This window comes from Pyrus communis, chromosome 16 (genome assembly GCF_963583255.1).
Source record: "Pyrus communis chromosome 16, drPyrComm1.1, whole genome shotgun sequence".
Classification (NCBI taxonomy): domain Eukaryota; kingdom Viridiplantae; phylum Streptophyta; class Magnoliopsida; order Rosales; family Rosaceae; genus Pyrus; species Pyrus communis.
Genome location: NC_084818.1, coordinates 14857891 through 14929979, shown reverse-complemented (window position 1 = coordinate 14929979; position 72089 = coordinate 14857891). Strand labels below are relative to the sequence as shown.

General features: G+C 39.2%; 5 protein-coding genes across 5 annotated transcripts in view; 2 read left to right on the top strand and 3 right to left on the bottom strand.

The window, feature by feature from the left end:
* The window catches only part of LOC137720712 (uncharacterized), a 4626-nt gene extending 3984 nt beyond the window's left edge, over positions 1-642 (bottom strand). The window contains exons 1-2 of the mRNA XM_068459819.1: positions 225-642; positions 1-88 (exon numbers count right to left, since the gene is read on the bottom strand). The exon at positions 1-88 is cut by the window's left edge and continues 29 nt beyond it. Of these exons, the coding sequence (XP_068315920.1) occupies positions 1-88; positions 225-384 (248 nt within the window). The 5' untranslated portion in view covers positions 385-642. The remainder of the gene's footprint in view (positions 89-224) is intronic.
* A 25685-nt stretch (positions 643-26327) lies between these two features.
* LOC137719380 (UDP-glucose 6-dehydrogenase 1-like) lies at positions 26328-27795 on the top strand. Its single transcript, XM_068458423.1, has one exon. The coding sequence runs from the start codon at positions 26343-26345 to the stop codon at positions 27786-27788; it is 1446 nt and encodes a 481-aa protein (XP_068314524.1). The 5' UTR covers positions 26328-26342; the 3' UTR covers positions 27789-27795.
* Positions 27796-34541: 6746 nt separating this feature from the next.
* On the bottom strand, positions 34542-35177 carry LOC137719866 (uncharacterized). The gene has a single exon (XM_068458864.1). The coding sequence runs from the start codon at positions 35175-35177 to the stop codon at positions 34542-34544; it is 636 nt and encodes a 211-aa protein (XP_068314965.1).
* A 23534-nt stretch (positions 35178-58711) lies between these two features.
* On the top strand, positions 58712-60463 carry LOC137721411 (E3 ubiquitin-protein ligase ATL6-like). Its single transcript, XM_068460505.1, has one exon. The coding sequence runs from the start codon at positions 59014-59016 to the stop codon at positions 59962-59964; it is 951 nt and encodes a 316-aa protein (XP_068316606.1). The 5' UTR covers positions 58712-59013; the 3' UTR covers positions 59965-60463.
* A 7014-nt stretch (positions 60464-67477) lies between these two features.
* Positions 67478-72089, bottom strand: part of LOC137721561 (protein DETOXIFICATION 27-like) — a 6703-nt gene continuing 2091 nt past the window's right edge. The window contains exons 5-8 of the mRNA XM_068460658.1: positions 68818-69056; positions 68615-68733; positions 68177-68266; positions 67478-68063 (exon numbers count right to left, since the gene is read on the bottom strand). Coding sequence (XP_068316759.1) covers positions 68016-68063; positions 68177-68266; positions 68615-68733; positions 68818-69056 — 496 coding nt within the window. The 3' untranslated portion in view covers positions 67478-68015. The remainder of the gene's footprint in view (positions 68064-68176; positions 68267-68614; positions 68734-68817; positions 69057-72089) is intronic.

Below are 72089 nucleotides of genomic sequence, written 5' to 3'. Positions count from 1 at the left end.
ACCAAATCCTTGTCTGATTGCGCCAAGGCGTATAACCAAGAGTAGAGCTTCTCCTCTGCCTCAGTCCTTGACCCCCCATCAATTTTTCCTGCACATTCCACACAAACAACAAAATCCCACATCAGAAGCAGCTCCAAGTACAAAACCATGAATTCACTTATCCCACATCAATTTTTCCTAACAAGCTTCTCCTCTGCCTCAGTCCTTGTAAACCTCTAGCATACCTCCAGACATAAGCCTGCGCAGTAGTCGAAAGAGCTTGTTAGGGACACCATCTTTCGGAGTTTCAGAGTTGTTTACAGGGTTTTGGCGAATTGGGTTGTAGTAAGGAAGGTTTCTGTGATTGTTTGAAGTGAAAATGCTAGGGGTTTTGAACCAGCCCATATTATCAGATTAAGAAAAAACTTTTGGGAATGCCAGAGAGACATAAAATGTAGGACTCGCGACGACAAGTAAGAAGAAGAGGAAGAGACAGTACGCATCTTTGTGGAAAGTATATGTTTGAAGATTGGATCTTTGAAGAGAAGGTAGGGAAGATAAACTATTAAATTTTGTCTCTTTTTGTTTAATATGTTGGTGGAATTTAGGGTTTTTGCTTCTTGTGTGGGATTTGCGTGGAGTTTCTCTCTCTACAGGAGGACCAAGAGGCTGATGACTTTCCCTGTCAAGCTTCAACTACCAGACTTCCAGATGACGGTTAGGTTGGTTATATATGTTTGCTGGGGAGTTGCTGACTCTTTCATTTCTCAAAGTCATCGCCTGTTGTCAAGACTGATTTTGGCCTGTTTCAACGAGAGCATTTTTGCTCACCGCCATTTAGTGGGGTGTATGCTCACCATCCTATTTATCACCGTTAGATGAGTTTGAATTTCAAGATTCGTGTAGACAATAAAAAATATACAATCAAAAGAGTCCCATTATTTTCAGGTTTTTAAAATTAAATTTATTTTAGTAAACAACGATATTTATGAGAATTTATCAGGGGTGGTTCGGTATGGGATCCCATACTGAAACCCTTGTCCCGATTCCCAAACCGAAATTTTTGGGAATCTCAAATTCAATACCAATCCCAAACCAAATTTTCGGGAATCCCAATTTTAGGGAATCCCGAAATAATTTCGGGATTTCGGGACAAATTGGGAATCCCGAAATGCTTTTGGGCTTTTGGACTAAAATTTGACATATTATGTTTTTGGGCTAAAATTTGACATATTATGCTTTTAGGCCCAAATTGCCAATTTGTTATTTCTACTAATTTGCCCACTGCCCACTGCACAAATTTGATATAATTTCATAAATTAAGTTTCAATCTATCCACTACCCATTTGTGCACAAAGTTTCAATAATAACAAAGTTTCAATTTGCCCACTACACATGCATCATGCATGCAATAAAAATAAATTAGGTACCAAACCCAAAAGCAAAAATAATAGTTACAAGCCAAGGTTTTAAAATAAATAAAGTAACAAACTCAAAAGCAAAAATAGTAGTTACAAGCCAAGGTTTTAAAATAAATAAAGTAATAAACCTAAAATCAAAAAAATTAGTTATGAGCCAAAGTTTCAATAATTAAGTTACAAATCAAAAGCTAAAAAGCAAAGCTTAAAGTCTATAAATATTGTTGGCCTCTTCGGCCCCTTCGTCCCCTTGATCTTGTTGATGCTTGTGGTTGCTCCCTTCTTGTTGGTACTTGTACTCGTCCCCTTGATGTTGATGGTTGAGCCCTTCCCCTTGCAATGGGTGGTCGTGGAGGTAGTGATTGATTTTGACGTTGTTGAACTTCAACTTGGAGTGGTCGAGGAGGTGGAGGTGGCATTTCATTTTCTTGTGTTGTATTCTCCTCACCTCCCAAATTAGCCGTGCCTAAAATAATAAATCACAAATCATTTACATTGAATTATAGTCTAATAGATAATAAATACTAAGAAAATAAAAGAGGAAATTAAATTGTTTACTTACTTCTTTCTAAGCGTTCAAGCTCCTTGTAGAAATGGAATTCGTCAAGTGTAGGCTCCTTGTAGAAACAAAATTCTTTTCCTCTAAGCCAATCACTAGTACACACTAAAGCCTCAACCGTTTTAGGTGTTAAGGAAGTTCTAAAAGGATCAACAACTCTCCCACCAAGACTAAAGGCATTCTCACTAGCAACGGTGCTACTAGGAAGGGCCAAAACATCTTTAGCAACTTTACTAAGAGTTGGATATTGAGCACAATTTCCTTTCCACCAATCCAAAAGATTGAAACCCTCATATGTTAGGCTTTGATGTGGATCATTGAAGTACGTATCCACTTCATTGGCTATCTCATTTTGTTGTGCCTCCGCTCTCTTTCGTTGGATCTTCTTTGTCATCCTTGAAGCAACATCAATATCTACAATCACACCCCCCACATCATCTAGTACAACACTTGATCTTTGCTCCACATTTGAGGTAGCACTACTACTAGTACTACTAGTACTATTACTACTAAGGACCACTCCCTCCTTTTATGCATTATACAACTCGGTTACATAGCCTTTAACCCTTACTTTCTCCTCCCTTATTTTGTCCCATCCATAGCCGAGCTCTTCTAGATTTGTCTCCAACATATCAAATTTGTACCTAGGGTCGAGTACTTGGGCTACAAAGAGAATAGGATTCACCTTTTCAATGTGACCCCAATATTTGTCAAACTTGAGCTTCATTGAGGTAGCCACACTTTGCAAAGTGGCATTAGAGGCGTTTAAAATTTGTTCTTGTATCTCCACTTGCAAGGCAATCACTGTGCTAAGTATTAAGTGTGACGTTGGAGTAAGGGTTGCACTCAATGTCAAGGTGGCATCATAAAACTTTTTAAGAAAGTGAGCAAAACTCATCGACCTTTCCCAATCATCCACCTCCGGAGGACCCACCCGCTTGGTCTTTGTTGTCACCCCATTAACCTCTTTCGAGACCTCCTCTTTAAAGTAAGCAATAAAAGAGTCACACTCAGAGGCCATCTTAGAGAACACTTCTTTAAACTTGAAAGCACTATTAAGCATCTCATATGTGGCATTCCACCTTGTGACAACATCAAAAGGGATACTTGACATCCTATCAAATCTCAACAAGACACAATATTCCCTAAAAGACTCCAACCTTGCCGGGGATGAGTGTATAAACTTCACACAATTTCTTATGGCATCAATTTCACAACTAAGCTCCGTCATTCCATCCTTAACTATCAAATTGAGGATGTGACAAGCGCACCTCATGTGCAAGTGAGCCCCGTCAAGTAAAAGAGCACCATTTGACTTGAATCTTCTTTTCATGTATGCAATGGCGGTGTCATTTGCACTAGCATTGTCAACGGTAATGCTAAACACCTTGTCAATGCCCCAATGATTCAAGCAAACCTCTAGACATCTTCCAATATCATCACCCTTATGAGAAGTAACTTGGACAAAGTTTAGGATCCTCTTATGCAACCCCCAATTAGTGTCCAAAAAATGGGCCGTGATGACCATGTAGTTTATCATTTGAATTGAGGTCCAAGTGTCGGTTGTAATACTCACTCTCAACCCCTCAATCACACTTTTTATTTTAGCCTTCTCTTCAACATACAACTCCAAAACCGCCGCCGCCACCTTATGCCTATTAGGAAGTTTGTATTTTGGATTCAAATCACGAATAAAATCTCGAAAGTCTTCTTGATCAACCACCCTAAAAGGCATCTCCGCTATTATAATCCACCTCACACATCTCCTATCAAGTCTTTTTTGATTGAAAGTGTGAGTGACAACCGGACCTCCCATCCTCGCTTGTGTCAATGTAGGTTGCTTCGGATCCACATTCTCAAAGAGACTAGAACCCGGGCATTTCCTCAAATGCTTAAGAATTCCCGTCGTCCCATGAATTATAAGGTGTGTCGGTACTAAGAGTTTGCAATGCTTGCATTCGGCCATGAAAGATTTCTCCCCATTATTATCGGTGATCGTTACCCTCTTAGCATCATTCCACGCCGGACTTGGACCCTTTCTCCTATTGCCCTTTTTCCGAGGAGGACCCTCCCATTGTCTCACTAATTCTTCTTCTTCTTCTTCTACTTCTTCTTCCCCCTCTTCCCCTTCTTCCTCATCTTCTTCTATTTGTTCTAATGCAATATCCTCCTCCATATCCGGATCATCATCCCAACAATCTTCATAATAATCATTATGCAAATAATCTTGAGGTGAGGGAGTGCCTAGTTGAAGGGTACCACTAGGTTGGGTTTGTTTTCGTTTTCCTAATACCGAGACCATAAGTGTACTAGATTGGCTACTAGACCCGTCCATCCTAACAAATAAAATAACAATGCACATTAATATATCACAACCACAGTTCAGCATATATCCAAATTCCAATCAATAAATAAAATAAATGGTTCAAAAATCTGAGCATTCAACTTAGAAAATATATGGTTGTGAGAAAAATAACTCAAAATATATAACAAAAATCAAAAGAAATCTGCCTATTCAATACTTTCATGTATCATTCAATAACAAATAATCAATCAAATTGAATATCGTCTAGCCATCCATAATTCATCAAATAAGCAGTTCGCTACGAGAAGATTAACATTGATTTGTTCAAAGACTCTTTATAATGAGTACTGTTTAGAGATATTTTTTGGATATAAACTTACAACGCCGTCTTAAGAGTAAGCTCGTTATAAAAACAATTTTGCATGCACACTTGGGCCTAAAAGATTTGAACCCACCTCAGAAAGCATAATACACTAACAGCACCAGTACTGTACACACATATTGGAACTTCAGATTTGGAAAGGCCGCAGTAGATATTGATACACATTTGAGTTCCTGCAGCCTTCAGCACAACCGCGTGTTGCAATTGCATGTTTAGTCCTCTGCTTTAAATATATAATTCTATCTATTTGTAAGTTAAAATTCAAGGGAAAGTTGGGAGACCATCCCAGAATTCACTGAAACTTCAGATTAACCATATTAACAATAAGGTTGCAGAATTGATTCATTCATTATAACAATCAAGATTAGCGTTCGCGCTTAGGGTTTAGAGATGTTAACATTATCAAATCTCAAATCCGAATCTCCTTTCCGTTGTTTGATTAAAAGGCTTAGACCTAGCCTTACACAACGACATATACAAATTGGCCTCTGAAAGAACCGACACCAAGTACAAAACTTAGAAAAATGTTACAGAAGTAAGAATAAATCTATCTGCAACTGGGTAACTGGGCAACTCCCAAACTCATCCCAGCCACTCAATACAGCTAACAAACAGAGTTACAGATGAAGATGGAAGAAATGTATAAGTTATTAACACACACAAAAAAAATTGCCAACGGCATAAATTAATTACCTAATTTGGGTGAGAGTGAGACTCGGACTCAGTGCTAGATTGAGAGTTCTGTCTATGAGGGAAAATTGCCCAAGAGAGAGAGATCGCAACTCGCAAGTGTCGGAGACGATTCGTGAAGGAATCGTGAAGGAAGGCTGGAGAGTTCTGTCCTTGATGCTTTGGCGTGGCGGTGGCTGGGTGTTGATTTGTGAAGGAAGGCTGGGCCGCTGGAGAGTCAGAGACGATTCGAAGGAAGGCAAGCTGGGTGGTGATTCTGGTGAAGCCGTGAAGGAAGGCTGGTGGCAGTGGCACACGCACAGCGGCTGTGTTTGCAACTTCAAGCTCACAAACAAATTGAAATGGGTGATTCTGGTGAAGCCGTGAAGGAAGGCTGGTGGAAGTATGGAACAGAAGTGAAAATTGAAATGGGGGATCTAACCTAAAAACAAATGAACGACACAGATTAAATCTAAAACAATGAACGGGTAAAATAATTCTCTCTTATAATTAAAAAATAATATATATATATATATATATAATATTTATTTCGATTCGGTATGGGAATACCGAAAAAATGGAGATGCAATACCGAATCCCATACCGAAAAATTCGGTTTGGTTTGGGATTTTTGGGATTTTTTTCCAGCCCTAGAATTTATCATTAATAGCCAAAATACTCCAAAACTCATTTACACTAGGGTTTATGGACATTTCGTGTACAAGTCACACACAATGAGTTTGTCATAATAGCGCGGTATTGAACTCGCCATACACATGAACTAAATTTAAACCTTCTCATTTACAAGTGAAGGGGATATCACTAAATTGTAGTACTACTATAGTCTTTAAACTCAAATTAACTTCCTCTATTTAAATATGGCATGAGATGTCTGAGGACGCTTTCTTGATTTCAATAATAATTGGCTTTGCCATTGAGCAGTTTGCTAGTATTTTTGTCCACTTTTAGGTAGCAAATCTTAGGTTCTCACTCTCTTTAGATAGCAAGTTTGACACTAAAATTCTATAGCTAGCCAATTATGTGGCTTATCTCAAATTTCACACCTCTTAGCGTAAGTATATTAATAATAATAATAATAATAATAATCGGTGTTAAACATTATGTTGACCAGAGATTTGCTTTTTCTGCCTTCTGGTGAGTTTATTTTACAAGAGCTGCGAGTTCATTTTATTACCCTTTACTTGTAAGCAATGCAATCCAAATGATATTAATACCACCGATAAATGAGAATCCGCCACTTATTGTGGTCTAATGGTATTTTGTTTCACTTGTAAGTTAGAGATCTTAGGTTTGATTCTTGCCAAAAGTGAATTTGAACCAAATTATTATAACTAGCACATTGTGAGAATTTGAGCTAATACTGTATGTATTAAAAAAAAAGTTATTTAGCCAAAGGTCAATTAAATTTTTAATTACTAATTAAGCATTTATCAATGGTCTTTTTTTTTGGGGACATAGTAATGAAATATTTATAATAATTATGCATATGCCAATGAAGCATGCCACACACTACTACAAAATTGGTTTAATGTATCGAACAATGGTGGCGATTTTATACTATTACTGTCGAATAAAATATTTCAGACAACATGTTTAAAAAGTGTCGGATAACAAAGTATTACTGTCAGATATATCCGACAAGAATAATGAAACGGCATTTGACTCCACCAGATTATTTTTTAAATAATTATAACCAATTATGACGGATATATCCGATATGAGTAAGTTGTGACATCCCACATCGCCTAGGGGAGTGATCCTTAAATGTATATTCCCATCCTTACCTAGCACGAGGCCTTTTGGGAGCTCACTGGCTTCGGGTTCCGTTTGAACTCCGAAGTTAAGCGAGAAGGGGGCTAGAGCAATCCCATGATGGGTGACCCACTGGGAAGTTGCTCGTGAGTTCCCAAAAACAAAACCGTGAGGGAATGGTAAGCCCAAAGCGGACAATATCGTGCTACGGTGGTGGAGCGGGCCCGCCCCGGGCCGGGATGTGACAAATTGGTATCAGAGCCAATCCCTGGCCGGAAATGTGCCGACGAGGACGTCAGGCCCCTAAGGGGGGTGGATTGTGACATCCCACATCGCCCAGGGGAGTGATCCTTAAATGTATATTCCCATCCTTACCTAGCACGAGGCCTTTTGGGAGCTCACTAGCTTCGGGTTCCGTAAGAACTTCGAACTTAAGCGAGAAGGGGGCTAGAGCAATCCCATGATGGGTGACCCACTGGGAAGTTGCTCGTGAGTTCCTAAAAACAAAACCGTGAGGGAATGGTAAGCCCAAAGCGGACAATATCGTGCTACGGTGGTGGATCGGGCCCGGGAAGTGATCCGCCCCGAGCCGGGATGTGACAAAGTAATGTGTCAGATTATATCATATTATTTTCGAATTTTTTGTACTAACTCTGGCGGTTATATTCAACACAAATTTTTTCAAATTTTTTTCATTAACTCTGCAGTTATATCAAACACAAATAGTCAATTAAATATATTCTTCAAACTAATCTCTACTAATTAATGAAACCCTCTTTGTCAACCAAAATAGGGTGAAAAGACAAATTAGTCTTCTATCACACAAAAAAAATGATGGGTAATAATGTAATTTCACAGGTCCAAATTTTATTGTTTTTTATTGAAGCTTCACGTAAAGGTGATGTTAAAATACCTTCAATATTAAAAAAATAAAATAAAATAATAACCTCCCACTCCCCCCACGTTCTCCCTCCCTCCCTCCTTCTTCTTCTCATTTTAAAAATGTGTTTGTAACATCCCACATCGCCCAGGGGAGTTTAAATGTATATTCTCATCCCTACCTTGCACGAGGCCTTTTGGGAGCTCACTGGCTTCGGGTTCCGTAGGAACTCCAAAGTTAAGCGAGAAGGGGCTAGAGCAATCCCAGGATGGGTGACCCACTTGGAACTTGCTCGTGAGTTCTCAAAAACAAAACCGTGAAGGAATGGTAAGCCCAAAGCGGACAATATCGTGCTACGGTGGTGGAGCGAGCCCGGGGAGTGGTCCTGCTCGGGCTCGGATGTGACAATTGGTATCAGAGCCTAACCCTGGTCGTGGTGTGCCGACGAGGACGTCGGGCCCCTAAGGGGGGTGGATTGTAAGTTAAGCGAGAAGGGGCTAGAGCAATCCCAGGATGGGTGACCCACTGGGAACTTGCTCGTGAGTTCCCAAAAACAAAACCGTGAGGGAATGGTAAGCCCAAAGCGGACAATATCGTGCTACGGTAGTGGAGCGGGCCTGGGGAGTGGTCTCGCCCGGGCTCGGATGTGACAGTGTTCATACACACAAAGTGTGTAGGCAAATGCTAGTTAATATTAATATAATATAAATATTTTTTTATATTTTTTTCTTGGGCGATTAAATATTTATTTATGTTAAATTAATATATTTTTTCGCTATAATTGGTATGAAGATGTACAAAACTTGAATTTAATGAATAATCATGATTAGATAAGCATAATTTTAATATTCTTTGGTTTTTTTTTAAATTTGTATGTGTAAAAAATCATCAAAATCAGAGCTAAAATAACCGTTAAATTTTGATTTTTTGTTTATAATTGTCAAAATTTTCGTTCCGTTACCTAATCTCTGAATGTTTGTTTTTTGCGATTTTTTACGTATGCGATCTTGGAGTGTGTACAAACAAATTTGATGGTTGGATTGTTGAAATTTTTTTTCGTAGAATTGGTATCCCATCAAATTGGTAGATTAAACAAACACTTGGTTAACATTATACTTCCATTAAGTATAGATTTTGTGGTATCCACTAGTATAAATATTTTGAATTGAAGATCAAATTCGTTCATTGCATTCTTATAGGGTCGATGAGTGTAGTTGTAAAAAATCATCAAGTTGGTATCCCATCAAATTGGTAGATTAAACAAACACTTAGTTAACATTACACTTCCATTAAGTATAGATTTTGTGGTATCCACTAGTATAAATATTTTGAATTGAAGATTAAATTATGATTTTTTGTTTATAACCGTCGAAAACTTTTGTTCCGTTACCGAATCTCTGAATGTTTGTTTTTTGCAATTTTTTACATATGCGATCTTGGAGTGTGTACGAACAAGTTTGATGGTTGGATCATTGAAAAAAGTTTTCGTAGAATGTGTATCGCGTCAAAACGGTAGATTAAACAAACACTTAGAGTTAATGTTATACTACCATTAAATAAAAAATAAGATTTTGTGATATCCACTAGTGTAAATATTTTAAATTGAAGATCGAATTCTTTCATTCCATTCTTATAGGATCGAGGAGCGTAGCTGTAAAAAATTATCAAAATCGGAGTTAAAATAACTGTTAAATTATGATTTTTCGTTTTTTATTCTGTTACCTAATCTTTGAATATTTGATTTTTGTGATCTTTTACGTATGCGATCTCAGAGTGTGTACAAACAAGTTTGACGGTTGGATTGTTGAAAATAGTTTCATAGAATGCGTATCACGTCAAAACGGTAGATTAAACTAACATTTAGAGTTAATGTTATACTTTCATTAAGTATAAAACAAGATTTTGTGGTATCCACAAGTGTAAATATTTTAAATTGAAGATCAAATTTGTTCATTGCATCTTATTAGAGCTAAATTAACTGTTAAATTGTAATTTTTCGTTTATAACCGTCGAAAACTTTTATTACGTTATCTAATATCTGAATATTTGTTTTTTGCGATTTTTTATGTATGCGATCTCGGAGTGTGTACAAACAAGTTTGCTGGTTAGATCGTTGAAACTAGTTTTGAAGAATGTGTATCGCATCAAAATGATAGATTAAACAAACACTTAGAGTTAATGTTATATTTCCATTAAGTATAAAATAAGATTTTGTGATATCCACTGGTGTAAATATTTTAAATTGAAGATTGAATTCATTCATTGCATTCTTATAGGGTCGAGGAGTGTAGCTGTAAAAAATCATCAAAATCGAAGCTAAATAACTATTAAATTAACTTTATAACCGTCCAAAACTTTTGTTCCGTTACGTAAACTATGAATGTTTGTTTTTTACGATTTTTTACTTATGTGATCTTGAAGTGTGTAAAAACAAGTTTGACGGTTGGATTGTTGAAACTCGTTTTGTAGAATTGTGTATCGCGTCAAAACGGTAGATTAAACAAACATTTAGAGTTAATGTTATACTTTCATTAAGTATAAAATAAGATCCACTCGTGTAAATATTGTAAATTGAAGATCAAATTCGTTCATTGCATTCTTATAGGATCGATGAGTGTAGCTGTAAAAAAATCATTAAAATCAGAGCTAAAATAATCGTTAAATTGTGATTTTCATTTATAACCGTTGAAAACTTTTCTTCCTTTATCTAATCTTTGAATGTATTATTATTATTATTATTTTTGGGATTTTTTACGTATGTGATCTCAGAGTGTGCATAAACAAATTTAATGGTTTTCTTAAAAAAAATTTCGTAGATTGTGTATCTCGTTAAAATGGTAGATTAAACAAACAGTTAATGTTATCCTTGTGGAGCCAAAAATATTCACTAGGCGACACGTGGATTTTTGGACAAAAGAGGGCAAAAATACCCTTGAGGCATAACGGGATTCCTACGTGCGAGCAGCGGGCAATCATCCCTCAACAAAGTCGAAAGTGCCCAAAATAGGTAACAATTCAAAACCTATTTCATCAAATCCCATCTACAAGGTAATTCCCAAAACCTATCTCATTCCATATATTTTCTACTTCATTATTTAGCTAATCAATTAGTTAAATAATTTATTCATTCCATAATTCCTAAAACATTCATTCTAAAAACATAATAATTGACTAATTAATGGGTTAATTGCCTAATTAAGCCCTTAATTGTCAATTAAGTCATCCATTTTACCCAAAAAGCACAATAAAGCCGGTTATCCTCCACCCCCAAAGAAATCAACCATGCTTTCTACCTTTCCTGTCACATCTTTCCTTTTTATGGTAATAATTAGCTAAGTTAATTATGGAATTATTTTGATTAATTAGCTAATTATTTCATAACTCCCAATTTGAAACAAATCAAGAACCTAGCCCACAAAAGGAGCTAGGTGGCCGGTCCTCTCTCACCCAAAGAGGTTGGCCATTCACCTATAAAAAGCTATCCATTCTCTCCCAAAGACAAAGACTCCCTTCCAATTCTCTTGCTAAAATTCTCTAAAATTCTCAAACACTTTCTCTCTAAATTCTAACTTTGGCATCAGAGGTTCTTCGGCCAAACCCCCCCCCCCCCCCCCCCCAAAAAAAAAAAAATTCATCATGAGCACGTGAGGCTCTTGGCCTTGATCAAAGGTGTTAATTGTTTTGTAGGTGCAATTTTGTCCAAAATCAAGGAGGAAGAAATTTGCATCCACAAATTGGTGCTTTCATTGATAGTTGAAATTCACACTCGTAGAAGACTCTCACATAAAAAGGTTTTTTTCTCTATTTTCTAGTCCACTTGTATTTTTCGTACGCTCTTGTTATTAGAATTTTTTATTTGCAAAGATTCTTTGATAAAACGAAAAAGAGAAATACAATAGCTAGAAATTTAGAAAACTCCATGAGCAAAAATTCCAATATAAAAGAAATGAGACCGCGGCGATGCATGAGACTAGATGTGATCCTAGGGGAAGTGGCACCACCACCATAAGGTTCCATCATGGGAACCACCGCGGTGGCCACCCACGGCGAGGTCCATGGCGCCACTACCACGGCCCAAGCCGTGCCACCAAAGCAAGCCTAAGTCGTGCCATCTAAGGCTCATGGCACCAAGACCATGACCCAAACCATGTCATTCCAAGCCTAACGTAAGCCTAACATGTTGCCAAGCTGAGCCCTAGACTCGCACCCACGTGTGCCACATGGCGAGTAGCCCACTCTCATGGCCCAGCCTGCTCTCGGCGAGCTATCTGCTCTCGTGGCCCATGATGTGAAAATTAACTTGACACACAAATTAACCCTATTTGTGACAATTGTAGTAGATATGTAAGTAGGGATCGTTCTAGACCGGGAATTAACTAGGGATGCTAATCAATACAAATAAGACTCAAAAACACTAAACTAGACTCTATAGACTTAAAACTAACTTTAGACACTTAAAACAGCAACCAATAATAAAAAAGACTCAATTTTAGACTCAACAAGTGTTTTGGACGAAAATAAACCTTAACTTGACTCAAAAGACTCAAAGAAAACAGATTTTGACTCAAATAACAAGACTAAATGAAAGGGGCATTGTTTTTGATGAATTTTAAGATTTAAAACAAAAACTTTGTAGAAAATACTTTGCAAAAACGAATTTAAGTGAATTAAATGGGTGAAAGGCTAGTTAGAGGGTCCTTCTCCACACATGATATATGCATATGAACCAATTTCCAGTTATTATTCCTTTAGACTATGAATGACAACGCCCCAAGTTAGTTACTAACCCTCAAGTTTTCCTTATTTCATTGAATTGAATGAAAATGCATTACAACCAAATTATCTTTTTCAAGTTCTTTATATGAAACACATAACAAAGATACATATAAAAAGTCATTAAGTTTTGTGAAAACCATAAGCATTGACAAGGCATTCATCACTATGAAACGCATGAGACTTATACCAAGGATTTACTTAACGCGATTGTGACTAGCAACCTCCACTACTTGTGAATATAAGTGAATAACTATTACATGAAACCCCCTTATACTCTAGCATCAAATTCATGCATGCAAATTAAGTGTCAACCCCCAACCCATATACATAAACCGGTTTTAATAACTTAGATAAGCAAATCACATTCATGCCTTAAGAAACAATAACCGGACATAATATATTCATATGAAACATATAATCATGGCTTCGAATTCACCTCCAACTAAAAAGAAATTAGTTCCTCATGTTCATCATAATTGAAAACCAAATTAACATAAACATTAAACTAAGACTAAGGATAGAAAGAACCAAGAAAACGCTCCACACTCCAATGGCATGCATGGCACTCCCTTGGATGGCAGATTGCACAAGTCCTCATCTCTTTCCTTCCTTGCTTGCGGCACTAAGGTGGTGTAGGGTGAATTATGGTGTTTGATGGCTGAAAGTATGAATGAATGAATGAGTGAGTGGATGATTTGAATGGTGCGGCATAGGGCTATATTTATAGGCTAATTATGCACACTTAGTGAAGGAAAATGATTGCACAATCCCATGGGAAAAAGGTTAAGTCTAGGCAGAAACCAAAGAGGAATGGGATAGGTAGTGCACGGCTAGGTTTAAGCGTCTTCTAGAAGGATAGGTGTGGCACATTTGTAGGGGGGAAGATAGGGTGTTCTAGAAAGAGTGTTTAGGGCAGATTCCTAAACCTAAAGGGACAAGGACATATGATATAGGTGTAGAGGAAGGATTACAACTCCTAAACCTACAAGGAATGGTCCACATGCGGCAAACAAATGGATAAGGCTTCTAGAAACTGAAATAGGTGTTTAAATGTGTAACTAATCCCTCCTAAATAGCTATATTTAAGGCATAACCTGATTTGGATAGGGTAAGATAGGATAATGTTAGAGTTAGGAAAGGATAAGGTTGGATAAGATAAGGTTGGATAAGGTTCCTTATTTCTTACTACTTCCTTATCTTCATTGCATTTGGACTCCTTTCTCCAGATTTTTAGCTTTTCCTAGCCCTTCTTGCCTTCAACTTCGTCCATCCTTTTTGCTCCATAGTTAAGCTATCCAATCTATGCCCAAAACTGCTCCATTTAGCCTCAAAATGCCCTTTCTTGCTCCTTTTGCCATTAGGACCTAAAAACATCCGAAAACAGCTTAAAAGACTAAAATAAATAGTAAGTAACTCATTAAATACAAGGAAATAACATAACTAAGTAGCATAAATATGCTCCTATCAGCCCAGCCTGTTCTTGCTGAGCATTCTACTCTCGTGGCCCAGCCTGCTCTCGTGACCCAACCTACTTCCACCGAGTAGCCTGCTATCGTGGCCTTCTAAGTAGCTCAAATCGGTCCAAGACTAGTTTAATCATCCCAGCTCCAAATTTCCAGACCGATGATCAAATCGGGAGCATTTTCACCATATTTTTCTGCAGATTTGACATTTCACAACTCAAATCTCGTGCCTGAAGTCTACCACACTTCCATTGCTCAAGGAGAAACATTATTTCCAAGCTCTTCCAATCCAAATGGCGAACAACACTTGTCTCGACAAGTCATAGAGTTGACGAGTGCCCTAGTACAACAGCCGACCTTGGTGAACCAGCTCTTGCAACGCACTAAGATGCAACATGTTCCAAATGAGGTGTCCCGAAGAAGAACAAGGGCAGACGAAGAAGCTCGCCAGCAGTGTCCTGATAAGCAGCCACTTGACCAGCCACGAACCGAGCGTTTGGGCAATGTACACTCCCGATTGGGCCCCCTAGATAGTGTATACTTCTGTCTTAGGGCGCGGAGGAGCGTGCACTTTCGGTTAGGCCTACGGACGAGCATACATTCACTGTTGTGGTCATACTCTGATAGTCAACATGAGCAACCTTCCAAGCGAATTGTTCATTGGCGGCTAAGCCCGCAAGGAGCATCCTCCACTTCGATAATCATATCGAAGTAGGCAGCATGACAGACGAAAAAAAGTAGTCACTCAATTCGGCTCAAGTTTAACTGATAGCCTACGAAGAACTCGCTCGCATGTTAGGAACGCACCACACGCACCGCATCCGCAGCATAGACGAGCCAAATACATAGAAGAGTAGCCTAGAACAGCAAGTCAGGATTGGGGGCTGCCGATAGCTTTGTTAAAGCAATATCGAAGCGTTACTGCTGCTTAAAACACTACCGAAGCGTAATGATCCTCTATAGAAACAACGATGAACTCATGTGCAAGATATTCACCACCTCTTTACAAGACAAGGCGTAAGATTGGTTTTACACCCTGCCTTTACAATCTATCTAAAGTTTCAACGAACTTTCTTTGGTTTTTACCAAAGAATATTCATCCTATTGCTCGATAAAAAAGAAGTCTGACCATTTGTTCAACGTCAAGAAGAACCCAAAAGAGTTGCTTCGTGACTATGTGAAAAGGTTCAAAGTAGAGAAGGCAAGGATAGTCGGATGCAATGACTCAATAGCTAGAGTAGCTTTCCAAAAAGAACTTCCAGCAGACCACCCACTATTCAGAAAATTGATCATGAAAGAAGATCTAACTCTAGCAGACTCTTTTGCTTTGGCAGGGAAGCATGCACTTTGGGACGAGGTACGCCAATGCACATTCAAGGACTTGAAGAAGAACCTGACATCACTTCCTTACTATCCAAACCAGAAGCAGATGAGGACTAATTCACATGTTTGACGGTATCTGAAGCAGTAATAAGTTTTACCATCATACGAGAAGAGTTGGGGGCCTAACTACCTATATTCCACAGTTCAAAAGCTCTCCTTGATGCTATCAGAAATTCAAAAGCTAACTTTGGCGATAGTTGTTGCAACCCGAAAGCTTAAGTCTTACCTTCAAACTCATGCAGTCATCCGCATGACGCATTATTCCGCCTAATCCACATGCGCGACAATAAAGGCGTAGACCCTGGCAAATGCAAAGTTTTTTGACAAACGCAACAACTCGGCCCAAAAAACACGCCAAGGGCAAACAAACACTAGAAGGACACACTCAAAAGTAAGTTTTGTCTTCCTCACCCCAAAAGATTCTACATATGAGCAATATGTACCGGCAGTTGAGCACTACTTCTTGCTGCGCGTCACATGGCCCTAGCCGACCCTTGCTCCATAATTTAGCTCTAGAATAGTCCAATACCGGCAGTTAAGCATTTTCTGCTATGTGTAACATCGCCCCAGCTACATGACTCCCTACCATGCACCAAGATGCTAAGAAGTTAGTACAAAAGTGCGATCGCTGCTAGCACTACAAGCTAATACCAGCAATGTCTGGTAGCGAGCTACACCCGAATACGAGTCATTAGCCGTTCATGCAGTAGGCAATCGGCCTAGTAGGACTTATGCCGCCTGCTATTAGGGGCAGAGGCATGATGATTGGCAATCTACTACTTCACCAAATAGGTAGAAGCAGAGCCTAAGATGACCACGACTCAAATGGACAAAGAGCATTTCATATGGAGGAATATCATTTGCTGATTTGGCATCCTACAATCCATCATCACTGACAACGGCCCACAATTAGTGGGCAAATGTATGGCGAAGTCCTTCCAAAAGTATGGCATCAAGTAGCACATATCAACACTGAGATATCCTCAAGGCAATAGGCAAGCCGAAGCATTTAACAAGATGATTCTCGACTGCCTCAAGAAATCCCTCACCAACAAAAAACGAAAATGGCCAGACGAATTCCCCGGATGTTTATAGGCATAACGCACCACCAAAAAATGAGCAATCGATGAGATTCCTTTTTCTTTGGTATTTGGCTCAGAAGCAATCATTCATCCCAATGTCATCAAGTCAAGTATCACCGCTCTACTACCAATCATTGAGCATAACAGTAAGGAGATGGCCATAAGCTTAGATCTGGCAAAGGAGAAGCACGAGCAGACCATCACCCGTATCGCAGCCTACCAGCAATAGCTTTTCTCCAATTACAACAAAAGGGCCAAGATCCGACAATTCCAGCCCGAAGATCTAGTCCTAAGAAAAGCCTTCATCATTGCCCAAAGAAAAGGCTCCAAAAAGATGGATCCTATCTGGAAAGGTCCGTACAAGATCAGCAGAGTAGGCGGCAAAAGTAATTACACCCTTACCATCATGAAATGACAAAAAGATCGAAAAACAGTGGAGCGCCTACATCTGAGGAAGTACCATGTGTGACCTCCCACTACATCAAAGCCCGAAGACTCAAGCAGCTCGACGAGAAACACTTCACAAGCCGAGGACTATCCAGTTGTTATGCAGTTCCTACCTTATAGCTAAGTTCTCGTTCGTTTCACTCGTTTTTCAATGAGGAATTCAGAAGTAATCACAACTTGGCTCAGCTGCATGCTTACAACAACTGGTCACTCTTACACTTCAAAAGAGGATCGCGCCCTTCTTAGGGACTCATCGTAGGAATGACGTCTCATCTCGAGGGACCAACCATGCTCTCTAGTGCGAGAGGGTAAACCAATTCCCCGACACTTACATGGGTCAGCTCTCCAAGATGGAAGGATAAATTCTACACTCCAAATATCCAGACATGGATGAGCCTAGCTGCCCTAGTATAACTACATGCACGATGGCTTGTGCTGGGATTCCTAGAAGTAGCCACAATGGTCTTTTTCAAGGCTTAGCTAACTGAAGGATTTTGGGTCTCTTGGCCTAATTCATAGGGAATCGGGCCCCAGAGACAGAGGAGGCACATTACGCAATACATCCAATGGACTACTGCCCTAGAACCCTAAAGCTGCTACTTAGTACACTAAGGTAGCCTACGGTTTCCAGAAGACTGCTTACGGCTTGCCATTCGAGCAGTAAAGCTATGCTAGAATTATACAACCGCACATTCTTGTGAAAGGTTAAACAAGCTAACATGCATATACGAAGCTTTATCCACTGTCGACATGCTACGTAGTGGATAAGCTTCACCTCTGCCAAGCGTGGAACAACTTACACTAAGTCCTAAAGTGTTGTGATACTTGCTACGCAACCTACAGAATTGGAGAAAACCAAGGTTAACAGCCTAATGGTTACGTGGATTTGTCTGCTTCTGTAAGTAAGGGATCCGGCTGCCAACCCTATGGCTAGCAACTTTGTAAATTTCTATACCAACACCTACCACTGCATAGACTACGCAGGCCTTTCTGCTTATAGAAAAGTAGCATTCCTACCATTGGTCTATAAAGTCTAAAGGTTAGAGCATGAACAAAAGAAGCGAAGATGAAGAAAGCGAAGGAATAATGTTTATAAACAACTTGAAAAGGCCAAAAGAGTTCAAGAAAAACAAGAGCTACAAGGAAAAACAAAGAAAATCCTAAAGGCTACCTAGAATACTACACTCCAGCAGCTTGGACATCCCACGACTACTCGGTTACCACACATTTAGCAGCAGTGACGCTCTTAGCAACGGCATCATCCAGCGTTTCACCCCCGACTGCCCTAGCCTGGGTACTAACTTCTTCAACTATTTCACCAATGGAAGCCTCAAAAGTAAAAACAAGCAAGTCGTCTGGAGAAATAGAGAATGTCTCGAAACCTCAAGCCTATTATTCTCACCCTTCAGTTGCTCATTCTCCTCGAGCAGACCAACACGGACGTGCTGCAACTTATCCATTTCCTTCTTCAAACTTTCGTTGATCTTCAATACACCTTGAAGTTCCAACAATTGGGGTTCAAGGCTATCGACGATTATCTTGAAGTAGATCACTTGATTATAAGCAGCAATCAACCCTTCATCCTTTCCATAAGCAGCGAAATAAAGCTCAGAAACTGCAAACTCAAGATCTTGAATCTGAGGTATGTAACATCCAATCTCCTTTTCTACACTTTCATACTTAACTTGGATCGCGTCAAGCCTAGTCTTCAAGACAATGATCTCTTGGCGAGTGGTCTCAAGCTGCAGAGAAGTGAGGGCAAAAATATTAGACCCCTTCAAAGCAACAAGCTCAAAGTCCAACCTCTTGATCTCCTCGGGCGAGGAATAAGCTTTAGCTGCCATAGTCTTCATCACCTCCTTGGCATCCTTGTTATATATGCATCATAGCAAGCAGATCAGTCCTTCTATATTGGGTCGTATGCTTCACAAAGGAACTTGGGTAAACAAACCTTTCTAACGCCATCAACAAACTTGGCATATGCATCCATGTCTTCAAGTAGATCTGGTTTCAAGAGCACACAGATCTCAGCAGCCTTCCTAGAAGCAGGCTTAGTGGATTTTTCATAGCCGCCCACACGAGCAGTCTCCTCCTTCCCAGCAGGCGAATCAGTCTCAACAATAGAGGAAGTGAGCCTTAGCACCACTTTAGCAACAGAGTCCACCTTATTGCTCTTCATAATAGCAAGTTTTTCCGAATGAGAACCGGACTTAGCTCTTAACGGACGTCTTGGCACATCCTTCGGCACTAGGGGCATGACAAGACCTTTATACTGAGTAATACTATCAACAATCGAATTAGCCATACTCGACATAGCAAGCGCCACAGGCTTAGATCTAGCAGCCTCATATTTTTTTTCCTATTAGAAGCAGTCATGTCAATCACAGGCCTCTCGACAGTAGGTGGGCCCTCACAAGCAGCGGAGGAAGTCTTTAGTTTTTTCTTAACCAGCATCTCTTGAGCAAACGGGGAAAATTTCTTCCACCTTGATCTTCTTTACCTTTTCTCGATAGAGCAACCTACATTTCTCCCGGCAAAGAGACCTAAGCATCATTTTTTCTCTCAGACCAGCAGGCAGGAGACCTGCATACCCTGTATTCCAACAGCCCATGAGGCCCTCGACCTCCTCATCTCTCTCAATCGCAAGTCTGGCCTCCATCAGGTCCAAAAAGCCAGAAGACATGAGTCATGTGACTCACCTAGCATTGCACCTCAACACCTCAATCCGCGGCCCTAGCCGCGCAAGTTACCCTTGGCTCTAGCCAAGCCGAGCAACCTAAGCAGTGGTCTCTGCCACAACACCTCCTCAACCCATGCCAAACTGACTTTTGGCCCCTGCCAGCCGACGTGCCGCACCACCCCAACGGTTGCCCCATGACAACACTATCCAAGGAGAAGACAAGGAAAATTAATTTTTTTCTTACCTTGGTGTGGCGCGGAGAAGACAAGAAAGCAACGAAAGACAATCCTTTGCACAAGCAAGATGTAGAAGATTGCTAGAGGAGGGGGAACAAATATCCTCTAAGCTCTCTCTCTCTTGTAGGGTAGAATAAATTGCTCTCTCTCCCTTTCCTAGAAGGATCTAATTTCCTATTAAAGAGAGAATCAACATCAAAATAGGAAACAATCCTACGTTTCCTAAAGCAAGAAGATCTCTACACCTGCTGCCCTTTCGTACGAGCAGCCCAATAGGTGGTGGGGGCATTTGTGGAGCCAAAAATATTCACTAGGCAACACGTGGATTTTTGGACAGAAGAGGACAAAAATACCCTTGAGGCATGATGGGATTCCTTCGCGCGAACAATGGGCAATCATCCCGCAATAAAGTCGAAAGTGCCCAAAATAGGTAACAATTCAAAACCTATTTCATCAAGTCCCATCTACAAGGTAATTCCCAAAACCTATCTCATTCCACATATTTTCTACTTCATTATTTGGCTAATCAATTAGTTAAATAATTTATTCATGCCATAATTCCTAAAACATTCCTTCTAAAAACATAATAATTGACTAATTAATGGGTTAATTACCTAATTAATCCCTTAATTGTCAAACACTTTCTCTCTAAATTCTAACTTTGGCATCAGAGGTTCTTCGGCCAAAGCGCCCCCCCTCCCCCCCAAATTCATTGTGGGCGCGTGAGACTCTTGGCCTTGACCAAAGGTGTTAATTGTTTTGTAGGTGGAATTTTGTCCAAGATCAAGGAGGAAGAAATTTGCATCCACAATACTTCCATTAAGTATAATAAGATTTTGTGGTATCCACTAGTATAAATATTTTAAATTGAAGATCGAATTTGTTCATTGCATTCTTATAGGGTCGAGGAGCGTAGATGTAAAAAATCATCAAAATAGGAGCTAAAATAACTGTTAAATTGTGATTTTCGTTTATAACCATCGAAAACTTTTATTCCACTGCCTAATCTATGAATGTTTTTTTTTTTGCAATTTTTTACGTATGCGATCTCGAAGTGTATACAAACAAGTTTGACGGTTGGATAGTTGAAACTAGTTTTGTAGAATGAGTATCGCATCAAAACAGTAGATTAAACTAACACTTATGAGTTAATGTTATACTTCCATTAAGTATAAAGAAGATTTGTGGTATCTACTAGTGTAAATATTTTAAATTGAAGATCGAATTTGTTCATTGCATTCTTATAAGGTCGCGGAGTGTAGCTGTAAAAAATCATCAAAATCAGAGCTAAAATAACCGTTAGATTGTGATTTTTTCGTATATAATCGTTGAAATTTTTTGTTCTGTTACCTAATTTCTGACTTTTTTTTTTTTTTTTTTTTTGTGATTTTTTATGTATGTGATCTTGTAGTATATACAAACAAGTTTGATGGTTAGATTATTGAAACTAGTTTTGTAGAATGCACATTTCTGTTAAATTTGTGCCTAAATTTTGAAGTGGGAAAAGTAATTTGTGCAAATTTTTTTTTTGTTTTTGAAGTATTGATTAGACAATATTTAGTTTGTGTGATGACATTTTCATTGTACAAAATTATCTTTTTGTTTCTTTATCGCATATTTTACGTGAGTTATTTTCTATTTAAATACGTATTATCTATTAAACCAAACAATTATTTATTTATTTAAAAAAAATGTATTCTATTTAAATACGTATTATTTAGTTATTAAACCAAACAATTATTATTTTATTTTTTTAAATCATGACAATTTTTTTGGGAGGGATATTTCCTACCATTCTTAGTGTTGTCAGTTATATCCGATGGCAATAGGAAAGTGTGTCGGATAAGTTTTTTTATATTTTTTTTTATAGAAACATATTGTTGTTGGTTTTAACCAACAGTAATACCAATTCTACAAAATAAAACCCCTTATGCTGCTGCCTTCTCCCTTCCCCATTCTTTCCCCTTTCCTTCTCCTCTCCTTCTTGTTTCCTTCTCTTTCTCTTGTCCCCTTCTCCTTCTCGCTTCAATCATCATGCATGACCAATTTGAGGAGCAACATTCTGAAACCAGTTTGTTTTAAATTATTTATATTACGTTCAGTTTGTGTTTTAAATTTTGATTATGTTATTAAATTGAGCTTGTATTTTGAATCTTGACTTGAGATACCTTATCAAGTATAATGCATAAATTGAAAATTGGTCTTTGTTTAGAGCTTTTATGCAGGTTTTGTTTTTGTAAATATGCATCACAAATGTTTTTTTGTTATTAACAAGGAGCAATGCCTCAACGGAGAACTAGGAGCTGTGGAATCCTAAATTGTATATTTTTCCTTTGACGAAGGATTGGAGCTTGATTAAGGAAGATGAAAAAGAAGTCGAATGTAGGTATATATTTTTTTTCTTACCAATTGTATAATTAGTAAAAGATTATAAAAATACTTAACGAACTTTTATATATATGAATAATATTAAGGTGAATAATGATTAGTTTTGTTTAGTATTATTTATTCAATTATTAGTTTTGTTTATGTTTATTTAAATTGTTGTTTTTATAATTTTTTTATATTATTAATATCTTTTCTGTCGGTTAGGGACAACAAAATTGTCCTTGTGAGGGCATTTTTAGTATTTATTGTCGGTTGTATCTGATGGGAATGGTAGTGTCGGTTGTATCCGACACCATTTTGCTTCATTTGTTTAATTGGCCTTCCTTTTTCTTGGTGGATTAAGAGTCATATTCGATAGCAAAAGCTTTTTGGTGACGCAAGCAATGCTTTCGGTTCTTTTATCCTACATTACATGAATTTTTGTCGGATTTTTTGTTAATATCCGACATAAATAGGCTTTTCTTGTAGTTTTTTTTAAAGTGATACTACCGGGTACTTTTGTAGTAGTGACATGGGTTTACGCTAGTGTAGAAAATAGTTATTATACCATTATCTCTTCACTTTATTCCTTATTTCCTCCTGTCTCTCATCCTTATCTACTCTCTTCTCTACCTATTTTCTATCATGTGTCTCTCCCCTTCTCTCTCTTTATCATGTTTATCTCTCCTCTCCCTTCCTCTCTATAAACCTGATATTCATGTCTTGTTTTTCATGTTCGTGTTCTTTTCGTGTCATACCCGATATCTTAACAAGTCGTATTGTGTAATACCTGTTAAAATAAACGAGTAATATAACTGGATCCGAACTTGGCCCGTTAATATTAAAAGGTAACCTGACTTGACCCCTTAGCCATTAAAGAAAATATGTATTAAACCAATAAATAATCAAATGAAAAACATAATACTAAATTAGTGTGTGTGTGTGTGTGTGTGTGTGTGTATCACATTGTCATATACGTATTACTTATAAAAATAAATTTGTCTTTCAAGTATCACATAAATATTAATTAATGTAGAAGTGTGAAAAAAATTTATATAAATGCTGGTGATGTAAAGGTTTTCAACTTTCGTAATGGTTTCAACTTCAAAATTCGCCACTATCATTATATAAAATATAGATCAAAATTTAACCGTTGATTGTTGTTTACATATACGCTCCATTCTTCTCACCATATTTTGTTTTGTTTTGTTTTTTTTTTCAGATTTTTTTGTTAAAATTTTTTTAAACATGATCTTTTAGAGGATGCAGAAAGATGAATGGTTCGGATCGTTGAAATTACGGTCAGAGTTTTACTGAAAATATTGCTCGGAGTTTATAAAGTCTCTCAAAACTATATAACATCAACTGATATTTCATTTAACCTTAAAATATCGGAATGTAAGATATAAATGATTCAAACCATTCGTTTTTTACATCCATTAAAATTCATGTTTTCCAAAAAAAAAGAATGAAACGAAATTTGATGAGAATAACAATCGACGGTTGCATATAAATCTAAAGTTTATGCATAACTTTGACCATGTGATTATCATTCATAATTTGAAAATGTCTCTCGCGCATGAAATTATGAATTAGGATTTAATGATTCATGAGAAAAAAAAGAACAAAAAAAAAAGCAGTGGAGAGGGGAAATACAAAAGCGGCAGCGCGGGGTGGAGGCGTTTGAGAGAGAAGTGGACTTTGATTGGCGTGAGAATTAAGAAAAAAGCGAGGCATGATTGCTTTATAAAATTGTATGTAATTTTGTACGGAATTGATGGTTTATAGGCGTGTAGTCTTGTGGCTTATGGGCCTAGTGTCCCTTATATAATATTATTTTATATATTACTACTTTCAATATAAAACTATTCTGGTGGCCGTTAAATTTTGAGACCCCGTGCAATGAAACCGTCACACTCCCCCAAAGTAGGAAATTATCAGAGCGAGTTGTTTTAAATATGAAGTTGAACGCTCACATATGTTCCACGTCATTCGAATTATGTTGTTCATTTATTAGACTTGAAAATTCACCTTATGTGAGAGAACGTGTTGAGAATGAAATCCTACATTAATGAGAGAAGAGATATTGCATGTTCTTATAAGTTGTTTTTGTTTTTGAACAAATGATATTATCTATACTAAAGAGGAGGCGGTCAACTTAACCTTACAATGGGCTAGCAATAATGTGGTTTAATTTCACTTTTGGTAAGAATCGAATCTAAGACCTCTTCCATATAAGTGAAAATGAATACTACAAGACCGTAGTACTAAGTGGCTATAAGTTGTTGGATATTCTTCGTATAGTCAGCTTGTTTTATGGTAAAACTCAACTTTCTTTATGATATTGATTTTATGATGGAATTCCGCCAATTAGTTTTATGATGGAACCCAAATGCTGAGTTGACTAAATTTATAGACTAAATTTGAAAACTAAATGATATGTCACCAATAAGAAATAAACACGTTAATCAACACTTAAAGTAATAATTCAATCATCACTAAAGACAATTTTGAATAATATTATTACTAGCCCATTGTAAGGCTTAACCCATTCACTGACCCCCTTAGTGTAGATAATATTAATATCATTTTGCTAAAAAAAATAACAAAAGTAATAATCCAATCATCAACTTCCATGTTATTCAATTTACAAAATTTAGTTTATATATTTAGTCTCCCTAGCATTACCCTTTTCTTCATTAACTTCCTTGCATGTTTTCGTATTAGTTGGTTCAACTTCAGCCAATCAATTTACGTATATTGATATGGATCAACTTTCCGTCTCGGATAATGCTAGAGAGACTAAATTTTTAGACTAAATTTACAAACTAAATGATGTGTCACCAATAAGAATGAGCATGTTTATCAACTCTTAAGTAATAAACCAATCAACTTTCATATCTTTTAGTTTTCAAAATTTAATTTGACTAGCATTATCATTTCGCCTCATCAGAACCCCTTGAGATTCGACGAATCCTACAGGCAGACATTTTTTCCTTCCAATGACCAAAGGGTCAGAGACTCATGATGATTACTAGTGATCTTGGTTGTTATGTCCATAAAATGGTCCATGAATTTTCGAAGATTCAGTAGTTTATTTTACGCAAAATAATTTTCCCAAACTCCACTATTAGGTACTATGGAAGAAAAACTGTACTTTTCTATGTGATATTTATTTTCTTGCTTCGCTATTTATTGGGATTGGGAAGGACGGAGCGAGTGGCGGGAGAAAGAATAGGATCAGATCAAAAAGACCATTGCCATCCATGGTCTCTCCAAAAAACACGCTCTCTCTCTCTCTCTCTCTCCGACTGACTTTTGTTTCCTCTAGTTTGAGAGTGAGAGGTTCAGAGAGAGTAAAGGCCCGGTATTTTTGAGTGGACACAGAAAAAAAAGGCCCTCCTCTATTATTATCATTTATCATCAGCTCCTTACTTTATCACAACTTACCACAAGAAAGAAAAAGAAAGGGTCGTTTATTCTCGTCTCGTCGCAGCAATCAGCAATCGCAGGCAAGTGTGTATTTAGTGTTATTGGACGCCACACACACGATCATCGAGCTTAAAGCTTTTCTGGTAACATTTTTATTTCTCTATTCTATGGTAATCTACCAGCATTTTCCTACATCTCATTTTGTTCCTTGGTTTACTTTAAAATTTTAGGTGTTCATTTGAAAATAACCAAAAAATATCATCAATTATTGGGGCATAAAATTCTAGATCTGGGATGCCAGGAATAGGACGAGGCGAAAGAGTCTAGATATGCAAACTGGGTTTGGTTAAACTGTTGTTACCATGCAAGTGCAACATACGTGAATCTTTGCCGTTTCATCTGTTACTGTGGTACATGATAATTATGCATGCCATGGCATACCATTGGGTATATATAAAGTAATAACTACTGTTGCATTGCAGATTTGCATTGGTTATAGAGTGAAACGAAAATGGTGAAGATATGTTGCATTGGTGCTGGATATGTTGGGGGCCCTACAATGGCAGTGATTGCACTCAAGTGCCCGTCCGTTGAAGTAGCCGTCGTTGACATCTGGGATAAACGGATTGCAGCTTGGAACAGTGAGCAACTTCCCATTTATGAACCCGGCCTCGACGACGTCGTGAAGCAGTGCCGCGGCAAGAACCTCTTCTTCAGCACTGATGTGAAGAAGCACGTCAAGGAAGCTGATATAGTATTTGTCTCTGTCAACACCCCGACCAAAACTACAGGTCTCGGAGCAGGCAAAGCTGCAGATTTGACATATTGGGAGAGTGCTGCTCGAATGATTGCCGATGTCTCCGAGTCCAGTAAAGTTGTTGTCGAAAAATCCACCGTCCCTGTGAAAACAGCCGAGGCAATAGAAAAAATTTTGACCCACAACGGCAAGGGAATCAAATTCCAGATCCTCTCAAACCCTGAATTCCTTGCCGAAGGAACTGCAATTGAAGATCTTTTTAAACCGGACCGGGTCCTCATTGGTGGCAGGGAAACCGCTGAAGGCCAGAAGGCCATCAAAGCATTGAAGGATATTTATGCTCAGTGGGTTCCTGAAGACCGTATCCTAACCACCAATCTTTGGTCTGCAGAGCTCTCCAAGCTTGCTGCGAATGCATTCTTGGCACAGAGAATATCGTCTGTCAACGCCATGTCTGCGCTTTGTGAGGCTACTGGGGCAAATGTTACACAGGTTTCGCACGCTATTGGTATGGACACTAGGATAGGCCCCAAGTTCCTTAACGCGAGTGTCGGTTTTGGGGGATCCTGCTTCCAGAAGGACATCCTGAATCTTGTTTACATTTGCGAATGCAATGGTCTTCCGGAGGTAGCAGAGTACTGGAAACAGGTTGTGAAGATCAATGAGTACCAAAAGAGCCGGTTTGTGAATCGTGTAGTTGCATCCATGTTCAACACTGTGTCGACAAAGAAGATAGCAATACTAGGGTTTGCCTTCAAGAAAGATACTGGTGACACAAGGGAGACCCCAGCAGTTGATGTGTGCAAGGGGTTGTTGATTGACAAGGCCGAACTGAGCATATATGATCCACAGGTGACCGAGGACCAGATCAGCAGGGAACTGACTATGAGAAAGTTCGATTGGGATCACCCGATGCACCTGCAACCAATGAGCAGCAGCAGTACTCTGGAGAAAGTGAGTATGGTCTCGGATGCCTACGCGGCAACAAAGGGTGCCCATGGTATTTGCATTCTGACTGAATGGGATGAGTTCAAGACTCTCGATTACAACAAGATATATGAGAATATGCAGAAACCGGCATTCATTTTCGACGGTAGGCATGTTATTGATGTAGATAAACTGCGCGAAATTGGCTTCATTGTCTTTTCAATTGGTAAGCCCTTGGATGCATGGCTCAAGGACATGCCTGCTGTCGCATAAAACTATAACTGCTGCTCAACCACATCAAGTCGCAGATGAGGAAATAATGTCCATTTTCCAAATGTAATTTTTCTTTGTTTAGAGTTCATTTTTTCAAGGTCAATAATTTTTTTTCATGTAATCAATTTGATTGTAGAATCTCGCACTGCAGATCAATCACAATATAGACCTGAGCTCTTTTCTGGTCATTAGCTTTCTGAAGGAAACCTCCAAACCTTACGTTGTCAGAGATACCTGAGTTGAATGTGATATGATTGAAATTGAAAATTGGGTTCTTTAGACATATAAGTCCTTTTCATAAACATAAACCCACCTACTTTTTAACTTATAAATGAAACCCAAAATTGAATACAAGTTGCAAGCTAGAGAAATAGTTGACCTATTATTACAAGTTTTTCAAAAAATTGCCATAATTCTCGAATCATGTGAATAAACATAACTTAATTACTCCATGTTTTGCGCCTTCGATGAATACAACTCAGATCAGCCTAACGAAATATATAGAAAATACAAAGGAAGTACGATAGATATACGAGGGACTTCAAGGGGGCCTTCATTTGGGCTCTAACCTAATATAATTGGGTCTCATCATTTTCTCCCTGAAATGACATGCATCGGTTGGTTTCAAACCAAAACTACAATTGCATGCCTATTTCTCACAACGGAGGAATGGTTTTATGCCTTTTATAATTTAAAACTTAAATCCTATTTTTCATGATCTTTGATTTAGAGATTGTGCATACATGTGTGTATATATGTATATATTTTTAAATTGAAGAAGAACAAAGGTTAGATACAACCTCTGGAGCGAATCTTCAACCCAAGAATGGTGTTCTGATTAGCCCTTTTCAAGACAAAGGTTCTTGTTTGATCCACCTCGAGAAGATTTCAAGGAAGAGATCCTCTAACTCTCGAAACCTCCTAATGTTATGAGTGAATATTGATGGATGAGCAGGGGCCGAGAGGCTAGTACAACTCTTACTCATCTTACGGACCGGACGACTCAAGTATTTGAGGTAAAGCAAATTTCTAAATTTCTCTCAAACTCTATATGCAACAATGGTTGTTTTCAAGTCATGAAAATCATCAAGCACAAACTGTAAAATGACCAACTCTATTGCATGTGAGAAGGAGAGAGGATTATATAGACAAGTTTGTATAATAAAATAAGGATAATACTTGCATTCTCCCATGGGGGATGAACTCATTTCTCTACTTGCAAACAATGTATTTTTATCATAAAAATTTCATAATTAGAACCTTTCAATCTCTTAATCATTGTTTAAAGATCATCCCTACAAAATCATTTGAATTCGATATCGTTTAGTGATTTAAATGCATCAAATAAATCAACGGTTTAGGTACCAAATAGGATATTCATGATGAACCGTTGATTATATTGGTGATGCGGTCCATTGGCATTTAACCGGATTCTACGGTCATCCTTCTCCCTCTGGGCGTACCCAATCCTGGCATATTCTCCTATCTCTTGCTGCCTCATCCCGACTCCCTTGGCTTTGCGGCGGAGACTTTAATGAGATACTTCGTTTGGAGGAAAAGGAAGGGGGGAATCTCCATCCAATTGGCTAAATCCTAGATTTTTGTGAGGCCATCTCCGACTGCAATCTTCCGAACTTGGGCTTCCCTGGGGATAAGTTCACATGGATGACCTCTCGAAATAGGGGAATTAAACTTGCTCAGAGTGGCTTCTGCGATTCTCCCATTCTTGTGTCACTCATCTCAAGCCTAGCAACTTTGACCACATTCCCATTCTGGTTGAGATTTGTGATGCCCTCCTGACCCACGATGACCTCGGTGTTTGTTCCGATTCGAGGAATGTGGGACGAAGAATGATGGTTATGAAAAGATCATTTGCAGGGTTTGGACACATCTCGTTATGGGCATTCCCATGTTCTGCATTAGTGAAAAAAGTAAGGCCGTTCGTGTTGCTCTTCTCAAGTGGAACAAGGGTACTTTCAAATCCTGCCTGATTGTTGTTGAAGAGGTTCGTGCCACCTTGTTGAGTAAGCTCATCCATGCACAGATGTGATCATGACTGAACGTGCCACCTTGTTGAGTAAGCTTGACGAGCTTCGATCCCATGAAGAGGTATTTTGGTGTCAACGCTTGCAGGTATTATGGCTGAAGGACGGCGAAGTGCAAATGTAGGTATTATGGCTAAGAACCGAATTGTAAAACACCAAGACGATCAGGGGAGATGACACGTTAACCTAAGGGGGATTGAATCCGTGGTGACTAATTATTTCTCTGATATTTTCTCCAGTCATGCTGGGAACTCTTAAGTCATCATAGATGCTATTGATCGAAAAAATCTCTGAGGAGATGAACAGTGAACTTAACGCCCCTTTCACCATGGATAAAGTGAAGATTGCTCTTTTTTAGATGCAACTGTTCACTTCTCCAGAGCTGGATGGTATACCACTTTTGTTTTTCCAGAAATATTGGGCAATTGTCAAAGTCGTATGTCCGTTGCCATCATCTCTTTTCTGGAATCTGGTCAGATCCTTTGCAAGATCAATTTTGCACTACTCTGATTCCTAAACTGTTTCGGCCTTCCAAGATGTCCCAGCTCCAGCCATAAGTTTATGCAATGTTCTTTACAAGCTTACCTCAAAGATGTTGGTGAATCGCATGAAAGCCATTATGCCAATTATCATCTCTTTAAACCAAAGTGCTTTTATTTATGATCGCCTTGTTTCAGACAATTTATGCAGGATAGTCCTATCTGCTCGATTTTGTCATTGAAAGATAACCCGCTTATGTTGGTCATGTCTCATCAAAGCGCTTTGTCAGTAGCTTCGTTGCGCTGGAAATTGTGCAATCGCTCAGTCGGGAGCCTCTCTACTTCTTCCTAAACTTACTTTTGTTAGGGTAGCGAAGCTCTCGGTTACCCCCAGACGTGACATGGTGGTCTAGGATGCTCTTCAATGTGTTCGGCTCGTCTATAAAGTAGCTACAGTGCATGTGGTATATTCTTAGCAGGCAAGCGGGTAACTCGCAGACTGTTAGTTGAACTTAAGTCGGATTGAGTGACTACTTCTCTATGCTCTCTGTCCACTATGCTGCCGACTTCAATGTGAGGTGGATAATGCTCCTTGCGAGCCTTACCGCAAATGCACACTTCACCTGGAAGACTGCTCATGTTAATTATCTGAGTGTGGCCCCAACCGTGAGTTTATGTTCATCCGTGGGCCTAACTGAGAGTGCACGCTCCTCCGCGAGCCGGAGAAAATTGGGTGAAAATACCCTCGGTTCAATCGTCGGCCTATAAATTTGAAGCCAGAACGGTTGGATCGATCTTGGATCAGCTTGGGCTACTTGGGACACCAAGGGAGTAGGGTGTGGCACGCGTGCATGTCGAGCTTGAGCTCGGCTCAGGAACGCGCTGAGCTGCTTCTCCTGCCGCAGCTCCTTAGGCTTGTGCTGCTGAGGTAGCGGCTCGGGCCGACTCCCCACTGCCATAGTGGTCTCCGTGGCTGCCATGGTGATAGTGCTCCGTGGTGGCAAAGTTGATCTTCTTACCATTGCTTTGAGCCACGTGGATCGTCGTGGTGAGGCTATATCTTGTCCTCCATCATTTGATCCGGATCTTTGAAGGTAGGAAGTTCTGTTTGTCGTGGTTTCCAAATTTTTAGAAATAAAAATTCTTAGAATAAGAACGTATGAAAAATCTACAAATGAACAAGAAACAAAAAACCTTAGATGCAAGAGTCTTCTACGAGTGTGTGACTCAACTTTCAATGAAATGACCAATTTGTGGATGCAAATTTCTTCCTTCTTGTTCTTGGACAAAATTGCACGTACAAAAAAACTAACATCTTAGGTCAAGGCCAAGCCAAGAGCCTTACGTGCCCATGATGAATTTTTTTTGGGTGGGGGGGGCGGCTTTCGCCGAAGAACCTCCGATGCCAAAGTTAGAAAAGTGTTTTGAGAATTTAGAGAATTTTGTCAGAAAGTTGGAATTGAGTTTTGGAGAGAATGAGGTGGTATTTATAGGGGTGTGGCCGGCCCCTTTAGGAGGAGGAGAATCGGCTACTTGGTTGGTATTTTGGGTGAGGTTCATGATTTGTAGCTAATTAGGAATAATTGAATAATAAATCAATTAATTAGCTAATTAATAGAAAATTTTCCTAATTGATTAGCTAATTAATATAATAAAAGAGGAATGATTTGGGAGTTGTAGAGAGGATTTGTTAAGGATGGATGAAATAGGTTTTGAATTATTAACTATTTTGGGCACTTTTGACTTGGTTGAGGGATGATTGCCCACTACTCGAGTGAAGGAATCTTGGTGTGTCTTGAGGGTAATTTTGTCTTTTTAAGCCAAAATCCACGTGTCGCCTTGTGATTATTTTTGGCTTCACATGAACGATGGTTTGATTTAAACTAGCGTCACTAGTTGGTGCCATTTTCCTCTTTCAGGGTTGTGAAATCCTTTGAACCAAGGGATTTGCCACGCTTCAGGGTCAGAGTAGATGATTGGCTAGCTGCCAATTACCTTGCCGCATGGAACGTGTGGCCTCCCCACCTTCGGGGATAGTATGGCTTTTCCAGGCGGGTTATGGATGTACGCAGGGTACATCTATCCTTGCAGGTGCGTTTGCAGCAGGTATATGTGATCTTGTCACCTTTGCTAGATCATTAAAAACATCTAACATGCTTTGAGCAATAGTTTGAAGATCTATAATTCGTCGCACCTCAGTTTTAGACTAGGCAATGCGAGGATCTAAATGAGACATAGTGAGAGTATACCAGGACAATTCGCGACATTTTACGGGAACGTTGGCATGCTTATCTCCCCCTAATGACAAGAAGACTGTCACATCAAAGTGACAATCCACAAAACGTGTGGTAAAGAGATCTCTGTCAAGGGTTCTAAGTAGCAAACAATTGATGGTGAATCATAATCGGCATAGATTTCCATTTTTCTCCAAAGACTCATTTTGGTACATAGTGGTGACACTATTGGCGCATAAATGGCACACCCAAACACCCATAAATGAGAGACGTTAGGCTTATATCCAGTGACCAACTGTAACGGCGAATGTGGTTGAGTGGCGGTGGGCCTCAGGTGGACCAACATAGTTGCGTGCAATATTGCATAGCCCAAGGTAGATACCGACAGTTTGGTTCTCATAACCAAAGTTCGAGTTATCAATTGAAGGCGCTTTATGAAAGCTTCTGCCAGGCCATTTTGGGTGTGAACATGGGGTACAAGATGTTCCACATCAATCCCTACTGACATGCAATAATCGTCAAAAGTTTGTGATGTAAACTTTCCAATGTTATCTAGTCGAATCGACTTAATCAGATAATCAGGATGGTGAGCCATTAGCTTAATGATTTGAGCTAGAAGTTTAGCAAACGCAGCATTGCGTGTGGACAACAAATAAACATGTGACCATCATGTCAATGCATCAACCAACACCATAAAGTATCTAAATGGTCCGCATGTTGGTTGGATAGGTCCACAAATGTCCCCTTGAATCCTCTGAAGAAACTTAGGGGGGTCATGAATGATCTTTGTAAGTGAGGGTTGAGTACTTAACTTACTTAAAGAACATGCTTTGCATGGCGGGAGTCCAATATAGGGAGGTAACCGATGCCCAAGAGATGATTTGAGCATACGGCGCATCATGTCATGTCCAGGATGTCTCAAACGGTCATGCCAAAGCAACAAATTGTCCTGGAACTCAGGCATAAGGCCGGCCACACTGTGGGCTTCTATACCGCGAATGGTTGTGATGTACAACCCACTCGGCAAACATTCCAACTTCTCGTGAATACGCTTCTGACCATATTCGTACGAAGTGATAAAAAGAAATTCAGAACCATTATCTTTAGTGGTTTCAATATGATATTGATTATCTCAAATATCTCTAAAACTCAGCAACGTTCTTTCGGAACATGGAGAATAGAGTGCCTCCTTAATGGTTAAGATAGTACCATTGGACAACATGATATAGGCATTTCTGTATCCTTCAATCAAGTTGGATAGGCCTGAGAGGGTTGTCAAATGAGCTTTCTTGGGTATTAAGTTAGTAAAATAGTGTCGTTCAAGTAAGATGGTGTACGTGGTTGCACTATCTGCCAGACAACTAACTTCCCCACTAGACATACCTAGAAATAAATTGCTTGAATTGGTCACATGCATAAATATAAGTCCATTCATTCAAATAAGCAATTCAAGAAATATCCATTCAAAATAACAATCCATAATTCAAAACAAACCAAAACCAAACAAATTGTTCCAAATACTTAGAGAAATTGTTCAAAATTAAACAATAAACCTAGAAAAATAGGGGGGAAGGGTCGGCCACTCCTAGTGGGTTCAGCCACTAGGGGTAAACACCCTAAAAACATGTCTAATTTATTCATCCATAGGAGTTGACGCCTCCTGAAAATTTGATATCTCCATTGATGTAGGAGCATCTTCCGGATGATCCCTATGTGCAAAGTTGGACTCATGATGGGAATGATACTTGGCAATAGCCTCAGCGGAAGCTTGGCATACGCGTGACCAATGATCCTTTGATCCACATCAATAGCACATATTCATTTCAGTAGAAGTTGACTGAACAGGAGCTTTTCCCTGGTTCTTGAAGCTTAGGGCCTTGGGGACAAGTAGTGGACGCTGTTGGGTCACATTTCCTCCTTTAGTGCGGTACTTTGTTGAACTTAGGCCTGTGGTTGCACTTGCCCCCCATTACCACGGCCACGACGGTTCTTTCATCAATTGTGGCTACTAAAATTGGTCGCATGCGCTTCGAGCGCAACGTTCGAGCATGTGGGTCGAGCTTGATGATTCTTCATCAAAAACTGGTTCTGCTTTTCAACGAGAAGTAAAACAGAGTTCAAATCTGAAAACTTGGTGAATTTCGGTTCCCTATATTGTTGTTGCAAGACAATATTGGTGGTATGAATGGTCGAATAGGTCTTTCCCAGGAGATATGATTTGGTTAGTTCCACTTTGCAAAATCTCAACAGTGAACGGATTCTACAAACTTCAGAGTTATATTCATTCATGAATTTAAAGTCCTGGAAGCAAAGGTGTTGCCAATCGTGTCTTGTGTCAGTCAAGTATATATCTTTCTGATGATCAAAACGGTCGGCCAGCGTAAGCCAGAAGGTGCGTGGGTCCTCCTTAGTGAGGTACTCAGTCTGCAGTACATCATGGATGTGTCTTCGAATGAAGATCATTGCATTAGCTTTTTTAGCATAGTCAGCAGGTTTGTTGTCAATAAGTGCCTCAATGGTAGCTCTAATACCCTTTGCAATTAGATAGAGCTTCACGTCTTGAACCCACTTCAGATAGTTTCTTCCGAAGACTTCTAAAGTGGAGAAATCGAGCTTCTTCAAGTTCGACATGTCCCTAAAATGGAGGGAAAAAACGTGATTAGTCATATGGTAAGCTGTAAACATATATCGTAAAACATACAAGTTCTATAGACATGTATTGGTTTAATTTATGCATGAAAACTACAAGTTTCATGTGGTATGTTTTGAATGAAAACTACAGGTTCAATTTAGTTTTTATGAACAATTAAGTTCATAATGAGAGGTTCCTGCAAGAAACACAGAATGCAATATACTAATTTAAATATAGTGGTTTGAGTTTCTTCGGGAACTCAAGTGTGAAAGCTTCGTTACTACGAAAGTAGGTCAACGGTTCAAAGTATAAAAATAAATTATTGAATCATTAATGTCCAAAAGTGATCTTCAGGTCAATAATTATGGATTCATTATCAGATTAATGGAGAAGCAAAATAAGACTAAAATAATAGCATTGGGTCGAAAATACCATAGCCCAAAATTTTGGGCTAGGTGCCGTAAGCAAAAGAGCTCGGGTTGGGTACAGCTGCAAAAGCAGCCCTCAGGATGGTCTTCAAGCCACCGGCCAAGTCTGGGAGCCCAGTAGTAACGGCTACTAACATTTAGGCCAGGGAGTTAGGCACGGGAGCAGGCCCAGCAAAATGCTAGCCTGGGGTTCTCATGGAGAGCCCAACGGAGGCTGGGTTCAGGTTAGGGCAGGCTTCAACCTAGCAGACAAAGTTACGAAGAGCAGGCGGGGGTGCGTGACACAGCCCAATGTGCTATGCGTTGCTACAGGCAGACTCAAACCATGGGACAACGGGCCAGGAAAAGGTTGCACGTTTTCTTGGATGGGTTTAAGGGACTTCGGGCCCTAGAGATCTAAGCAAGTCGAAGGCCTGGGTTATCTAGGTCAACGCAACAAACCTAAAGGGTGCTGCCCTATGGTCCACTTGTTTGGGCTTTAAGCCAGCGGTGGTTCATGGTGTCACGATGGGTGTTGAGGCGGTGGTGTCGCATGGTGCCCAAGAATTTTAAAAAAAAAAATTTCGACATAGGTAGGGTTTTACAAACCCTAGATTTGCTTCTAATTTATTTTATATACATTGACTCACAAATTCCACATAGCAATTTAATTGCGCAATGCATGAAACAAACATATATATTGACAAATGTATGAACATATACAATATATATATATATATATATATATATATATATATATATATTGTAAGGAAAATATAAACATCGAAGGGTTCATGCATCATGGGGAATGTTTTCATGCTTCGTGGACGTTTCACATCTCTTTTTTATTTTAAGCGTACCTGATTAGCAAAAAACAAATATAAGCCTTTGAATTTTGTAGAAGAAAGCCTCATACGATCTGTCAAGTCCTTAGCTTCTGGTAAGAGCGTGCTGATAACGTGTTGTAAGCCTATTTTATTTAACGATCTTTAGGGTTTAGAGAGAGGGGGTCGACGGCAATTAGAGAGAGGAGATAGTGATTTAATTGTGAGGTGTGTTTGTGTCACCCCATTGTGCCTTTATTTATAGTAGTATGATAGGTAAAAACCTTTCTCTTCAGGATTACAACATTTAATAGGTAATCAACTCCTAATAGGAATATAAGATACATTCTCATATCTACTAAGATTTACACAATCACATTCCTATTCTAAATATGACTACAACAAAATGGATTTTATAGTGAAAAATTGGGCACATTTTATATTTAAAAAAAAAAGAAAAAAAAATGTGTATTTTATATTAAAAAAATGGTACATTTTGCATATAACAAATTGGTATATTTAGAAGATTAAAAAAAATTAAAAATTATATGAATGGGTTCATTTAAGAATAAAAAATTGAGAATATTTTTATGAAAAACTAATGGGTACAAACTTATTCTTTTTTTTTTAATTATTTTTATTTTGGAAATGTTTGAATTGAAAATAACTCAGGAGTTTACTAGAGGCGTGAGTATTAAAACCTTAAATCAATTTCAAATTTATTATCGTATTAATGTTAAGGACTTTAATCAAAATTTGAAACTAATAAAATCTCAGTCAATGAACATTAATAATTAAAAACTGGATACTAATTTTTCCCTTTTAAATTCAGATGGTACTTGCACAAAATTCCCAAATATATAATATAAATCGACCGATATCCCATTGCAAATAGAATCAGAAGTTAGTTGTACTTCGTCGAATTTAATTGAAAATAAAACAGAAACACAGAAAATTTAAATTGGCCACTTCTATACATACATGCATACATATTGCTAGTGGAGGTGGTGCAGCCGCCAATCACCGTCATGATTCATGGCATTAATTAGTTAAGTGGCAATTGGCCGCCCTACTCCTCATGTGCATTTTCTCGACGACGAGTTACTATCTGCATTAATGTTTTCACTATCTAAAAGAACAAACAAATTCTCGTGTTAGAGCATCTGACACGCCCCGACCCTGATATTGCTCTAATACCAGGATAGACACGTGCTGGTCGACACTCGAGGGTGACAAAAGCCATTAATTGATACAAAAGCTAAGAATAAGAAATAAATAAGGGTTATGAAATGAAATACAATGAATTAACAATTTAGGAACGTGTTCAGAGCATACAGCTAATTAGAACACTAAAAGAAATACTATAAAATTGAATGACTAAAGGAGTGGGTCCTACACCAAGACGGCTCGAAGATGCCGATGTTGAAGTGCCTTGACGCCGGGATTGTATGCCTCGATTCTAAGACCTAAATGGGGGCGCAAAACAAAGGTGAGTGGACCAAGTTTATATATACAATAATAATAAAACAGTTATCAAGATACTAACCCCCACAGTTTATACAAAGAAAACTACTAGCACAATAAGTGATAGGTTTACTGAAAACCTTAACATGCCAAAAACATCTCAATAGACATATTGCGGAAAAACATCGCGGAAATCAAAATATCAATCGTCTCACAGATCATCTCGTAAGCGCAGTGTGCTACTAGCAAGATCACTGAATAAATATAACTCCCGGCCCAATGCCTGCTTCATGTCCCTCAGACCGTAGCTAGGGATTATTTCTCCCGGCCTAACTGCCAACACCAGATCCTCGCCCCAGGCTGCATAGTGTCCTCTAGGTATGCACAAATAGTTACGCCTCTCATAAATAACCACTTCATAGTATAAAGTCATCCGTCGTCTATACTATAAAGAAGGGTTTCTAAACATGTTCTAGCATCCTATCGTCATCCATCATATAGTCTACCAGTTCATGGTTTTTATAGAAAATACGATATATTAAAATATAGCTCAATATAGGCCAACAATTAATTCCTTGCAAAATAATAAGACGATAATCAACATTTCAATAAACATGCTTAACGTAAAATAAATCCATAAACTCATAAGGCATGCTTTTCATTTATGCAGTTAAACTATGAAATCATGTAATTTTTGAAGGGGTCCACTCACAGATACTCCGTAGCAGCAGAGTTGTGCGGAAAAGGATTAAGGAAATCCCCCACTAGCAAGTTCACCTAAGCATAAAAATGTACAATTTATCAAACTATGCCCAAACAGTAGAATTCCAGGAAATGGACGCCAAAAACGGATTCAGAACGTCAAAATTGGCCTAGGAGAGATTTTGGGGTTTTTGGGTCCTAAGATTTTTGGTTAAAAAAGGTTAGGGTGAAAATGGGTGGTTTGGGCCTTAAAACCAAACCCACACAAACATACACACACATGGCACAACACACACACACGTGCACACACGTGCACACACTCACACGGACACACACATACACACGCTACACAAACACACACACATGCACGGCATGCGCGCGCACACACACGCACGCACGTGCACCACACACACTCACACATGCTTACACACACACACACACTTTCACACGGACACACATACACACGCTACACAAACACACACACATGCACAGCACAGCCCAAAGGCCTCGCACACGGGGCCGGGCTTTAAGCCCTTTCTAAATAAAAACGGCCCAAGGACCCTTTGGGCCATTAAAATATATAATAGAAATTAATTAAAAGAAATAGAATGGGTTGGGTTTTGGTCTACGGGCCCAAAGCCTGTGGGTGTCCTAAATGGCCTGCAATGCTGATCGGAGAAAAACACCAGAAAATGGTGATCGGAATTCATCCCGATTCCGATTTGGACCTAAAACTAAATAAAAATAGGAAGTTAAATCATAAAAATGATGCTGAAAAAGAAGGGAAACAGAATTTTACCACAAATAGGATCAAATGGGGTCGAGATTGGCCGAGTTCGTGTACGAGCTTTGACGGATTTTCTCGTCGGGTTCTGGAAGAACGAAAATAGAGTGCATGCACAGATTAGAACCTTCCATTTGGACTGAGAACAACTCAACAAAATAGAATAGGGCAGCGAGCCTTACCTGTGTTGGAGTTTCAGAGATTTGAAGCTCTCGGCTTCAATGGCAGAACGCACAGAGGTGTCCTAATGATGCATGCAGGATTACAGTTGAGTTCCTCAAGCCCTAAGGATTCTAGATATGTGGTTATTTTGTTGGATTTGTTTAGTTTTCGAAAAGGGAGGGGAAAGTGGAAATTTCCAAGAGTTAGAGAGAGAAAGAGAGAAAGCTCAGTTTTTCATAAAATAAGGAAGGAATAGGATAGGGCTCACAGGTTGGGTCATTGGACCTAACCATGGGCCTTTAGTTAACACAAAGGGGGCTAGGCTTGGCCCAATAAAATTTTAGATTATTTGGGTAAGGGTTATTACAGCATCTCCAAAAGAGATAAAATTTGAATTTGATAGCCTTTGTGGTATTTTGACATCTTTCAAAATTTTGCTCTTTATCCGATATTTCAAACTAAATATTATTTTATTACACTATTTTCTTTTCTTTTCATTTTGTTAAACTATTATTTTATGCCCTTTCTTTCTAAACTCCTCGTACCATAAACGTTCTTTATTTTTTGAATCTTTGTATACCTACTTCTCTTCCATCAACATCCTATCGCCCTCTACCATCACATCGACATACTCGAACTCGCTTGAAATCCAAAGGCCACAATCTGTCAGCGACGATCTTCTTGGAATTGTAGGCGATCCAAAACCTTTGGATTTCTTCACTTCACACCTCCAGCCATGGAAGCTCTGCAAGCTTCCCTCCCGCAAGTCCCTCACACCCAATTCGAACTCGACATTGATGAAATCAAACGCAACCTCACCAAGAAAGGCATCCACCCAACTCCCAAGATCATCCACACCGTCCGCAAAAAAGAAATCCAAAAACACAACCGCAAGCTCAACCGCTTCGCGGAGGCGAATCCATCTCCGCTGTTCTCACAAACCCAAAAGCAGGCCTTGGCCGAAGAAACCCATTTCCGAACTCTCAAGCGCGAGTTCAAGGACTTCACCAAAGCGGTCAAAGCAAAGAGTGGCGGTGAGGAATTGATAGTTGGGAAGCCTTGAGAGGGGATTGAGAGAATTGGGTTCCAAGAGCTCGCCAGTACTAGTGCGGAGTACGGCAAAGAGAAGTTGAAGAAGGAGCAGTTTTACATTTGGGTTTCAGGTTGAGATCGTGAGGTTAGTTTCTGGGGTTGGTTCTGAGAAAAAGGAAGAAGACTTCTCAGGTTCGAGCGAGAGAGGAGAGTTGTGATAAAAAAAAAAATTAATAAAAAAATATTTGACGTTACTGTCAAATTTGACAGTAGGGGGAGTGCTGATATTTCATGTCATGTCACATCAGATTTGGCTTCTCGGTTGGAAAACATTGCAGCTGTATTTTTTTACTGTTATTGCTGATTTGGACTTTTTAACATCTCTTTTGGAGATGCTCTTACTTGTTACTTCTGATTCTCTGAAGCAACAGCCAGTTAGCATTTTTCTTGACACATCGAGGCAAAACAATTTGCATTAAATTGATATTTCAAAATTTTTAATGAGTAAATGAATAATATAAGAGCATTTTTCACGATGCAAATTTTATACATAATAAGTGTCACATTTTCTCTCTTATTTTCAAATTTCAGATGTACTTAAATATGAATTTTACTTTACTATCAACCAGAGAAATGTAAATTTAAAATTCTACTTACTTTCGTCTTTTTAACTAGCCAGGCCTATTTTTTAAAGATATAAATAAACCTTTTGGACCAAAAACACACACACAAACACACAAAACACAAAACCACATGTATGAGACAAAAATGTCACGTGCAAGCTCCATTTTATAGTTAATAAACAACCATCAAAGTAGTAAGAAATAAATGAAATATTGTCCCATTGGTTGACATCTTAAAAACTCAATCACGACCTAAAAAATGGTGTCTTTAATTTTCACTCAAAACGAAAGATAGAAAGTTAAAATCTTGCCCTGTAGGAAACCAAAAAGGACCAACTTGGTCTGACAAGTGGTTAATAGTGCTCTATAGGTACTTGTACACATGGAGGATACACTCCAGCAAGTCCGAATAAAATTGCAAAAATTCGACAATGCTTCGAAATTTAATAACAATTAGATCTTAATTTTGATATTTTTAAACATAAAAAAATAAAAATAATTAAAACACTCAGAGTATCTATTTGGGCCCAAAATATTATTTCGGCGCTTAGAGTTATTCTCGGCCCAATAGCATTCATCTATAATATTGTCGTGGGCTGTCCAGTAAAGGTCGGCCGAATCTTACTGCAAGGAGGATTGGTTTAGATAAGGGTGAGATAGTCGAAACCTAGTGCAACAAGGAGTCTTAAGGCTAAGACGGAGGATGTTGAGAATTAAGGGATGAATCTGGTTTGTTAAAGAGCTTGGTTCAAAGTCCTAGTGAAGTTAGGATTGGCTGAGACCTAATCAAATTAGGTTGAGGAGTTCTAATCCGAGTATGATTCTAGCTTAGCCATGAGATGGTTTGCTACTATAAATAGAGAAGGGAGTGCATCATTCAAAGCCCCTCCAATTCAACACACAAATTGCCCTGCGCAAAGCTTCTCAACAACTTGAGATTTTACCCTTCTCATCTTTCTTCCGCCAACATGTCTTCAGTTTGGATAAACAACACTATGAAGGCAACCGGTGACATCTTCAGTTTGGATAAACAGCACTAGAGCCGTTAAATCAGTCGATCAATGAGCACCTTCAGTTTGGATAAACAACACTGCTTCGAGACCGATTTGTTATTTATCCAAGTCTCAATCGACAAGGATTTTCGAGTCCTTGTTGGTAGAGGTCATCTCATCAGCCTTCTCAACGAAGTGAGGTGTTACAGGTTACTAGGCTTGGCACGTTGACCGCCGAGTTGTTTTATGATTGGATATTCATAAGTACATTTTAGAGTTCGGCATTCCGACGGCTAAACCACATTTACCATCAAGACATACATCTCTTTCAAGTATTTGTGTTCATATAGTCTAGTGCCAGCTCAGCGTGCTTATACTCTCATGAATATAATCACCGTAACCAACTGAAGGACGTAGTTAGCTCATTAGTTACTCGGCATGCACGCTACGTAGGCTTGGTAGTTTTTAGGGTCAACATTTTGGCACACCCTGTGGGTAGTGCTAAAGCTACGAAGTTCATAACCATTGAGACACGATCAATAAAGAACAAAACAGTCATAGGTAAGTTAACAACTAATCTTCCCCAAAACCCAGGACAAGATGGCTTACCACAGGCACATAATCCTTCTGCTTTTGTGACACCTGAAGCCACAAGTGCGACATGCCGAGATAAGGAAGTAAATCTCAAGGGTTAGCCTCATGATTCAGAAATCCCCACCAAAACAACAAAAAGAATTTTTGTTAAAGGATTAGTGGAGGATTGTGACGAGGATGGTGATGAAGCCTCTAATCCACCCACTAGGTTGTTTCTTCGATGACGACTTGAAGAGCAATCTCGGTAATTTGAGCAAATGTTCAGTCGAGATGTGAAAAGCATACTCGAAAAGATGCACGATAATAGCACTATACACAACAAGTTGCTTGAAGTACTGGTTAATAAAGTCCACGAATGAGGACCTGCCGATCATTCCAGGCAGCCTCCATTTAAGAACAATTCATTGATAGTGGTACAGGTCGAGATAGGATATTCTTAGCTCAAAATGATCAATTTGAAAAATAGAGGTGGGTCAAGCAGTAGATAGGACAAATTTGACCTAGGAGCAGAAACAACATTTATTGATATTGTTGAGGTTCAAAGAATGATTAATTCGGCCCTTAAAAAGGGGCCGAAGTTTTCGAAATTCATTAACCCATATCCAGTGTTCGTAGAAAAGTTCGAGTACCCCAAGGGATTAGAAATTCTGAACTTCAGACTTTTCGCTGGAAAGTCATCTTTATCGTCGTTAGAACACGTGGCTCGATTCACTGCCCAATGTGAGGACGTTAACAATGATTTCCATAAGCTTCGACTGTTCAACTTCTCGTTAACTGGCTTAGCATTCGCATGGTATATAAACCTTCCATCCAACTCCATCCAAAGCTAGGATTAGTCGAGAAATTTCATGAGCAATTCTATTGACTAGGGATGGACGTGTCAGTATTTTCTCTGGCCATGATGGCTCAAGCTTCTAACGAGTCATCAGTGGAAAACCTTACGAGGTTTAAGTCAGCCAGAAACTGGTGTTAAGTACCTCTCCTAAAAGTCGAGTTTGTTAGGCTTGTCTTAAACAGCCTGGATGTGGAATACAAAAAGAAATTATTGGGGGCAACCTTCCAAGATATGTATGAAGTAGCTCACCATGTCGAGCAATATGATTATTTACTCCAAGAAGAAAAGATTTCAAAGTCCCCATCCTGAGGAACCATCTACAAGAACCCCTACGGTCAGTTATGCATCAGCCGAAGGCGAAAAATCCCACTATGAAAAGCATTGGCTCATGCTAACTCCAAAGATGCCAAAACCCGCTCGAAGTCTGAAGAGGCTACCATCAAAACGTCGAAAGTTATACTTTTGACATTACCAAGGCTGACACCATCTTCGACCAGCTGTTACTCGCTCAAATTGTCAAGCTTCAGCCAAGGCATAACATACCCAAAGCCGATGATTTAAAAGGTAAGATATATTGTAAATACCATAATTCGAACAAGCATACGGCAAGTAATTATGTCGTATTTCACGATGTCATTCAAAGCTAGATCGACAATGGTAAGCTCAAGTTTCCCAAGAAACAAATGGGTGTTGACACCGATCTTTTCCCTATGGCGACAGTAAGCATGGTAGATGCTTATCTACCTAGGTGTGATAACCAATCCCTAATTCTAAGCTTTATAAATTTTAAATTAGTGATTTTACAAAAATGCCTTTGAGGCAACTTTCGTTAACCATCGGTTAGAGAAACGTAGGACTTATTCTTTTAACGTGTCCTCGTAGTACTCATCACTACGAACACATAGGCGAAATCCATTTGCGAGTTACGGATTATAACAATATAGTTACAGACGTATGAAATTAGTTATTTAAAGTTCAGTTAAATAAATTGAACTCCCACCTTGCGGGAACACTGACCAATCAAATTAAAAGGTAAGAACAAATCAGATGAGAGAGAAGCAGCCAATCGAGAAAGAAGAGAGAAGGGTCTCATTCATGTCGACCTGTGCACACCCACGACCAACCCGTTTGTGACCCAGTTTGATTTCGAGCAAATCATGCTATTTTTCTCGTTGAATCACCACCGTCAATCACCTGCAAATCACTCAATGTCCTCCCATCCACCATCTCAGCCCAAAAACAGAGAGTTTTGGTTCCAATTTTGTGAAGGCCGACGCACGGCTTGGTGAAGACTAGGCGACGATCCACCCATTTATGAAAAACTTACCTTCAATCACCACCACCAAAACACTTCTCTAAAGGTCAGGAACAAGGCCCAAACAGTTTTATGGGTAGTGGTGTTGCGGATTGATCGAATTCAATAACATCCAATTCTAGAGTTCCAGCGGGTTCTTGGCGATTTAAAGTTTTTCCCAGCCAAATTGGACTTGGCCACATGTATGAAACTTGCTCTACTCATTGGGATCTTCATTCCTGTAAAATTTGAGCCTTTTTAGAAATAGTTGATTTTTCCAGCACGTCGAGGTGGCCGACCGCCGTGTGCGGTGGCGCGTGGGCCGAGATACCCCCTGACCTTACTAAGCTAAGTTTGATACCCCAATTCCATAGGTGAAGTCCGATTGATGAAATCTCATCGTTTGAACATAGTTTTGATAAAGACGGCTACTTGATTCTTATATGAATTGACGATCCAACCGTTGGATCGTCACCAAAATTTAATTTATTATAGTATGTAATATTTAAGGATATTAGAAACTTACAAATTGAGAATCTAATGTATGGATCTTCCCGAATTGGATTTGTTAGTTCATAAAATAAAACGTTAATCGCCCCTTGTCAAATGACTTATACAGCTTGCTAAAAGCATGCCAAAATACTCTTGATCTCGTTCTAACTTGCCTCGATGCTAAATGGATCATCCAAAAAACCTCAGATCTAGGGATGAAAGCTAGGTTCTAGCATATACGTGAAGCTCAAGTTCTTGACCTTGAGGTAGATTCATATAATGATATTGACACTTCTGAACTTCCCTTCTCTCTTGAAGACCTCGAATATTTGCAATACCATTTTGAAGTTCTTTTAGTCATTTCCCTCTTCGGCCTTACAGCCAATGAAAATCAACGCGTAGCACAATTAGATGCTTACCTTGACATCAGAGACACCCATATCGCATATCAAGAGCAAACTCATATGACGTCACAAAACCAAAAACCAATTCCAACTTGAGCAAACCCAAGGTCGACGTGCATAACGAGAAAGCTCCAGTGGACATGCCTCAGGAACATACCCTGGCACCAACCGAAGAAGATTAAGCGAATATTGCCCACGCGCAGGATACCTCGCCCGAAATTCCAGAAGAAGAAGATTGTGACCATATGGGTTCTTCGGTCCACTACAACATGGAAATCAGCATGGTCTATGTATTACCTACCAAGTTCCAGCCAACCAAAATTCCTGGACGGCGATGTGGTTGCTGAGGAAGCCACGCAAGTCTAATTTGTGATCGTCAAAGAGATTGAGCTGGCAACAAAAGAAGATAAACTCAAAGCAGCTCTTGCCGAATTGTTTCCTCGCTCTTCATCAGTTAATTTTCATCATTTGAAGTTGTTAGATGTTACGGCTCATATTGAAAAATATCCAATCTCCAAAATTTTTGTCGACTGTGGAGTAATGGTCAACATCATGCCCATTGCTATCATGAAGGCATTACGTTATTCCAATGATGAATTTATTCCATCAAGGGTCACCATAAGTAGCTTTGTCAGTGACAAATCTCAGACCAAGGGAGTGATTTCGTTGAAAGTAAATATCGCAAGTTGTAATCACATGACCGTATTTTTCATAGTCGATTCGAAGACCGAGTATAATGCATTGCTCGATCATAACTAGATCCGTCAAACGAGCTGCATCCATTAGTCATTATATCAAGTCCTCATCTTCTTGGATGGCAAATCAGCTGTAGTTCATCTGACCGACAATCAGTCATTTTAAGCTAATATGATTCAGGCTAGCTATTATGATGAACACATCAGCTACATCACCCTACAACGTTTTAACAAGGAATGACGGCCTCTCAGTTCAGAAAGCCATTGAGGTGGGCGTCGAGACTGTTCACCAGGATTCTGTGAGACTCAGGTTGGTCGTCCTGATTACTGATCCTGATGTCTGGTACTAAACAACATAGACGCCGGGTCACGGTTTCATCCATCATGGAACGATTACTGGCCTATTGGTATGGTATTTCCAAGCAACCGAATTCGGGCGTGAACTTAGTAGATTTTCTCGCTGAATGAGACAACGGTCCAATTCTATCACTTGACAAGGTTCAAGCTGCCCCGGCCGAGCTTGAAGACAGTCGACCCCAAGTCAAGGACCCTTTAGAAGAAATAGATGTTGGAATGGCCGAAGACCAGCAGCCTTTATTTATTAATGCTTTGTTACCCCAACCTATGAAAACCGAGCTTTGTAATTTACTCAAGGAATTTAAGGATTGTTTTTCTTGGAGTTACCATGAGATGCCTAGTTTAGACTGAACGCTCGTCAAGCATGAATTATGCATCAAATCTGGTTGTAAACCGTTCCGCTAACCCCCCGACAATTCTCGACTAAAGTACAACTCGGCATAAAAGGCAAACTCGTTCAACTTTTAAAAGCCAGGCTTATTCAAATAGCTTAATACGTCGAATTGTTGGTAAACATCGTCCTAGTTTTAAAGAAAAGTGGTGCTCTATGTACTTGTATCGATTTTTGAAATTTGAATTTGGCAACCCTTAAAGATGAATATACAATGCCAATTTTAGATTTGTTAATCGATGCAACAGCAAACCACGAGACGTTATCCTTTATGGATGGCCATGCTAGTTACAACCAAATTTTCATTGCTGAGGCCGATGTCCACAAAACTGCTTTTCGTTGCCCGGGGGCACTCGGGACTTACAAATGGGTTGTCATGCTATTCATCCTTAAAAATGCCCGTGCCACATACCAACATGCTATGAATACTATTTTTCATGATTTAATTGGTACCATCGTCGAGGTCTATATTGATGATGTTATAGTCAAATCGAAACATCGCCAAACATATTTAGATGATCTTCGGTAGGCTTTCCTTCGTATACACCAACATAACCTTAAAATGAACCTTGCTAAATGCGCCTTTGGCGTATCGGCTCAAAACTTCTTAGGTTTCCTTGTTCATCATCGTGGCATCGAGGTGGACGCAAATAAAGCTCAAGCGATCACTGATGCCCCAGCCCCGACAACTAAGAAGCAATTACAATCACTCCTCGGTAAAATCAATTTCCTCCGCCGCTTCATTTCTAAGTCGGCATGGAAGATGAAAGTTTTCTCCACGCTCTTGAAACTTAAGGATTCTAACAAATTCGAATGGCGTGAAGAGCACCAAGATGCGTTCACACAAATTAAGGTCTCCCTCACTACCCCACATGTCCTTGTGCCATCTCGGCGCGGTAAACCCCTCAAGTTGTATATCTCGGTCGTCAAAGAATCTGTTGGTTGTCTTCTTGCACAAGCCAATGACACGGAACGGGAGTAAGCCATTTTTTTTATCTTAGCCGGAATCTTAACTCAGCCGAGATAAACTATTCACCCGTCGAGAAACTTTGTTTGGCTCTATTCTTCACTGCGTCTAAGCTCCAACATTACATGCTCCATTCCGTTACTCAAGTCATCGCCCAAACAGACGTTATTCGATATATGCTTACTTGGTCAATAGTGAAAGGCTGTATCGAAAAATGGACAATGGCGCTGTCCAAATTTAGTTTACAATACGTGCCCAGAAAGCTGTAAAAAGACAAGCGTTGGCCGATTTCTTAGTTCAATAACCCTCTCCATACAGTTTTGAGGGCAATGACGTCGAAATTGGAATGGTGGAAACACTTGATAATTATTAGATGTTGTATTTTGATGATGGCTTTAGTACCTCAACTTCTGCTAGCATTGGAATCGTCATCCAATCCCTGGATCACTACCGATGGTATTTTTCTCTCAAGCTAGATTTCAATTGTATGAATAATCAAGCTAAATACAAAGCCTTTATCATTGACCTTAACGTCCTTCACGACTTAATGGCAGCCCGCATACCCTTCCTTGGCGATTCAGAACTTGTGATCAGCCAACTCAATGAAACTTTTCGTTGCATGAGTTGTACTCTGGTGCCCTATCACATGGTTACCAGCTATTTGGCTGAATCATTTGAAGGCATCACATTCAAGCACATCTCACGAGTTCGAAACACTAACGCAAACAAATTGGCTCAAATAACTTCCGGAGTACAACTCCTGGGGGGCGAGCTAGGCCAAGTCATACCAGTAGTGCGACGACCACACCCAGCCTTGGTTAATCAGCAAGTTCTCCAACACGACCATGTAATCCGTACACGAGTTATGTCCCTACCTTCGTTGTTGGAACAAGAAGATCTTATAGATGTTTGCACGGTTGAGACACTACCTGATGACTGAGGAAGGTCAATTATGCAATATCTTTATAATCCTAGTGGTAGCCATGACCACAAGACAAGGGTGCATGCCACAAACTACGTAGTGTACCAGAATGAGTTATATCGAATAGGTGAAGATAGACTGTTGTTATTATGTCTCGGCCCTGAAGAGGCAACCCATAACACTACCTAATCCAGATGTCCTAGGGACATCAGGATGGTCACGTGCTGGCCGACACCCTAAAGGTGACGAAAGCCATTTAATTTATGCAAAAGCTACGAACATGTGACACATGCAGAAATATTGGAATTAATCATGCAATAGGAATGAATAACACAACACTAAAGTTCAACTGCTAACAATTTAACATTAAGAAAATGCGTGCATGTTCAGAGCATACGTCTATTACAGAGTAGAAGCAAAAATTTAAGATAGAAAAGTGTTATTACAATAGATGTCGAAGCAGAGAGAATATAGCAAGATATCACTGGTAAGGGAATGCCTCGTAGCTCATATCGTAATCCTCGTTCCTACGTCCTGAATGGGGTGCAAAACAAACACGAGTAGACCAAGTTGATATATATACTAAAACAATTATCAACGTACTAACCCCCAGGTTTTATGAAAACACATATATATCATGATAAACATAGGTTTTCTGAAACCTAGCATGTTGTGCAATGTCTCAAATAATAACTTGTATATATAATAATCACTAGTGAATGTCCGATAACCCACAGGCCCCATCCCGGCTCCTCGTCTCTGAGCAGACAGTCAGAGGAAAATACACTCCATGCCCTATGCCGGCTCCTCATCCCTGTGCTAATAGCCAGAGGAAACACACTTGAGGCCCTATGCCAACACCAAACCATCGCCCGAGACGGACTACAAACTATCCCCACGTCCCGTAGCGAAATAAGGACCACTAAATAAGTACAAAACCATTGAACATACATATATTGAAAAGCAACTTCATAGTATAAGGTCATCCATCATCTATACTATAAAGAGGTGTTCTAAACATGTTCTAAATATTAAAACATGCATTTTTAGAAGGGGTCCACTCACAAATACTTAGCCGCTGAAGAGCCATGCAAACTAGCGGAGACAAAACGCCACAATAAATTGCCCCTAAGCACATAAAGGGTGCATTTAGTCAAACTCTACTCAAAACAACTTATTTTGGGAAAATGTACATAGGAAACAGGTTTAGGACATTAAAATTATCCTAAGAGGGGTCCCGAATGGAAACCCAAAAAGGCAACAGTCAAAGTCAATGTTAACCGGTCAAAGTCAAAGTCAACTTTGGTCAACGGTCAGACTGGGTTAAAGTCAACGGGTCTAGGCTTGGGTTGGATCTGAGTTGGGCTTGAGCTTTTGGGCCAGGGACAATTTAGTATAAGAGCCAATCCCTGGCCAGAAATGTGCCAAGGAGGACGTCGGGCCCCTAAGAGAGGTGGATTGTAACATCCCACATCGCCTAGGGGAGTGGATCCTGTAAGCTTTATATGTATATTCCCATCTCTACCTAGTACGAAGCCTTTTGGGAGCTCATTGACTTCGAGTTCAGCAGGAACTCTGAAGTTAAGAGAGAAAGGGGCTAGAGCATCCTAGGATGGGTGACCCATTGGGAAGTTCTGCTCTCGTGAGTTCCCATAAACAAAACCATGAGGGCATGGTTAGGGCCCAAAGCGGACAATATCGTGCTATGGTGGAGTCGAGCCCGGGATGTGGTGGAGGCCCGGGCCGAAATATGGCAACCCAAGCGATTACACGGGGATCCAGATGTAAAACACATTGGTTGCTTCGCCGACATAGATATTTCTGGCCGAGTATGTTGAAAGAGTGCATTGAATATGTGCGAGGCTGTGTACAATGTCAAATCCATGGGTCTATACTTCACTCGATCACTAAACCATGGCTGTTCAGAGGATGGGCCATAGATGTAATCAGCAAGATCACATCGTCTTCCAGATCGACAATGCATGCATGGATACTTGTAACGACTGACTACTCTACCAAGTAGGTCGAGGTGAAATTCTACTCTGAATTAACATCTAAAGAAGTTTCTAATTTTGTGGAAGAAAACATTATGACCCGATTCGACATACCAAAAATAATCATAACGAACAACGACACGATTTTTACATCCGACAGGTTTAAGGAATACACGGCAAGTCTGAAAATTCGACTCGACCAGTCTACGCCGTATTACCCACAAGCAAATGGACAGGCCGAAGCAAGTAATAAAGTTTTGATCAGTATTCTTGAAAAAATAATAAAAGAAAAGCATGTGGCATTTAAAGTTAAATGAAGCATTATGGGCATATCGAACTTCACTTCGATAAGCAACAAGAATGACCCCATATGCGTTAACTTATAAGCACGATGCGATGTTATTAGTCAAGTTAAGCATAAACTTGCTACGAATCATCGAGCAAAGCAATTTATTCAGCGTTGAATATGGTCAAGCCTGATGCAAAAATTGGAAGATTTGGAGAAAGCTCGGCTCGATGCCTATAACTTGTTAGTGGCACAGAAAAAGATTGTTGAACGAGCGTATAATCGACGAGTTAAGCAAAATACGTTCGACGAAGGTGAATTAATATGGCAAACCGTGTTACCAGTAGGGATTAAAGATCCTAGATTCGGAAAATGGTCATCGAATTGGGAAGGATCATTCGTCGTCCATAATGTTCTTGGCAAGAGGGCATACCACCTCAAGGACCAAACTAGCTTAGTTCATAAATTACCAATCAATGGAAAATTCTTAAAGAAATATTATCCAGTCACTTGGGAAATGCAGGAATAAAGAATTTATATTGATTTTCAAAGGGTGTACAAGTTACAAGTAGTCAACTATCCTACAAGTAGACGAAGTCCTAAGGAGTCGAGGGAAGAAAAGCTTCAAGAGCGGCTTTAGTTCTGGCCTCCTTACTTCACCTATCGTAACCTCGACTTGCCGTGTTCTCTTGTCAAGCTTCAGTTGTTGAATCCGCTTCGAGCCAATTGTGTACTCTGCCAGTCGAGGTTTGTTCGACTCAAAATCCTTTTCCAGCTCAAAAGCAATGGCCGACCTCTGATGTTGAAGTTCAACAATTTGTTGGTCAAGGTCGGCCAGTCTTTCCTTCTTCGCCTTTATTAGGTGGAGAGCTTCGTGAGCAACCATTGCAGCCTTGAGGTCGTCCTCTGCCCGAAGGGCCCTCTTGAAAATAGTAAAATATTGTTGAGTTCTCTCCAGGATAAATGACAAATGAACAACAGACTCGTTGCTCAGCAGGCTGCAGGATGCAAGGTCATTCAGGCACTCTCCCACAAAGTCGAAACCTTTGCATTGTAGGATTTGCAAGCCGAGAAAGACAGAAACTTTTGCAGCTTGGCAAAGGCGCTAGATTCTACCATGGTTGTAGATAGCTCGGCCGAAGTTGAAGAAGGCCCAACCATCCCAGAGGTGTTGGAGAAGAGGGCATCGAGCTCAACCTCCTATGAAGGCTGCACAAAAAGAGTTGTTAGAAAAGTAAAAGTGAAATGATGGCAGATAAGGAAGTAGTGTTAGACTTGCCGAGAAAAGACTTCGGCCATGTGTGCTAGTTCATTGCTCAAACCCAGAGAGCTTAATGGTCGAGCCCAGTGTTTAAGGCAACCTTTTAATTCATGTGGCCGATAAAGGTTATCTATGTTTGATGGCCACTTGGTGGCCAGAAAATATAAATAACGCCCTTCCGCGCATAGAATTTTTGGTGAAATGAGCGATTGGGAAACTAGCATTTAATATTTTCTTGGTTTAGAATTCTAAGGCCATGTGTGCTGGTTCGTTGCTCAAACCCAGAGAGCTTAATGGTCGAGCCCAGTGTTTAAGGCAACCTTTTAATTCATGCGGCCGATGAAGGTTATCTATGTTTGATGGCCACTTGGTGGCTAGAAAATATAAATAACGCCCTTCCGCGCATAGAATTTTTGGTGAAATGAGCGATTGGGTACCTAGCATTTAATATTTTCTTGGTTTAGAATTCTAAGGCAAGAAATTAATAAAAGAAAATGATGATGGGTCTTACAAAGGTCCAAGTAACCTCTTGAGGAACAATGCCGAGATTTTGGTCCTGGGATGAATCGGTGTCTCTGCTGTCACTTCTGGCTCGACAGGAAGCGCCGCCTCATGTCCCGCACCTTTTTCAACTGCAAAAGTGTCGACCTGGTTAGTCGCCTCGACCACCAGTTGAGGATTGGGAGTTTGGCCGGTCAAGGGTGCCTCACTAATGGGGGTCCTTCACTCTCGTCCTCCTAGGCATAAAGGAGGATTCGCTCAGCTAGGAGATAAAACTTGGAATGAAATAACATAAAAGGAGATTATCAGACCTCTTCTTCCAAGATGATTATTAGATTCTTTGGATTAGGGGGATGGGTTCTCTTGGCCGTGGTGGACGTCATCTCCAAGGCAACAGCTACTAGGCCGACTTTATAAGCAGCAGCTGACCCCAGAGTTGCAGGACCCTCGACCAATGGGGCGACAACTGGTTCGACCACGACTTGAGTGGTGGGACGAACTTCAATCACCTAATCCGTTTGAGGGTTTTACGGTACTCCCATCGAGGCTTGCATGACAGGAGAAGAAAGAGGGACACTAGGAGTAGTTGCCCTATGGTTTAACTTGAAATAACGTGTATCTCCCGCTCTCCCTTCTTTGCCTTCTTTTTTATACGCTTCTAGGGCCGGGCAACGGGCAAGAACATTTGCTCAGTCTGATCGGTGCAATAGGGGCTACTGTTGGAGTTAGTCCGGTCGAGGGAGGTACGACGATCGCAACCTTCTTGAGAGGAAGGGCAAGTTTCTTCTTAGCTGCTACCATTGTGACCACATCGGCTTGTTTTATTAACCGACCACCTCGAAAAACTAAGCTTTAGTCAAAACGAAGTTTAAATAGACAAAGCTAAGGAAAGGTAACAAGGAAATGAAGAGATGTTTACCTTGGGCCGTTTCTTTGGATCTTGGAGTGTGAGTCTTTTAAGGCCAATCACCAAAAACCTTCTTTTATGTTTCCTTGGCCGAATCACCAAAGAAATCCTTGATGTAAGCATACCACTAATAGACAAAAGTGCTGGTACTTTGGGTTTCTAGAATGTTCGGCCTAAGGAAAAATTTTATACATTGCTCTTTGAACTCTTTCTCGGCTTCTTCACACTCCCTCTCCGAAGAGCCAGAAAGGCGTTCCCGGCTCAATAGAAAATGAGAAGTGAGCAATAGTAAATAACAGCTCTGAATGAAGCCTAGTTCATGAGCTAGGAAGTTGGGATGATAAACTTCCCAACTATCCCGTCAAGCATCGTAACCAAAAAGAAGGTCGCGAACCAGAGTGAATGAACCCTAGGACTGTCGAAGGTCGGCATCTTCTGCTTCCTCCCAAGCTGAGGTTGGGAGTGTAATGGAAGACAGGTATTTCTGGCGGCAGCAGATCAGAAATTCGTTGTCTGACAGATCTTCAAGGCTGAAGAAATACTTGAATATTCCTTCGATCGAGTGAGCAGGAAAGAGAATCAAGGCCAATTGGAGACCTTTCACTTCGAGAGAATTAAAGTTTGGGATTGCTGGCCTTAGTGTTGGAAAATAGACCTGCAGCCAAAGTTTGAACACCTAGAGTGGGCCATTCTAGTGCGGGTCAATTTTTCCAACAAAAGCCTCGGCCAAGCACCGATCGAGGTTGGCAAAAATGGTCGGGCTAAGGGTCAGGACATGACCATTGGCTAAAGCTTCAGCCACTGGCATGTTTTTGGCCAAAAACTTGTTTGACTTGGTACAAAAGACAAACTTAGTGTATCAGTAAAACAGGAAGGCTTCATGCTCTCCTTTCTTAGGAGCTTCTCTCTCCGAGCCGGCGAAGTGGGTGATCAGAGTGCTATAGTTGAAGAAGTTCTTGTGTAATTTTTGCACATCTTATTTCGACGGCCTTTGATTCTTCTTTGACAAAACCTCGACAGCCCGCTCGTCGAAGACTACCTTCAGGTCCAAGTCGAATTCATACCAGGAAAGAGCAGCATCGATTGGATGACCAGAGAGAGAAGTGCCAAGTATGGTCATGATGTCCAACACAATTAGACCAATGGGATCGAGATAAAGGATCATGGTGTTAATGGCCAAACACCAGAAGCTCAAGGCGGCCATCAAGAGCTCTCGGTCCATGGTGATTTCAAAGGTCGAGAGCTTGATGGCATCAAAGATGCTGAAAGTCTTCCACTCATCACCAAAGTGTGGTTCCATTCGAGTGACCCAAGCAGCCCAGGTCACTATGGTCGAAAGCCAGGCTCCTTAGGGTTTGGCTGATTCCCATTTCGATCAATCGTAACCTTGGAGTTAGGGCTCTAGGCAATGGGCCTTCAACATATAGGTGATGGTTTCTGGGACGTTGTCCTTAAAAATGGGTTCTGATCAATAATGTCTCGGCACTTGTCACACTCGTCGACAAGCTTGGTGATGAAGGTGTTGACAGCCATTAATGAAAACTTGGAAGTTTTTCTAGGTTTCAAAGTTGGGTTTCTTTTCTAGGTTTGAGAACAAGTGGCAAGGAATTCTAGAGATATGAAAGCATAAAAAGATCAAGTGAATTTGGATTGGGTATTTATATGCATTTGGGAAGAAGATCAATAGGTTGATTTTAAAAGAATAAAGGGTAAATTCGACCAAAATATTTCGTAATCATGGCAAATATTTGAGAATCTAGGAGAAGGGGCCGAAAAGCTCGTAGTTTGAGGATGCACAATTGCATGTAACGACGAGTTTAATGGTGAATGGACGTTTCAATATCCGCACACCTCAAAAAGGTTGAAAAGCTCATGAATTGAGGTTGCAGGATTGCGTGTGACGGTGAGTTTAATGGTGAAATGACGTTTCAGTGTCTGCAAGCCTCAAATGTCATTATTGAGAGACAAACGTACCAAGGAAATGCCACATGGCAGGGAATCTGACAAGGTTAAGATTGTGCAATCGCGCCTAATAAATGCGCGTGGGTAGTTGGGATATTTGAGGTTTTTTAGTGTTCTTTAGGAATGTGCTAAGGGTTCATTTCGCTTCTTCAAGGTCAAGGCTCAACTAGAAGTTATAGGTCGAAGACCTCAGAAGCGAAGGGGTAATGTTTGGGCCCAAAATATTATTTTGGGCCAAGCTTAGAGTTATTCTCGGCCCAGTAGCATTCATCTAGAATCTTATTGTGAGCTGTCCAGTAAAGGTCGGCCAAATCCTATTACGAGGAGGATTGGTTTAGATAAGGGTGAGATAGTTGAAACCTAGTGCAACAAGGAGTCTTAAGGCTAAGACTGAGGATGCTGAGAATTAGGGGATGAATCTAGTTTGGTTAAAGAGCTTAGTTCAAAGTCCTAGTGAAGGTAGGATTGGTCGAGACCTAATCATATTAGGTTAAGGAGTTCTAATTCTAGTATGATTCTAGCTTGGCCGTGAGAGGGTTTGCTACTATAAATAGATAATAGACTGCATCATTCAAAGCCCCTCCAATTCAACATACAAATTGGCTTGCGCAAAGCTTCTCAACAACCTGAGATTTTATCCTTCTCCCCTTTCTTCCGCCAACACATATTTAATTTGGATAAATAACACTGTGAATGCAACTGGCGACATCTTCAGTTTGGATAAACTACACTAGAGCCGTAGAATCAGCCGATCAAGCAGCACCTTCAATTTGGATAAACAACACTGCTTCGAGACCAGCTGGTTATTTATTCAAGTCTCGGTCGACAAGGATTTTCAAGTCCTTGTTGGTAGAGGTCATCTTATCAGCCTTCTCGACGAAGTGAGGTGGTACAGGTTATTAGGCTCGGCACATTGAACGCCGAGTTGTTTTATGATTGGATATTCACAAGTACATTTTAGAGTTCGGCATTCCTACGACCGAACCACATTACCATTAAGACATACATCTCTTTCGAGTATTTGTGTCCATATAGTGTGGTGCCAGTTCGGCATACTTATACTCTTACGAATATAATCACAGTGACCGAACCCGATGCCGATGATCCGTGAACTTCACAAGACTAGTAGCTTTGTCTTTAGGCTCTAAAACCCAAAGGCCGAGACATCTTCCTTCCTCGGCCGCAGTTATGAGATCAAGAAGTCAGCAGAGCGCTCAACACGACATCAATATATTTTACTCTCCGGCCAAGCTCGGTGGTCGAGTTAGCACGCCCCGCACATAATTGAAGAACATAGTTAGCTTATTAATTACTCGACATTTGCACCACGTAAGCTTGGTAGTTTTTAGGATCAACAGTATCTTAAATTACAGGACACCGTAGAAAATCTTAGGGATGGTTCGTTATGGGATACCATACCGAAACTAGTATCCCGAATCCCAAACCAAAATTTTTTGGGACAGGAATTTGAAGACCAATCCCAAACCAAATTTTCGGGAATCCCAAATTTCGGGAATCCCGAAATATTTTCGGGATTTTGGGACAAATCGGGAATCCCAAATTGAAATATGAAATTATGAATTGTTCTTCAAATATATAACTCAAGAACACATTCATGAACTAGGAATTTCATTTCATTCACACTACCATTTAATTGAACACTGGCATGCCTGACTGTTTTTATCATAGTCAAAATTCAAATTAATTAAACCCTTTTTGCAATCTGTTGAGAGACAAAAGAATCAAGTCTTCTGAAATCTTCAGCCATGGCAGCAGTAATAATAAAATCCATATGAATATCAAACCGAACATGAAAAATATGCAAGGTGTAGGGCATTCCAGGTTGCAGAGCATGAATTAGAAACTACTAGCATCAATTATAAAAGAATAATATATATATATATGTATAAATAAATATATATATATATATATAATAATTAACATTATATATTTTCGGTTCGGTATGGGATTCCCGAAATATTGAGAAGCCAATCCCGAATCTCATACCAAAATTTTGGGATCGGTTCGGGATAGCATCCCGAAAATTTCGAAAATTTCGGTTTGAGAAATTTTTTGTTTGGGATCGAAATTTTTTCGGTTCGGTTCGGGATTTTTGGGAATTTTTTCCACCCCTATAAAATCTCATCAAACTGATAAGAAACAAGGTCAATATCATTGGATGGGACAAAATACTAATGACGTGGGATTATTGTCTTCTCTTGTAAAAGCTCAAAGAAAGCGTGATAACATAATCCAATCCAAAACTGTTCAAATTTGTCATGATGAGTAGGAATACCGTGAACGTGACGAGGTTGAACAGTGACAGAGCGGTTTCTATCTTTCAATCGGTTTCAGCTTTTGCTCGTCTCATTACTCTCACTCAAAATCTCACTCAAATTATATTTTTCATTTTCTTATCTCAATCTCATTAAGTTTATGAAAAATAATTTTCATGAAACGAATTCACTATTACATGTATATTTTGACATAATAATATAATGTTATGTGCAAAAAATTTACACATTATTTTATAGAACGAAGCTCTATGAAAACAGCAAATTCATTCTATATAAATGGTTTTCGCGCCCATAGGTTCTGATTTCCTCTTTTTAAGCCATTTTGTAGGTCCACGTAGAATCATATTCTTTCAGACAATCTTCTTCTTCTTCTTATCCCTTTTCACATCCCATCACTTTTGCTCTCCTCCACCGTCCGATCATATGACTGTGTCACCTACTTTTGTTTCATAGTGTAATCCGAAAGAGTTCAGACCCCACACGAATCGCCTTCTTCTTGCTCCCCAAGCAAAGCAAAAAGAACACCTCATCGGCTTCACCACCTGCAAAGCCGCCGTGTACTCTCGTCCTGCCACGTGTCACTAGTTCCTTCCACTTCCTTCCTTCCTCTTAAGTAATAATATTATGAACAAACTTCACTCACTGCTACTAACAGAAGCTGCTGTCCCACCAACTGTTTTGCCAAAATGTCACACCATATAACATGGAGCTTCAATCTTCTCTTCCTCTTCTTGATCGCCTATCCTACGCCGGCCAATGCCCAGACCGCTGAGTTTCACAACAACGGCTATGGCTACATCGCCAATTTGAACTCTTCAATGGCGGTCGTTATTGTCTTCCTCGTCTTCGCCTTCTTCTTGATGGGCTTCCTCTCCATCTACATTCGCCGCTGCGCTGAGTCCACTGACATGGAATCCGTCCGAACTCGAGCTCCGGCCGCCGTAGGAGCTTCCAGCAGGCGAGGCCTGGACCCGGCGGTGATCCAGACTTTCCCGATCCTCGTCTACTCCGCCGTCAAGGATCTAAAGATCGGCAAGGGAGCTCTGGAGTGCGCGGTGTGCTTGAGCGAGTTTGACGACTTCGAAACGCTGCGTTTGCTTCCTAAATGCGACCACGCCTTCCATCCAGATTGCATCGACGCCTGGCTCGCCGCTCACGTGACGTGTCCGGTTTGCCGCGCCAACCTCACGTGCGCCGAGTCGAACTCGCGAGCGACCCAGCCAAACGCCGATTTAAACCCGGAAGATTCGAATTCGAGGAGTCCGATTGAAATCCGGCAGGTACCAAACGACGCCATTGTGCTCAATGTGGATGAAAACCAAAGAGGGGGCCCAGAAGCAGTTGAGGTAGGGCACCCACGTAGGAGATCAGGAAAGTTCCTTCCTGATCTTTCGAGATCGCACTCGACGGGTCACTCGCTGATCCGACCCGGATTGGACACCGAGCGGTACACGTTAAGACTACCGGAGAAGGTGAGGGCGCAGGTAGTTTCGAGCGGCAACGGCAAGCTGACACGTTCGACTAGCTACGACATCGTTTTGCGCCGCCTCGGGAGTTCGAGGAAGGGCTATAGGTACGGCGGCGGTGAAGGGAAAAGCAGTGTGGATAATCAAACCGGTTCGACCCATGGGTGTTGACGACGCCGTCGTTTTTGCTATAGGAGGTTCCGTTATCGTTAAAACTCCTAAGGGTGGGGGTGACGGAAATTTGGTGTCTGGGAAGACGCCGTTACAGTCTGAAAATGCCGTTGGATTGTCTTAAGGTTAGAACTTGGCTGCTGAAGAAATCAGCTGCAGTTCCTACAGAGGACCAATCACAGTTGGACACGTGTTCAAGTTATGATAAAAATTTTAATTACTTGGATACATGTCCAGTTGTGATTGGTCAGCAGCATGAGTTGCTGCTAATTTTTCAGCAACCAAGTTTTGTTCTTATCTTAATGTCATGACAGAGAGGTCTAAAGAATTGATATCATTTTTTTTTAAGGGAGACAACTGGTGGCAAATTACGGTTATCCACCCCTTACAGGAGCCAGGAAAAAGAATCGATATCTTGTTTGCCTAGAATTTGTACATTTTTTTTGTACAGGGTGGACTGCTAATTTAGTTTCTAAATTATCACCTGAGTGAAAATTAAGTCTTTAACCTATTTTTTTCAGAAAAATTAGTCATTGAATTATAAAAATCTACCAATTACAACCCTAATATTAGATTCGAATCTACTATATTTAATTTCCCGTCAATTTAAGTCACGTTACTTGCATGTGATATACGTTGAAGTGTAGATTGATAATTTTTCATAAAAAATAGTGTATGGAGTTAACTTTGGAGGATAAATTAGGCATTAGATTTGCAATCTATATGAAATGTTAAGACATTAGATTTGCAATCTATATGAAGTTAACTTTGGCGAGAAAATGATAATATTACACTCTAAAATGTGTAAAGTGACTTAAGTTGACAAAAAGTTGGATAAAATAGCTTTGAATATAATAATAGGAATAAAATTAGCAATTTTTAATGAACATAGAGACTTATTTTACCAAAAAAATAATTCGGCAACCTAAATTTCACTGAGGTGATAGTTCAAAGACTAAATTAGCACTTCACCCTCTTGTATATAATGTTTAGCTTGTAACTTCGTATTCGACCATTGGTATAGGTTTTAGAGAGAAATTTTAATTTGATTTTTTTTTCTATTGAATATAATTATTATTAGACGGTCATATATAATTTATGGAATAAATGTATTTAATACAATTCATATCTGACCGTCAAAATGATAATTGTATTATGTAACAGCTTGTTCCTAAAAATTATGATTTTTATAACTTTAATAAGTGAATTACGAAAATGCCCTTCGAGGCAAAGTGTTGACTTTTGTTGACTACCGTGTCATGTTACGTAAGGTTCTTTTTCTTAGCGTATTGTTGTAGTACTTATCGGTATGGACGCGTGGGTGCAAACAGGGCGTGATTTGGAATTATAACGAAAGAGTTATTAACGTTTAAAGTTAGGGATATTTTGGTAATTTTATTTAACTTGGAAGGCTCCAAATTTCTGGAGCAAATATCTGTGAGGCCACGTGTGTGGCTGGGATGGAAAGAAAGAAAGAAATCGACGGCTACGATGAGAAGGAGAGAAGAGAAAAGAGGAAATAAGGGAGGAAGTTGACCAATCAGAAACAGGAGCAAGGAGGGGAAATGAGAGAAGAAAAGGGGGGAGACACAGGTTGGCACGTGTAACCCGTCGGGCACCACCCACACCGCCACCTTCCCAACATTTTTCCGTCGGTTTTCCGACGATCTAACCCTCACCACCACTTAAAAACTAATCCTTATCGTCCCCTCTTCCATTTCGAACTAAATTTTATTGGGTTTGAGCTTGAATTCGAGTAAAACGAAACCCGTGGGTTTTGTGGGTACCATGGCGAAATCCGACGATCGTGAAGTTAACCTAGCAAATTACCACCACCACTAGGCTCCCCTCAACCCCAGGAACAAAGCCTAAGCAATGTTTGAGGCGTTGGAGTGAATTTGGAGGTTGAATCAAACACACCCAAGTTTAGGGTTCCGTATGGTTTGAGCTAAATTGGGAATTTTTCCAATCAAATTGGCCTTAGTTACAGGCATGAAAGTTGCTCCACTCATTGAGATCTTCATTCCTGTAAAATTTGAGAATTTTTAGAAATAGTTGAATTTTCCGGCGAGTCGGAACGGCCAACCGGCGGCGGTGCGTGGCCAGTGGATCGCCGATGCCATTTTATGTTAAATCGATACATTGATCTTAGATTTGATATCCATATGATGTGATTTGATTATTGTGAATCTAGTTTAATTAAGGTACGTTACTTGGTAAAAATATGAATCGACGATCCGACAACTGGATTGTCACCAAAACTTAATATGTTGTAGTACGTAATATTTGAGGATCATAGGAACTTACAGATTGAGAATCCAATGTGCAGATCTTCCCAAATTGGATTTGTAAGTTCGTAAAATAAAACGTTAATCGCCACTTGAATTTGCAATTGGCGGAGATTCAACCGTTGGATCATAATGAAATTTTGGGATGATGTTTTAGAAACATAATGTGGATCTTTGGAAGTTGCTGATCGGAAATCCAAGGAGCAGATCTTCTGGATTGAGTAACGTAAGGTTGTGGACCCTACCATCGATCTTTGACTGACGGTTGACTTTTGGTCAATGGGTTTCAAATCATTCTAGATCGCCCTTGGAGGATGTGTTTTATGTAAATTACGTGTTCTGTCAGTAAGGATTCTAAGATGTGATTTGATATTTGCTTTAGGCGACTGTCATTTAAGACATCTCGATATTCATGCTAGGGAGTTGTAGTGCGGACTCCAGGTGAGTAGGCTTTAGTTTTCTATATATACGTATGTATTCTTAACGTTTTTCCCAGAATTGTTTTAAATGAAATGTGATTGAAATGCCATGTCATACTTGCATTATATTTGAGTATATGCATTAGTGTAGTCATGCATAATGTTGCATGTTGTTGCGAAGCCCAGGTAAGCTACAGGTGAGTACATTATGACGTTAGTGGTTGTGATGTATATGGTTATGCCTAGATGCATTTGGTACTTATTATCCTGCACCCCGATGTTAGTGCTCTGCCCGAGGTCAGGGCTTAGCCTTCACGTGATTGTTCACCTCTCGAACCAAACACTCACCTTGGATCCAAGGCAGGTGCCAGCCTGTCGTACAGACCACATTAGGTGGTTCCGACTCGTAGGTGACTTGCGATACTTCGTACAGCCTTCACATGATCGTAGCACTTAAGCATATTTATTTACACATAGCTTGTCGTACAGACCACATTATGTGGTTCCGACTTATGTGCAGGAATTGTTTATGAGCTATAGATTCAACCGTACAGGTCACGTTAGGTGACTCCGGCTGATATATCTTTTTATATTGATTTGCATCACCTGGCTTACATATTTATTACTGAGATACTTGACATGCCACTCATTTTGGTTTTCATTGGTCTCAAGCCTGATTTCTATATTCTTATGTATTATTATTTTCAGGGAAATTATACAGGTTTTACGATGAAGGGTTATTATTTTTGGAAAGAGAAATGGTTCTAAAAAGCTTTGTTTTTGCCCACTCACATTTTCTGTTTTTCGCCCCTCCAAGTTTTAGCTACTGAAAGTTCGTATCGACGAGGATTCTTGGCGAATCTCAATATGGGTGGCTACCTCTGAGGGTATGATCCTTACCCACACTACTGTACTTTACTTATGCTCTGACGTCGCGTGTAAAATGGGTTCATTCCCGCTCACAACACACTCTGGTCTTTAGGCACTTTTAGGTTCAAATTTATTCACATTTTCCACATCACTATACTTTATGGCTTCGTCACCTTCTAGGTGTCGGCCAGCACAGCTCGACTCGGAGTCCTAGTGGACATTCCGGTTGGGATGTGTCATATTAAATATATATAAGTATTGTTGTAAATTAAATTTTTGAATTTTGTTTAATTTAGTACTATTAATTGAAATTTATTTTTCATTACACAATTTTTACCTTGTTTTTTCATTGCGCTATCCCTGTTTTTATTTTTTATTTTTTTATTTTTTTGTCTACTACGTATTTTCGATAGTATATAATTACTTTGAAGGATATTCTTTTTTGGACAAATTACTGGATTTTTCTCTATTCACTTTTTCACCTGATTCCTATAAATTTACGACATAACATAATTGGGCAACAAAAGTTAGTGAGAGTTGGGATCGAGTCCAGCTCTCCCAAGTGTTAGACTTGGATATTGTGAGAAAGATTTGTATAGTACCCATTCCCTTTCAAAGCAAGAATGATTACTTTGTTTAGGAACATTCCTCATCTGGCAATTTCTCAATTAAGTCGGCAACTTGGATTCAGAGCAATAATAACCAAGGAGTAAAATGACGGAGCTGTTAAAGAAGATGTGGAAGTTAATGCTTCCTCCTGAGGTAAAAATCTTTGCTTGGTTACTTATTCATGAAAACTTCATACTAGGGTGAGATTGAGTAAGTTATTCAGAATATAGACAAATCTTGCCTTGTGTGTGGCAATGATGATGAGACTCAAAATCATATATTTCTAAAGTGCCAACATGCTAAAGAATTGTGAAACCTTTCTCATGTGAGTCCTTGGAAGAATAATTTGGCTCAGCTTAATAATGTTTTAGATTGGATGGAAACAATTGACACTGCTGAGTGCAATGATTTGAGCAATCTAAGTAAAGTTTTCCTTAACTATTGGCAAATTTGGAATGATATGAATAATGAAGTGTTTAGAAGTATAAATCATATTCTAGCTAAGAGTATTTCTATTGCTGGAAGTGTAGGATTGTCCTACTTCGCGGTTAATTGTAAGAAGACCTCTAGGGGTGATCATTGCTACCAACATTTCACTAGTTGGTGTCGCCCCCCACAAGGCAATGTGAAACTAAACTTTGATAGGTCGGTCAGTTTGGAGAAAGTTGCAGCTGCTTTTGTTCTTAGAAATGAGGAGGGTCAACCGGTTAAGGCTAGTGCAATGAACCTTGATGATGCCACTATATCAATTGCGGAGGTCGCTCTTTAAAGGAGGGGCTTATTCTTGCTAAACACAAAGGTGTAAAAAAAACTTTTGGTGGAAGGGGATCATAAGTTGGTCATCCAGGTGATGCAAGGTGACTAGATACCTCCTTGGCATCTTAAACCTATTGTCGAGGATAACAAATGGTTGGCTTCTGACTTTCAGTGTATCAGTTGGAATCATATCTTCAGGGAGACAAATTTTTGTGGTGGATGAGTTAGTTCATGTCAGCCTCATGGTTGCTAACCCATATTTTTGGGATTATTGTCTTCCTCTTATCGGCCATGGGGGCTTTTAAATTTGATTGTTGGGGAAACGGTTGTATTAGAGACTTTAAGCTTTAATAAAAATAATAATAATTCTTTATAAAAAAATAATTATACTTTGAACTCAAGATGTTGTGAGTTGAGTTTAAAAACACTCTATTTATTAGGATATTCCAATACAGCATAATCACTCTTTAGTTAAATAAATCAGTGATTCTTTCCTCCGGTAGTCGTCATCGATTTTATTCTCAACTAACATGACAATTGCTAACTAGTGGTGAGTCCATTTCTAGAAAACATTCAATGACAGATTCATTACTCATAGCATAACAAGCAGCAAACAAAAGTTTAGTCAACAATGCCTAACTATTACACTTCTCCATCTAAAAAAATTTGAAATGAGGTCATGAGTTTCCTCAAACCAATTATAAAGCGACTCACTACAATGTGATAAAAAAGTTTTCTTTTCCTTTTGTTATGAAATGTTACACTCAAAACCTTAGCACTATGTTGGATGAAGTAAATAAACTTAAAATTTTGATAAATGTCAGAATTTATAAATTAACATGTACTAATTCTCTTGTTTGGATTCATAAACATAAAAAGTTAGAATTTCCTTGTGGAAAAAAAAAACTTGGAATTTGGAACCTCCAATTCCAAATTTAAATTCTATGTAACTAGGTGTTATTTTTAAATTTCTGTGAATGAGAGTTTAAAAATAAGAAATTATGTATTCAAATTCCACTATTTTTGTAGGTTAACCAAATAAGAAAATTCACAAATTCTAGAGAATAAAATTTCGTCATTTCTATTTCTGTCATTTTGAAATTCCTTAATAATCTTAAGGGTAAATTACATTTTACCCTCTCAAGTTTGGATGCAATTGCAATCGCATACAACATCTTTAAAACATTCCAATTTCGTACACAAACTTTTATTTAATTACAATTTTATACATCTGTTAGTCAAACCATCAATTTGACTCTTAATTGATGACGTGGCAAATGTGGAGCCCATATTTTTGCTGAGGTGGATCTCAGAAATATGCCACATAGGAAGGAAAAAAAAAAGAAATATATAATTATTTTAAATTTTAATTTAAAAGAAATCTATTTAAAATATAAAGAAAAATTATGCACTTCATGTTAGAACACAGCGGCCCACCCCATCTTCAACATCTCTTCCCCTTCCGTTGGAGATCTCCTCCCTCCGGCAACGAGCTTTCAGTGGAGGAGAGGATTAGGATTTGGTTGCAGAAGCATTGTTTGAGAAGGCTTTACCGAATGCGGAGTGGTCTGGGGGCTGCGATGGTGATTGGGAAGGGGGTCGCTGCGGCTGCTCGTGTGGGTTGGGAACCATTAGATCTGTGGATCCATGAAATAAAAAACAAGGAGGTTTGTGTATTTCAAAAAAAAGTTTGTGGAAGATGATGAGATTGTTCAACGGAGAAAGTCAATGGTTGTATTAAAAAAGGATTCTAATGGGGGAGGAAAATATTGGGCAAAATTGAAAACATAAAAACTCTGATTTCTCTCTTCAGCAGACAAGCCCTATAAAAGACCAACAATGGAGAGCTTGAAGCCAGCAAAGAAGATGGGTCGGGAGAGATGGGGTGGGGGCGGCCGAGGGCGGATGAGAAATGGAGTCGAAGAGAGATGCAGATGGAAGAGTGGAGTTGGCATAAAAAATATTTTCTTTTATAAATTGATTTATCTATATTTTTTTATCTATGTGGACAACTTTGACTGCCACTTCATTAGTTAATGGTTAGCTTCATAGAATAATTAACGAATGTATAAAATTGAAATAAAATATCACGTGTTATATGAAATTGAAATATTTTAAAAATGTATAAGATTGCATATACATCTAAATTTGAAAGAATAAAATGTAATTTACCCTGTCTCCATCTAAACACAGTGGAAAAGAACTTTTTCCTTTAACTCTCTTTTTATATGGAAAAGAATGAGTCAATCAAATTGACTTTTATCTCTCAATTCCTCTCAAGACAGTCGGCCCCCTTGCGATGGGCTTGGCTTTAGGCTCTCTCATATTTTAAGTCGTCTTATCAAAAACCAATAGGGTTTGGGCCCAATGGGCCTAAGAAAACCCGAACTACTTTTAAGTCCAAAAGAGAAATTTCATAACTTCTATGATTAATTTAGACCTTCTATTTAACCATATCAATTAATTAATTCTATCATTCTTTAGTTATCTAATCATACAAGTGGATCAGTGTACAATTGTTTTAGATTCTAATTAGCAAGGTAGCAAGGTGATTGATATTAATACAATTGATTAGTACTTATACAATCAATTGGTATGAATTGGACAATTTTAGATACACAAGTTACACTTCCAGAAACATAAAAAAATTGGGCTGACCAAATTTAGCCCAAAATCCAGATTGAATAAAAAATGAGCCTCAGGTCCATTCCTGAACCAGACCGAGAATTTGAAAAATTATTGGCATTAGCAAATTTCGACAAAACCAAAATTCCGTCCCGAAACAATTCGTTTCAGTTTTTTTGGTTCGGGATAGAAACCATTGTAGTATGAAGGAGGTCGAACATGAAATGTTCTCCACTCACTCCATATAGCTTGTCAAAGCCGAATGTAAACTGTTTCAGATAAGCCTGGCTAAGAAGCTCAGGTTAGCCGCTTGATATTAAAGCATTTTTCCAATGTAAATTCACCTATCAAATCTTAGTTCTGCAGAAAATAATTTCTGTCTTCTATTCCTTTCCGTACAATCTAAACAGATTTGTCTTGTTTATATTGACACAATGTAATCGTAAAACATCATCAGCAAATCCGATGGACATTGTTAATATTATTAGTTCTTGTCCGCCCACCTCAATACGTGCATGCTTGCTTTCTCTGCCTGCAAATATATCCCAACACAGAAATATAATGATCACAAATGTATGGAAAAGTATACAAGTCACAAAATCAAAACCACAACAAGTGACAGTTCTGGAATTCCATAATCTGTACCTCTTTATCCCAGTCGCATCGAATTGTGATAATGGCCAATATCAAGGTTTGAACTGCTGTCCCACCAAAGATCATTCCAGCCCAAATTCCCTAATCACGTCCATTTGTAATCAAATGTCAGTCCAGAAACAGATGCAAAAATGAGAAGTATATATTGTAGTAACTGGGAAGCAATCATAGAGAATGGTGTGGGGAGAAAGATTATCACGTGTACTTGTGATAAGTATATATTTGACGGGTAATGGAGGAACTCTTTTGTAATCAAAGACATCATGTAACAAGTACATAATAAACGAGTGATGCACTTCTTGAACATGTGAAACATCTATTAAATAATTAACATCACTAAGACTAAGTCTTGGCTGCAAAAGAGAATCTGCATATGGTGAATCCAATTTCTTTTACACATAAGTAAAATTGAGTGATAAAAATACGTACCATCACTCCTTGGTGGAAGAACCATCCCATTAAAAACCCAAGTGGCACGCCAATCAGATAATAGCAGCCCAAGTTTATGTATGCCACATAAGATTGCCACCCAGATCCCACGGCCACACCTGTTAATCAAAACAAAATAAACACTAGCTAGTTAATGAACCGTTTAGTTGTTTCGTTAAAAGTTAATTAGAGAAGGTGATTACCAGAGAGAACTGGTTGAACACTGTTGAGCAAAATTGTGACGGCTAGTAGAAGGGAGAGTTTGCTAACTTCAGTAAGAACAGGTTCACTATTTGTAAATATGTAGCCGAACTCGTTGTGGAACATCATAATCAAGAGCCAAAAGAAGAGGCCAATTATAACAGATGTCACAACTGCCACTGTTGTCGCAAACTTGGCTCCCTTCCCATTCCCAGCTCCAAGCTCATTTGCAACCCTAACTCTGTTCATTACAATAACAAAACGCATTAGCAACAGAAATTGAATAAACACACTTTTTTTTTTTTAATTTCTCACACAACTGTTTAATCATGTCGTTGTTTTCATTTGATTTATTCAATATAACGGCATGAAACAAAGAGGTTTGTGAGGAGCTAAAAAGAGTGAAAATCAGCTATTGCTAGTATCGCTGAACCCTAATGGTCACTGTTTTGGATTGGATCGGATAATATTAAAAACAGAAAAGAGACTGGAGCACACAGAAACATGATAGAAGTTGCATTTGAAATCGCGATTGTTCCAACTCGATCCATTGATTATACTTATCCATGGGAAAAGCAGGCAGAAAAAACCAAGTACATACGATGATCATGAGCAGTACTGTATCCCAAATGAAACAAATGATTGAGGGTCTGTCGGTTGCTGACAACATATTTTGGAGGGATGACTATGCTGATGATGGGCGGCTAGCGAATATAATCCATCGGATCAGGTACAGGTAATCGAACTAATCAAAGTTGTTTTACCCTTTTACTTTCCCATCCATTTTCCTCCTAAAGTTTGGAGACTTTGATTAAACATTGGAACCCATCCACATCCTTGTACCCCCGTGGCCCTATTAAACTTCAAAAGCTTAAGCTCGTGTAACATCATTTTAGACGTTGAGGAACAAAGATGATAAAAACCATCTTTCCGGATAATAGAAAAGACAAGTAGTAGTAGACAACCAGACATTCAACAAAGGTTGCCTAGAATTTTCTACAAGGACGTCCGTCTTTTGACGTATTTTATATTGACTAATTCATTACGCTCAGATCTATCGCTCCACTTATTAATGAGTGTCAATGTTACATCATTTCAAATTTATATTCAAATGTTTTTCTAATACAAATACACTGAACTGCGAATTTTTAAATTAAATCATCAGTCTCTATCTCAATCAAAATTATCTTCTTGGACTAAATTAATAAACAAGAAACAAATTATAAAACCTAGTTATCTCGCGTCTTCTACGTATAGCTATAATACAAAAACAAAGAACTAGTTGGCATAAAAACATATATATATATATATATCCTTTAAGGGAATGGATCTTCTCATTTTTTCAAAATTAAAATTAAAATTAGTTATGAACCCACTTCACATTAAACTTCAACAGTAAGAACCGTTTATTTTATAATTTTAATTCATAGATCATCTTTGGAAAAATTCAATTCAATCCGAAATCATTTGCCTATTTAACTATCACAATGAAATTTCAATGTTTTCTTAGAATAAAGTGTTCGTTAATTTCTAAGAACTCAATTAGATGCCTCAAATATTATTGATTTGACCAATATTTTGCAAAGATGATCTATACGGTGCAACTTAAAAAAAAAAGACAGTTCAAATTGTTAAAGTTTGATGTGGTGTGGGTTCCACAACTAATTTCCAATTTTATAAAAAATGAAAACCTCTCCTCTTAAAACATTCTGTGTGTGTATAAGGGTGGGAAAAAAAAAAAAAAAAGACCAAACTGAAAAAATCTCAAACCGAAAATCCCGAAAATTTAGGTACCCATTACCAAACCAATCCTGAAAATTCGGTATGGGAATTGGTCTCAGATTTGCATTTGTTCGGTAATCCCAAACCGAACTGAAATAAAAAATATATATATGTATATTATTTAATTTTAAATATATATTTAGAATTGTAGTAGCCGTCCGATTTGGTTGAGATTTAATCTCAACCATTGAATCCAAATAAACCCTAACTCAGACTCAGAGACTCAATCACTCTCTCTTAGTCTCTCTCGACCTCACACCTCACCTCAGTGACCTCACCGGCTCACCCTCCTCGTCGTCCTTGACCTCACCCAGTCACTTTGTCGACCTCATCTCACCTCGCCTCGCTGGAGAATGACTTATTTTGGAACTACCCCTATCGCTGCCGTGTTGAAATTCGTCGCTAAGGAATTCAAAGTATGTAATTTTCTAATTGATTATTTGAGTATTATTGGAAATTTTGGATTCTCGTTCGTCAATGTCTAGACAAGAACCTAGGGGATTTAGAGAATGGTTTATGTGGGATGCAGATTAAATAGGAACCAAGATGAATTGCAGAATAATTCAAGCTTTGAAACTCTGCATGCATTCTATCCACATTTTAGAAAATTGAAAATAGTATAAAAATCAACATGAATCAAGGTAATTTCAATTCTTCATTATGTTCCCAAAATAAAAATTTATAAAATTAGGATTTTTTAAACTTTTAGTAGCTGATCAGACTTCTCCAATTTGGGGTTTTGCCAAAATTCAATGCAAGTCTTGAGTCTCTATCATGTATATAAGTTGTTTTAGTGACTGAAGAGATTAGGGTGGTGTTCAATTTTGAATGCGAGTCTTGAATCGGCATGAAACAAGATAATTTCAATGTCAATATTATATTCCTAAAGCAGACTCGTATAGTTTAGGATTTTGTTCAAATTCTAGAGTAAGTCTTTAAGATCCAAGTGTGAAAGCTATTTTTTTTGGTCATTGGGGGAAATGAATCTTTGAAGATGCAGTAGGGCAGGGTATGGTGAAAGGAGCTTAGGAAGCTGTAATAGTCTAATTTCCATGGCTTGATCTTGTAGCTGTTATTTATCCTACTGGATTTTTAAACCATTTTATGCCTCATATTATCGGTCTCTAGTCTTAATTCAGATGCCATTTATGTCTTCCATGAGTTTTTATCTTCCGGTATTATTTGATTTTCCCTTCAAGTTATTCCTAGTAAGAAACAACTCTGCTATCCAAATTGTTCCTTTGTTTTTCTCTTGTTGTATGGTGAAGTTTGTGTCCAATAATTAAAGTCAGTCTATCTAGAATTTGTTCCACCGGTATAGTATAGAGTCTAGCAAACAAGCTTTCTAATTGAATATTTCGGGATTCCCGATTGTCCAGAAATAGGACTTCTTATGTTGATTTATACAAACTATTACAATACATAGGGTTATATCAATCCTTATTTAGATAGAAATTATGTACTAACTATAATTGAAATTATATGATTGTAA

Excerpts from the sequence above, each read along its gene's own strand:
- LOC137719380 (XM_068458423.1), top strand. The coding sequence starts at position 26,343 with ATGGTGAAGATATGTTGCATTGGTGCTGGATATGTTGGGGGCCCTACA.
- LOC137719866 (XM_068458864.1), bottom strand. The coding sequence starts at position 35,177 with ATGTCGAACTTGAAGAAGCTCGATTTCTCCACTTTAGAAGTCTTCGGA.
- LOC137721411 (XM_068460505.1), top strand. The coding sequence starts at position 59,014 with ATGTCACACCATATAACATGGAGCTTCAATCTTCTCTTCCTCTTCTTG.